General features: G+C 24.8%; 2 protein-coding genes across 2 annotated transcripts; one reads left to right on the forward strand and one right to left on the reverse strand.

Annotated features, from left to right (window-relative positions):
- Positions 1-26418: 26418 nt before the first annotated feature.
- Positions 26419-27786, forward strand: LOC145840351 (kelch-like protein 7). Its single transcript, XM_082947589.1, has one exon. It carries the CDS (start codon positions 26419-26421, stop codon positions 27784-27786), a length of 1368 nt encoding a protein of 455 aa, XP_082803715.1.
- Positions 27787-28469: 683 nt separating this feature from the next.
- On the reverse strand, positions 28470-38147 carry LOC145840358 (serine/threonine-protein kinase NLK-like). The gene is made up of 10 exons (XM_082947602.1): positions 38089-38147; positions 37781-37910; positions 37310-37362; positions 36855-36955; positions 36501-36651; positions 35417-35549; positions 34852-35058; positions 34594-34780; positions 33990-34113; positions 28470-28575 (listed from the first exon to the last, which is right to left on the reverse strand). The coding sequence occupies exons 1-10, from the start codon at positions 38145-38147 to the stop codon at positions 28470-28472; spliced, it is 1251 nt and encodes a 416-aa protein (XP_082803728.1).
- Between the last annotated feature and the right edge of the window lie 33942 nt (positions 38148-72089).

The raw sequence follows: 72089 nt of genomic DNA on the forward strand, positions 1-72089 counted from the left end.
TAAAGCTTACCATTTGAAAAACAAATTTAAATAGTAAATAAACTAAATTTTCACTAGCTGTTTTCGGAAATCAAGAAAATAAAAACCTAAAAACAAGCAAGTTATATAATAAAATGTTATGAACAGTTTTTATTATTCCAGTAGATCACTTTAGGCTGCTTAAAAATTGTTAAGATATTTTGGAGTTTATTTAATGAGAATGAAAAAAAAGCAAGAATGATTTTTTACTTACTCTAGACATTACTGAAAGTTTTGAAACTTACATTAAATAACACGAAAATAATTCTAAAATTTGATAGTTGTGTACGATTCATTAGGCTTATGGATCTTTTGTATCCACTAGCTAAATAGTAATAAACTTTATCTTTTTATTTTCTTGACCAATTATCCTAAACTTATATACATGCGTTATAGCTATTAACTTTAACACAATTTTGATTATTTTACGAGTTTTTTCTGAAAAGTGACATCAAAAACAAATTTTTGCTTAAAATAGTAAGTTTAAGATTTATTTAAGACATAACATTTTTTGTTTAAATTTTTATAAATTCTGTGTATGATTGGATATACCTTATGTTTATACAAATAAATTATTATCCTGTTATTTTTAGTATATTTACTATATACTTTTTTATGTTTCATATATTACTTAATTTATTATTTTAGAGGTAAAGAAGTTCATATATGTGTAAGGTTTAATTCAGAGTTCTATTAGGAAGAACTTAAATTTTAATAATAGCTTTATTAAACTAGACAACTAGATTAAATATAAATTTACATTAAAAATGGTTAAAATAATTTTTATGCACAAAATAACAAACCTTAGAACGAAAATAGTTCGTCTTCACTCAGAAGTGCAAAACATCAACCTGACCATCTTGTATTGTCATGTAAAACTTTTTTATTATATTTTTGAGAAATCTAGATTATGAAAGTAAACTTTTACAAAAATAAAGTAATCAAAAATATTTAATGTCATGTAATAAAAAATTGCATTTTCATATAAAAAAATCAATACTTAGCTTAAAATCTCTGTACACTAAATTATTTCAATACTAGGTTTTACTTAGAAATTTTTTTTTTGTTTTTTTTAGTTGTTTGATACAATATTTTATTTCACAGTATATTAAACTAATCAAGACAAAATAGAGTACCCACACATTATTATTTAGATGAACCACATAAATTAATACAATGTATTCATAAAAAACAAAACAACTAAAAATAATTTATAACATAGTTCTTAAAATCATTTAGTAGAAATAAAAACGCTTTATTACAAATCTAATCTACTTTTACACATTATAGTTTTCTTTAAACTTTAAAAATAAATTGTAAAAAATACTAACAGTATTTGTTTATTAATAAAAAGCTTAAAAAATGCTTACTAATCTAAAACTGCTTTCAAAGACAAATATTTGTTAATGACGTGTAAACACTTTGTTCTTAAATAAATACTTATAATCTTGTAATACGATATGTATGTAAACCAACTAATTTTATTAAAAAGCTCACAGTTAACTTAACGTAAAATTTCTTTTTCTTACTTTTCGAAACCAGCATATATATTTAAATTATGAACGAAGAAAAATTAAACTCAAACTAAAATGTAGTTTAAGTGTTTTTAAAAGTTAGGTTAGTATTTTTAAAAGTTGGTTAGAAAAAAAACTTTAATTTTCTTAATTACTGTTTTAATCAAATGTAGTTGTATTGAAAAATATATTAGATTGGTGGTTTTAATCTTGTGATATAATTTTTGACCATTTACAATTAAAATAGTAACTATAATTTGATACTAACATCACAACTTTTAATGAACTTTAATGCATTTACAAAAATAATGCTTACAATATAGGCTTAAACAAACATTATTTTGACAAAAAAAGTAAGCAAGGTAAACAACAATAAGAAGTTAATCGCCGAATTCTACCGCGCTAAAGGGTTTATTGTTAAAACTGATTTAGTGAAATTAAATAAGTCAAATTTTATCAAACTAACAATCAACTTCTAATAGCGATAAGCATTAAAAAAAAACTTAAAATCTTTTATACTTAAAGTAAAAAAATATAGTACATGATAGTTTTATTGCGGTAATAGATAGTTTTTTATTGGCTAGTTAAATACTGTCATTAAATATAACCATTTCAGTTTATTTCCAACACCTAAATGATTAAGGTTTTCTTAAATGAAGACTAAAATGTTGCTTTTTTTATCTAATAGGTATCTATAATTAAAAAAAAATTGTTGAAATGTTCTAGTTTAACATGGATTTTATTTAGTTCTCACTTTTTTGCTTTAAAAAAGAACGTGATATAGTTTTTTTCTAATGCAGAAAAAAAAAGAGCTTAGCTTTAAAAAGTACAAGAAGCCAGTAGACAAGAAGCCCTGCGACAAAAAGCTTGAGGACATGAAGCCCGAGAACAAGAAGCCCTAGAACAAAAAGCGAAAGATAATGAAGCTTGAAGAAAAGAAGCCGGAAGAGAAGAAGGCCAAAAAGAACCATTATAGACATTTCAATGACTTTATAATTTACACTTAGGTTTTATATGATATTTATCTTAATTTTTGTAGAGTGTGTAATTTTTGATGATATAAGTATTAAATTTTCTGTTTCTTAGAGTTTTTGATCCGTGCTTTAAAGTTAAGAAATAATTTGGCCATTTAAACAGTTTTAAACCAGGCTCTAACCACTAATTTGAAAACTTGAACTATAATCAAGTAATTAAATCAACGTTTTGTCTTATAATTTTAAAGCGTGTTAACAGTCTCTATAAGCGTTTTTTCATAAAATGTTTTTTTATTTTTATTCTTATAAAAAACACTCTATAAGCTTTTTTAGTTTAATTTTCCTAATTTTCAAAATCATGTTATTTATTGGAAGGAGTTAAATTCTTTACAATGTATATACAAGATCTGAGGAATTTTCTTGCTTTAAATATAAGATAGACGACATTTTGAAAGATTTTGGCATTCGGCAATAATTGGTGAAGGAGATGTGCTTTATTATTATTAATGTTTTATTACAAACGTGTTAGATTTAAGATGCTTCTTTGACTTAAGCTTTTAGATACTTATGAGTATTATTTAACCATTTGTGTTCAGTTGTACATTTTCTAGTTTTGAAATGTTTTGTAGTGATTATTTATCTATCTGTGTTGTTTAAGTTGTGGTAAAAATGAATCTTTCGATTTGCATATCAGTTCTAAATGTCTTATATATCTTTTCTTTATTTTATTACACACAAGCTAACAGTTTTATTGAGATAAAGCTTTATCGGACAAACTTTTAGGGATTTCAAAAACAGGATAAAAAAACATTTACCTGCTTGCGTGATGAAATTTATAGAAAAGTTTTAGAAAAAATACAAGAGAAATCAAAAACGCAGGTATAACACCTTCAATTGTTAAAAATTAAATAAATGGTAGAGATTAAGCTGGGAAATATGAGAAATCTAGGTTTAAAATAATCGACCATTGCTATCGTGTTATTTTGCACGTTCATTTACAAGCAACTCCAATTCATCAGACTTATATTTAAGCTTTTTAGGTCGTGCTTACATACATCTTTAATTGCTAGTATGCTTCAGTTTACTCATTATTTAATTTGTTTAAAATTGATACGGAAACTAAATTAGTGTGACTTGTTCTGTTGGCTAATGTCAAACTAGAATTAATTTAGGTTTGAATTTATTTAGAAATATTTTATAGGATTGATACTAACTTAATATGAGTCGGAGTTATTAAATCAGTAATGAATAAAAATGATTGGTATAGCGGGCTAGCAAGCAGCCATTGACCATTTAAACCCAAGTATTAAACCAATAATTTTATTTTATTTGATTAGATCAAGATTTGTTCTTTTAGAAACTTGATGTCATTCTACTCTACTTTCAAGAATGTTTAAAATTATGTCAAGTTAAATTCATTACAATTTTAATGTTTTGAAACTTAAAAACAAACCGAGAATTTCTAAAACTGATGTCAAAATTAATGCTTTCAGCAATTTATAAAAAATACCTAAAATCTTATAGACAAATTCTTTAAAGTTTTTTTTTCCTTTGTTTAGATAAATAATTCTCATTCAATAAACTGCTTTACTTTTCAAAAATTCATTGGTGTTTTTAGGACAATAGAGGATTTCTGTAGCAGTTGAAAATTACAAAACCTCCATCGCAGATATATATATATATTCTTGAATATATAATAAGGAATCCAGATGGAGCTTACAACAATATCTGTTTGTTGAAATAAAACTATTTTTAAGTTTTTTTACAAGCGATACTTTTTATATCAAAAAGAAAAAATGTTACTTTTAAATTAAATTATGGTGTTTAATGGGTTTAATTATAAAGACTTATAAACCGTTTACTATTATAATCGTTTCATTTCACCATGTATTTTCATCAGAGGTCAGTTTTGGATTTTTGTAGTTAGTTTGAAATGATTCTACGTAGTTTCTATTTAGATTCATACGCATTGCACTGGTCATTTTAGATCTTTGTTTAGATTTTATTTTACTTCCTTACTAAGTTTAAGGCTTTGCAATACTTATTTAAAGCTAATTAAAATAGTTTTTGTATAAGCAGTAATTTTTTGATTCAGTTGCTAAATCCTCAATTATTGTACCTGATTAAAAACAATTTTATATTTTGTAGATATATCACTAAAAATTAAAAAAAAAAACAAATTAGCATATGGATAGTTTTAGTAACATGGAAATTTACGAATATTTCTTTTTGAAGTTTCCAACAAGGTTGTATATAGACAAATAAATCTACAGCCTGCGGGCCAGTTCAGAGCCTGAAAATTTACGGCCTGCTTATGTTTACAAAATCCGTAAAAGTTAAATCCGGCAAGCAAAAAATGAAACTTCGCTCGTAAAAATAACTTTTAAATTTACAGTAAGTATTTTTGATCTTGAACTGGACAGAAATTATAAAGACAAATTGTAACTTTTACGAAATATTTGAAACTAGATTTATTAGAAAAAAAATATATGATTTGTTAGTAGTTAAAATATATAGAATAGTTAAATAACTAACGTGAATTAAAATAAATTCAATTATTTCGGCCCTAAAAAAACTGTATTATTCTACATCTGGCCCGTTGGCTAATTTTTTTTGCTTTCTCTATTAAATTTAGTGATTCTGGTAAAAGTATACTCTGTAAGTATTGTACGTAAAACATTAATATCTTAGAAATTTTTGATTTAAATCTTAGTTTTTTCCCATTTTTTTAAATGTCTTTGGTTCAAAATTAAAATTAGTCTGTTAGGCAACGTATGAGCTCGCAAACAAAAGTCTTATTTAATTTTTAAGATTTAAATTTTCTTGTTTAAAAAACTTTGTATTTAAATACTACAGAGTTTTTTTTAGTTTCCGTAAATTTTGTAAAAGTGTATTGCGATCAGGATAAATTTAACGTAGTAGACGGCATACAAGAATAACCGTTTTTAAGATATATTACTGCAATGATACATTAGCCAATAAAAACGATGAATTTTATTTTAATATAATTGTTTTAAGGTATCATTATGTTTTTAATATTTAAATGTTTGATAAGAACTACAGTACAACTGTCAATATGCACAGTGCACACTGTAGCGTATATCTTGCACAAAAATAAACTGTAAGTGAATAGATGTAATGTTAAAAAGAATATTGGCTTACTATTTTATGTATGATATATAAAGTAATGTAATTTAATAAAGTTATGAATACTTATTTAAGTGTTACTAATTACAGCTAATTACTATCCTACCTCTTTATATATAAAGTGCTTTATATTGTCGTTTTATTATTGTAACTGAGTTTCTTTAAGCAGTGAAACATCGGTAGTACTACATAAACGTTTATTCTGAACGCATTATCACTTTATAACCCTTCACTATTGTTTTAGCACTTTACTTTTATCTAGCTAAAGACTTTTATAGTCTATTATATTATAAATTCATGTTAAAATCAGTATGTGTTTGTAAGTTAAAATAGCGTACAAAACACCTCAAACCAGATGTGTTTTGCCTATTGACATCACTAAAAACAGGGTAAGTCGTGGGCACAAAATTGCACGAGCAGAAAATATTGCACCGAGACATTTTTGCAAAGGTTATATTTTTTAGAATTTTATATATTTTCATTTTACCACACTGTTGCCTCTGACCCTTATCGTCGCTTGGTAGTTTTTTTTATTAATAAAAATATTTTTTTTCGTTTATTTTTTACCAATCACTCTTACCCCTAACCCTTACCCTCGGTCATCAATTTTTTTTTGTTTTTTTTTACAATTTTCCCTGTATTTTTTATTCTTTTTTATTCTGATTTTTTAATTTTATTCCTGAATTTTTACTCTTGGGCAAAACTGTAACTAGTGCAAAATTGACCTTTGGTGCAAAATTGTCTTCCTGCAAATTTGTTACATGTATTCCAAGTGTGTTTTGATTATTGACATCACTAAAAACCACACCACAATTTTAAAAGCAGAACATAGAATATATTAGTACTTAAGCTTTAACCAACCTAGATAATCTTAAACGCTTTGTAATTTTAATTTTTTGCAATTAATACTTGAATTGTTAATTTAAGTGAAAATAATGTTACAATCAATGTGTTTTAATTTCAGTTATTAAATTGCGCATAAGACATTTAATGTACGTTATTGGATGAACAAAAACAAAAATTACTTTATTCTTTTACATTTACAACTGTTTATTATAATATAATACAGTAACCTTTCCTTACACCTAGTAATAAATCGTCTAAAAAATAAAAAAATTCTGCTTACTATTTAGAATGTTTACCCAAAGAAAATCCTTAAACATTAAAGTTAAAGAGTGTTCTGAATATGCCTAGATAATATATTATCTTTAAGTGTTAATTTCTTTTAATTTTAGCTTCATTTAGTTGAGAGAAAACAAGTTTTTATGTTTTATGTAACAACTATTATGATATAAAACTTAGTTGTTTTGTTGGTAATTATGAAGTTTCTTTTCAAACAAAATATTAAATTCATTATAAACCTCACTTTAATTCAATAAAAAGTTTTAACAATATTTTTGATTCATAACTTAAAATTTATTAATTATTGAACTATTTAAGAAATATAGAACAAAATACTGACATCGGTAACGAAAATAATGTTTTTAAAACTTTAATACAACTAAACACACTTTGTAAAGTTTAAACTAAATATTATTTCTGAAAGCTTAAATTTTAGTGTCGTATTCAATAAACTCACTATTTTTACCAGTAAACATACAAACTAAAATAATTTTACTACCAACACAACAAGCACCTATTTTTCTATATTATGCTAAGTTTTTTTCTATTTTTCCAATACTGACAAACTTAAGTAGATTGGTAATCAATGTAAACTTTCCACTTCTACTATCGAAAACTTCCCAGTTATAATTTTTTAAACCACCGATTGCAAACATTTTGTTGCCTAAAGTAACTAATTGAATGACGATATCTTGTTTTTATCATATCAGGCAAGTTAACCCATTTATCATCATGATAATCATACGCTTCTACTGATCTAAAATTATCTTTCTCTTGACCACCTGACACAACAATTTTGCCTTCAAAAACTGTACAAGCTGCAAAGCTTCTTTTTTTGTTTATACTTTCTATGTAACGCCAACATCTTTGTGAAAAATTATACACCAAGCAAGACTTTTTTGAGTTCCAACGATGGCAACCGCCCAACACATAAAACTCTTTCATGAAACTGCAAATACAGAAGTAGGAACGTTAATCCGGAAATGATTTCAAAAAGTCAGAAAATTCTTTAGTATCCAATCTTTTAGACACCAAGTAGTCTTTAATGCCTGTTTCAGAAACTGCATAGTTCTTTGAAGTGGCCAGGAAATTGTTTTCATCCAATTTATCTTCCAATGGTCGATTTGCTTCCAGCTTTAATAATCTTAAACCCGAAAGATTGTTATCAAAAAATAAGTGACCATTTTGAAAAACGGAGTTATAAGCATCATTGTGATCGCAATGTCTGTTTTGGTACAAAACAGAATACTTATTACAAAAAATTTTAATTTTACCTGGAAACAAATATTTTTAATTAAGTTTTTGTCTTAATTGTTTTAGTTTTTTTGCATGCATTTACTTAATTATCAACAGTAATGATTAAAATTCTTTATGCAAGTATATTACTTATATATTAGTTAAGTTTGAAAAACCCGCATCAAGTATTTTGATGAGTCAATGTTTTAGCTATTTCTAAATCACTTGTAAAAAACGTTTGGTGACAAACAAAGGTTTGTTAGCTATTATTATGTGTTCAAATTAAATTAAAATTGTGTAAAAATGTGTTCAGTTAAAAAATAAAGTCATTTGAATAAACCTACAGTTTTTTTTAACTACAAGCATTAAACATTAGATAACTACTTAAGGTAAAAAAATTCTGGTAAAAACCTTTTTTGAATTTTTTCTAGATTAATATAAAATAGTAATTTATGAAAAAGTAAGCATTCTAAATTTTAAACCAAAACAGAATATTAAAAACAATCAAAGAAACACTTTAGTAAATAAAATAACCAAAGATACTTTTAAACTACAAAATTTTATTGTCAAACACTCTCTGTTTACATAATTTAGGTTTATTTAAGAATATTGAGATTGCGTCGAACCAAACTAAATTAATTTAGTTTGTACAATTGTTAATAAACTTAAATATTGATAAATCATAGTTTTTTGCACAATCGACGTTATTAATGAGATGTTCTACTATTGAAGATCTTTTTGTAGCATTTATAACAGCTTTCGTTTTATTAATGGTTTTTACCTTATTAAAATTTAATATACATTTAGGTATATGTTCATTTAGTCTCGTTTTTAGATGCCTAGACGTTTTCCATATACAACTTTTTTAGCAGAATTAATTAAGTTTGTTAAAGTTATAACTTTTATCAAGGTAGGATACTGGGTCTTTCAGTTCCCAAAGAACTAATTTTCAAACAATTACATACTACTCTAGGTTTTACATAGTGATAAGTCTACTGTGTTATTTCTTGCCCTTTCTCTGAAAAAAAAAAAAACGTGATACGTTACCTAAATATGGTAGTTTAAGAACTGCAGGAAAATTCTCCGGTCCAGCAGTTAGGTTACAAGTTTGTAGTTGTTGTTTATTGAGTTTGATTTAACGATATGCTAGATGTCAGGGATGTTCTGCAAAAAATACTATTCGATTTAAGCGGATGTTTATATTTATAATTTTTTCTATGCTTTGTAAGTGCTTAGAAGCACAATCTTATTTGCTGAAGAGCTAAATATTTTTATTTTTAAGTGCAAAATATATAATGCAATATGTTTTATTGAAAGTGTTGCAACTAACATAAGTCGTCAGGGAACGCAGTATTTTGATGCACAGTTGAAATTTGTTAATTCGCCGTAAAGAGCGCTAATATTATTTCCTTAAGCATAGGTACGTGAATAAAGAAACATCTGTTAATGTGAGAGCAGAACAACCATACTCGTTATCATCTGAGTTTTTGTTGTTATAACTACCTTTGTAACTTGTTTACTACTACCAGTTGATTGTTTTTATCTGCTGATTGTACAAAAATATATATTATTATTTTTAATTCAAAATTTTGTTAAAATTTAAAAACAATTGTTTATAGTTAATTTCCATCTTTTCTAACTCGTAAAACCGAAAAATCCTAGTTTTCATTACTCGTTTCAAGTTAGAGTATAAATTATGGTAAAGTGCTTCTATACAGTAGAAAAAATATTGTTTAACTCCCTTTGAGTCGTTCAAAAATAAATTGATGTGTATATATATTTTAAACGTTGTTTGATGAAAAAAATATTTATCGATTAATATGCACACCTTTTAATCACACCCAATACCTTGCTACTGCTTAAAAATAAGTGTTTAGTTTACAAGTATGATGATAGACAATGAAAAGATGAATATGTTCTATGTAAACAAGTTAACTTTAGTGAACTTTGAATTTGAAGTTTAGAGAAGAACGAGCAGTTTGAAACAATTCCTGCACATTTCAAGCTACCGTAAAAAAAGCAGGTGGAAAGAAAAAGCCTGTAAGAAGCAGCCACAGGATAAAAAGCCTAAAGACAAGAATCCGAGGACAAGTAGCCCAAGGACAAGAAGCCGGAAGACCAGAAATCCAATAAGAGCGGTATAAGACAACTCAATGACACTTAACTTATATTTGATTTTTATTTTATATTTCAACTTAATTTTTGTGAATTGTGTAACTTATGATAGTACAACTAATGCAGCTTCTGTTTCTTACTTTTTTTTTGGTCCGCGCTTTTAACACTTGTGTAAAAGTTTAGAGTTAAGTAGGATTTTAACGATTGAAACCGTTTTTAACAAAGCATAACCTTTATTAAAAAAATACAAATTAAATAGTGTAATGAAATAAACATATAATTTTATAATTTTAAAGCATTTGAATAAATATTGGATTTTCTGTAAAAATAAACATTTTCTAAGCTTTTTTAAAACAGCGTTGTTTATTGGAGGAAGTTAATTTTTTAAATTGATTACATAATAAACAAGAAAATTTTTTGTTTTAATATAAGATAAACACTAAATTAAAATTTTTAGCATTCGACCGTATTTGGTAAAGGCAATGTGCTTTAGCATGTTTTATTACAAAAACTGTTAAATTTTAATTGCTTCTTTTGCTTTAGATCTAAGATACTTAAGATTAGTACTATTTGATCATTTGTGTTCAGTTGTAGTTTTTTTCTACTTTTGTAGTTTTTTGTAGTGATTATTTATTTTTCTGTGTTGCTTAGTATGTAAATTAAAATAAGTCTTTTGGTTTGTAAATTAGTCTAACATGTATTCTATATCTTTTCTATTCTCTACTACCCATAAGCAATAATTTTTTATTAAGATAAGACTTATCAGACAAACTTCAAGGCATTTTGAAACCTGGACCAAAGAACATTTACCTGCTTGCGTAATGAAATTTATAGAAGAAGAACCTGAAATCAATAATACAACAATCAAAAACGCAGATAAAAATTTTCAATTCTTGAACATTAAATAAGTAGTAGAGGATGTGCTAGGCAACATGAGAAATCTAGATTTAAAATAATCAATCATTGTAATAATGTTTTTGATCTCATTAAGTCAGAGGTTATTTTACATTTTAAAACAAACCAGAATTGTCTATACAAAAATAGTTTGATTATAAAGTGTCTATATTTACTTAAACTAGCTAATTTATTTTTTTTGATTGTATTTTAGTTTAATTGATGATTACTTTACACTGATTATTAATTACTTTGTTAGTTTTATATTTTTTCATGATAAAAAATAAATTACAATTTTATATTCTGTTTTACTGTGAGTTTCAGAAGAAAATTAGATAAATAAATATACTAAACTGTCAAAAAGAAAGCTTGAGAGAAAACTAAACACATTTTATGTATCTATTTAAACATAAAACTTTATAAACACTATACACATTTCAAATTAAACAATTAATTTGATGAGTGTAAATTCTTTCTATGAGTAGCTGTCAAATTTTCACGAGCGAACAAAATTGCACGAGGGCACAAATTAACACGAAGATACTTTTGCACGAGGGGACTAAATTGCACGAAGACTTTTTTGCACGAGCATAAAATTTTGAACGAAGAAAATTTTGTACGGGTTAAATTTTTTATCTATTTTTATTTTTTCTTGTTTTTTTATTTATTACTATTTTTCCTTTAAAAAAATTATTTTATTTTACTTTATTTATTTTTATACTTTCACTCTTACCGATAAACCTTACCTTCAGTTGTTAGCTTTTCTTTTTTTTGTTTATTTTTAATTTTATTTTTCCTTTTTTTTTCAGTAATAATTTTTATTAGTTAGTTTTCTATTTTTATTATTACTGATACCTCCTACCCTTACCCTCGGTAAATTACTATTTTTTCTTTTAGTTTTTATTATCAATCAGTTTTTTATTTTTAATTTCTTTCAATTTTTTATTTCTGTTTATTTTTACTCTCGTGCATATTTGTGCCCTCATGCAATTTTGACCTGTTCCCCTTTCAATATACATGCCTATTGACAAATATTTTCAATTTCAATTTTTTACCGTGTTTAATAAACTTAAGTTTTTACTTTTGTTATGTTTACCACTAAAACTTGTCCTGGGCAAGACACTAAACTGTATCTGTGGTGTACGACTCGAAAACCGAAAGGTTTTTTTTTCACCAGGTGTTTAAATCAAAGTTTTTTTAACGCTTGTACTTTTTTTTTAAATCATTAATCAACTCAATAATAAACGTCATTCTTATAACCTAAATTTTTTGAAATTTAGGTGTATAATTTTAAAATTTTGTTACTTTTTAACATTATGATACAACTAATTAGTTTTAAAACCTAAATAGCAGTATTTTATTTCTTTATGAAATTTTGAATTAAATTTTTGTAGACATGTTTTTAAAGTTTAAATTAGTTGTATATTGAGGATTTCAATAGGTAAACAATACTTTTGAATTTTTGAAAACTTATTTAACCTTAAGTTTTATTTTTAATTAAAAGGTTTTGTTATATCTAATACCACAAGTAAATGGTTTAAGTTTTAACTAGTTATATTTTTAATTTGTGACAAAAGGAAAAAGTATATGAAATTTTAATATAATATAATAGTCATCATTCTATCAATAGTAGCTTTAATTAACTAAACCTTAAAATTTTGTTTTAAACCAAAGACAATAGAAATAATTTCACACTAAAATTGTTTAAAAAAAATTAACCAAAAACAGGCTTCATACTAGGGCTTGGAAACGTACGGCCGGTAAGCCTGATCGATAAAGTGAAAAAGTTTTACTAATATTATTTGTGTAAAACAGATACAATCGTGCATTTCTCTAGCAAATTGTTTGAATTGTGCTTTTAGATTAATAAGTACATTTTTATGCTCGACAACAGATAATTTCATACCGACGTTATTTATTTCTGTTTATAAAACAAAATAAAATTTCCGATAACAAGTCTTCGTCCTTTCATGTATTTTTTACGTCTGATAAACAAAATAACTAATTTTTTATAGTAAAATCTTACAGGTAAATTATTAGTACAAACAACAAAATTGATTCGCTTCTCATAGAAGGCTTTGGTACCCTGATATTTACTGGTTTCAATTACATATGACCAAAGAATAATTTTTTGTCAAGTCCTGCCCGCAAAAATCGTGTTCACTAAAAATCACTTAGAGTAACATAAATATGTTAAAAATATTAAAAACGTTTTGGAAGCTTAATGATTTAATAAATTATTTCTATTTTAAATATAAAAAGTTCTTGAGTCTATTTTTCAAATATTACTTACTTAACACTAGCTAAAGTGTTGACTTTTTTGTTTTATTTTACAATATATAAATATATTTATAAAATATATTGCCTTAAAACTAGTACTTAAACGTTGATGGTATATTCTACTCAAATAAATTCTTTAAGAGTAATGTTTGCTAAAATAATCTTAAAAAACACAAACGATTGTAAAATTAATGTTAAAAACCACCAGATTAACTCGTTTAGGTACTTAGACTGTACTTGTTTGCACAAAATAAATTTTTGTTCTAGTTTTATTAAGCTGTTACTTTTATCTGTTTTCTATACAAATAGAAAAATCATTTTACTTTTTAATACAATTGAAATTTAATTAATATTTAATTAAGTTTTAGAAACCGTAACTACAACGACTTTAAATTGTTTTCAATTTAAAAAAATATAATTTTATAATATTTTTAAGACATGGTTTTAGTGTGTATAAAATATTTTATAGTAATTTTTAAGTTAAATTATTTGTATCACGTTGCTAAGCCCTTCAAAATTCTTATAATTTTCTCTCTATTCATTTTATGAGAATTTCTTCGTTAGTAATTTTTTTTTTATTTTAATTTTTTAAATAAATATCGGCCATTTCCGACAACTTTTTATGAAATAGAATTGCGTGTTAAAAATAACTTCTATTAATAACATTAGCTCTTATTAACATAAAATTTAGTACGTATCAGGTTTGAATTTACACATACATTTATAGGCGCTTATGTGTTGTTATATCACATACTTAGTAGGTATAAGTATTTTATTGTTCGAAAACAATCACCTTTTTTTAAATAGAAACTTCCTTCTCATACAATGTGTCTGACAGCTGAGTAACAAGCTTAGTAATATAATTAGTAACTAGTGCTACAATAGTCAGTCTAAATTAACTGTTTGATTAAATTTACTAATCGTCAAGTGATTATGATTATTTTCTTATGTATAACCTATATCAAAGTTTATTAAAAAAAAAACAGAAATTGAATTAAATAGTATAAATTTTACTACAAAATAAATAAAGTACGTAAAGAAAATCTCAATTGTTTTGTTTATTAAATTTAAGTTCTAAAAATAAATTATAAGAATTTCGGATGCAAATATTAACCAGCACTTAACAGCGGTTTAAGAGCTACGCACGAGTATAATTTATTTCGTACCTCGTAGACTTTTTAAAAACTCATAAAATACTTTATTTTCATTCTTCGATACTACATAATACTGTCAACCTAACTTTCAAGAGTTGATATAAATAAAATATTTAAATAAATCACTTCATTAAACCATAATGCTTTTTAAAAAAAGTCCTCTAAGAATACAATTGAAAGAATTAGTTTATAGTGAACACTTTTTTTTTCAAACAAATATAATTTTATAAATATACGAAACTAGATTTTTAAGTTATTTTTACTGTTTCTTTAGTCGCTGAACAATAAGTTTGATGTCCGATTTTAAAATCTATGCTTTAGATTAGTATTTTATTTTATAACCATGCACAGTAAAAAAACTTCTAAAACACACTTACACACTTGTCAATTTAGTTTACACCTTACTGCAAACTAACGATATTTTGAAAAAAAATCAAGATTTGCAAAAAACTTAAACAAACCGGAGTTGTGTTATACTTGACATAATTTTAGTTTTTCTTCTTCTTTGACTCAATTTTTTTAACTCATATAGTATCAGCAGAATACACAAAGCAAAGTTTAGAACATTAGATATTTATTAAATATCAACCACCGATCATGCTTTTCATGTTTTAAATTAGCATGTTACATCATACAATTATGTCTTGGCCAGGTGATGTTATGTAAGAAAGAAGTATAAAAACAGCCAAGCGAACGAGAAAGCAGATCATTTTGATTTCGACGTTAGCAAGAAGCATCACTACGCCAGTTTCCAGTCCGAAGCGACAGTCGCCATTTTGAAATAACAACGTCAATCGAAGTTCTCAAATCTTGCCTAAAACTTATTACGTTACAATTGTTGGTTGTGACCGCACAAGCACTTCAACTTAATCATTCACAGCGTTTTTTGAGTAACTCTTATTTAAATACTTCGACGAAGGGCATAGCTCAAATTGAGGTTTGCGTGTCTTTAATTTTTTATTTAAAAATTTACAAATATCGGGGCGTCAAACTCGACTTGAGTTTGTAACGTGCCTTAGAACTATAGCGCAGTTGTACCAATGAGGTCTTTTATATAAAAAAAAATTATTTAGATTAAATTAATAAATTACCGTGTTTTCGTGGTGGGTTTTATAAATCAAAAAGGTTTATTTGTTTGTTCAAGGTTTAAACAATAAAATAAATAGTTTGTTAAATTTTTGTGCATCATATTTATTGTATGGTTAAATCAGATCTTAAAATTAATTAAAAATTTTTATCAGTAAATTTCGTTAAGAAAAAAAATATTTTTTTTTAATTTTAATTTATTTAGTTTCTAAAGTTGATAAAAGAAAAATAAAGAAAATTTGAAACTTTAAAATTAAATTTTTTAAACTAGTATAAAAAGTAATTTGAGTTTGTAGACACTAAAAAAGTCAAAGAATACTTGCCAGCCTACTATATGATATGAAAAATTCTATATATTTTTTAACACGATAAAAAAATTTTTACTTAAACTATATGTTGTACTTGTAAATTAAGCTTTATAAAGTATACTTAATCAAATTTATTATATAAAAATTCCTTGTTTTATTGTTATCATCTTAGAGTTATAAAAACTTAATATTCCTTTATTTATTCAACTGCATAAATAGCTTCACTAATCAAAACATTTTGTAAAACTAAACTATTGGTATAATCAATGATTTATAAAGTTACAATGTCAGTACCTTAAAATGGTTTTATGTCTTAGTTTTAAATCAACTATTTAGAGTGTTTTTTTTTTTTTTGTTACTACTAATTAAATTTATTATGTTTATAATTAGAAATACTTTATTTGTTTAATATATAACTTTTTTTACTAGAAAAATTCAATCAATATTTTGTTTTTTAAATTTTATTACAAAATTACGATATCGTTTTTTACTAAGCATGCTAAAGATTTGATACAATAATATAAATCAATTAAAAAGTAAAACCTTAGATAAAACAATATATAAAAAAAAATGGTTTTAAAAATATTTTTAGAATATATATATATATTTCTAGCAATAAAGTTTTTATACTAAATAAAATTAATTGAGAAAACTTTCTGTTTTGCATTATAAATTGTTACTAGGTCAATTAGATTATTTATTTTAGAGCAATAAATATTAACGTATTTTTGAGACTTACAAATAAACTTTTGTTATATAAGAATATTTAAATAATATATTGGAAACGGACAATTCAATGTCGTCAATAACATAATACAACAAAGCTCTTATAAATCTGCAAGGAAAAAAAAAAAATGAAACGTTTGTATAATGAGTAGAAATAACTCCCAAAATCCTTCTGAAGAAGATTATCAGGATGATATTTTTAAATAAACCCTGTCATTTAATAGAACTTAATTTAGATTTTTATTCTTTTAGCCAATGGTAAATTATATCTAAAGATTAGATAAGAAATATTACATAATAAACTTAAACACAAAAGATAAGTGTCGAAAACTTATTAATTTGATTTTTTCATATTTCTTTTAAAATATGTTGTGTATAGAGCAAAATTAATTTAAATTTTTTATAAAAATTTAAAGTTTTAAAAATTTAAAACTGCAAAAATAATTTTACACGATTCATAATAAACACTTCTTTAATATTTTTACTGATCTCTTTAATAAGTTATTATTTCACAGATTTCCAAAAACATTAAAACTATAGATTATTTAGCGATCATTATATATGAATTAAAAATGTAAGCTATTAGATTAATTTATACAACTCAAAAAATGAGGTAAAAAAGTAATTAATATTATGCTAAATTAATTCTAAAATAAAAAACTATATAAAAAATACTTTTTACGTAACATATTAAAACAATATGTTTTAAATAAATCAATGATTGAACTAACTTATTTTAATTTTTTTAATTACTCTATTAAGATTTGTTTGTTTTTGCATAAAATCCTGAAAAAATAAACGTAAATAAACAAGTAAAATAGGTTAGAAACGATCGGGCTTGAAACGATCAGGCTAGAAGTGACCAGGTTAGAAATGATCGGGTTAGAAATGATCGGGTTAGAAGTGATCGGGTTAGAAGTGATCCGGTTAGAAGTGATCCGGCTAGAAATGATCGAGTTAGAAGTGATCGGGTTAGAAGTGATTAGGTTAGAAGTGATCCGGTTAGAAATGATCGTGTTAAAATTATTGGGTTAGAAGTGATCCGGTTAGAAATGATAGCGGGATAGAAATGATCGGCTCCCATACTATGGTGGGTTAAAATATATACCATAATTATTTTTAAAGTTTAAATAAACTTAAATTCCTGTAACACTCACTTATACTAATCAAAATTAAAGAAAGTAATTATGGTACATTTTTTTAAACATAAAAACATATTTCACATATAAACAGCTTAAATATACACTTTAGGTCATTTATCAATAATTCTTATTAAGTATGAACGGTGTTATTTTTAACTTAAAAGTGTTTTCCGTTTCAAAAAATCTATATTTAACGTATAAAAAGCAAATTATTGAACATTAAAAAATATGTAATGTGCTAACTTCAATTAGAGTAATTAAGATATTACAAAGTACATATATAATATTCGCTTGTCAAATTACCCTAAGCGAAATGTTTTATTTTTAATCCGATATCTACCTTTGTCAATCTACGATGTCTATAACTTTCTTAAATAAGAGACAAGTCAAAAATGCCATTTTCCCGAGTAAATAGTGTGTTGTTTATATAAATATTGCTTTTTTTTTTTTCATTATTTCCCAACAAGTAATTGACATCAACATTATCAGTCAAATCACTAAAATTTACACTTTATCATACTTAAGGAGAAGTTTTAAGATGCGTTTTGGATATAAACCCGCAAATTAGGCATTTTTTAAAAATGAAAGACTTAGTAAAACATTATAAAGGTTTTTCCAACAAGTATTGGTTTTAGAATTTGCATTCATAAAAAATATGTTTAGGCATATTTTTTAATCGCAACCTTTCTATTTGATCTATAATCAATTTGATTTTGTTATTTTACCTTCTACGACTTGGCCTCATAAATGTTTTTTGATTTGATTTTTTATGTAACACTAAACGGGAATTAATATTTAGCTTTTGTGAGTTTTTATTTGATTTGCTTGTATAGTACTTTTAAACTAAATTTAAGCTTACTTAAAAAATTAACAAGCGTTTCAAATAGTCGAAACTTGTTTTTCAAGTCTTTGTTAATTAAACCCAAATTCCTAATCTGTTTGAAAATAACAGATGTGTTCTGTAACCGCTCTGTTAATAATCGAAATCTTATTTTTATTTAGTTTTATAATTTAAAACATAACAAAAGGTTAAATTAATAGCTTAAACTTTATAACAAGTCAGAACAATTAAACTAAAAATAATAACAATAAGAAAAATATTAGACTAAATTTAAAGATTATAAAAAAGTTTATCGTAGTTTTTAGATATACATTATACACTTTAAAAAACTTTGACTGTTATAAAAAAATGTTTTTAAAATGCGAATAATTAGTAGAATTTTATATTGTAATGTATATGCAATGCACTCTTGTTAATGGGCATTTTCAAGAATATCAAAATGAAACTGATAAACTAATCAACAAACAGCATTAAATGTGAATCATTGTAAAATAACAATTGTGAACGAGTGTGAAGTTAGCTTGAATATTTTTTTTAAATGTCCAAACTTTGGATTTAATTATTTTCTTTATCTTATTAGCTAATTAAAAACTTTTTTTTTATTATAGAAACGGTCCTTTGTCTTTAAACTAAAAAAATTCTATTGGATTGCGATTTGGTTTTTTGAGTGGTGCCTTTTAGAAAAATTGAGTTATTTAAGAAAAAAATTATTTTATGAGTTTGAATAAAAAAAATATTGTAAAATATTTTTTTAATCTTCCTTATAATACGTGTATAAACAACTAAAATATTTTTTACTAAATGTCAATATTTTGCACAATTTGCCTTAATTGGTTTTTTTTATAAATTTTATGAATTATAAACTCAAACTCATAAAAAAAAACTCATAAAAAAAACCAGTTAAGGCCAAATTGTACAAAATATTGACAGTTATTAATGAAAAAATTATAGTCATTTATACACATATTATTAAGAAAATTAAATAAAAATTATATGTTGTTTTCTACTCAAACTCATAAAATAAATAAAAAATAAAAAAACCCAATTTTTTTAAAAGGCCCCACTCAAAAAACCAAATTCCAATCCAATGGAGTTTTTTAGTTTAAAAACAAAGGACTATTCTTTAGAAAAAAAAATAATTAGCTTTTAAGATTAGAAAAATAACTAAACACTAAGTTTGGACATTAAAAAAATTATTCAAGCTAACTTCACACTCATAAAATAACAATAACAAGTTTACTAATGTTGTTGAGTCTTAATGTTAATTTGTCAACCAGCTTTGAGATTTGATTTGAGCAAATTGTTTTGGAATCCAATCTGTATTGATTGTTGACAATCAAACAGTGGTGTTGAGTCTTACTGTGAGTTTATCAACCAGTTTTGAGATTGGTTTTGAACAGTTTGTTTTAGAATTCAATTTGTATTGATTACTGACCTCTAAACAGTGTTGTTGAGTCTTTATTTTAATTTATCAACCAGTTTTGAGATTGGTTTTGAACAGTTTGTTTAGGAATTCAATCTGTGTTGATAATAAACCTTCAACAAGTGCAGGGTTACCAAAAAACTTGGCTACATAGAAAACCCTGGAGTTTGAGAAATTTAAAAAAAAAAACCTGAAAAATCTGGAATTTTAAACTTTATTTACATGCTAAATAGAAAATTTTAATTTGACAAAAAATTGTTACGTTAAATATATAGTTCTGTCAGCATCAACATATTTTTTATAAGAAAGCACACTTGAATTAGCTTTACAATATCTTTTTAATGTTTTTATACTGTTTAAGACAAATTTAAGCTTAAAATAAATTTTAAACTAAAAGAAGACCCGAAATTTGTACTTGTAAAAACCTGAATGAATTTTGGAAATCTGGAAAAAACTTTTCCAAAATTATTCGCAAAACCTGATCAGTGGTGTTGAATCTTACTGTGAATTTGTCAACCTGTTTTGATTTTGGTTCTAATCAGGTTATTTCTACGCTGATAAGGAAATTTAATCTGGATTTCCTTGTTCTTTTAAGTTCAGTTCAGTCAAAATGACAGATATATATTATTTAACAAAGTGATCCAAAGTTTTAAGATATAAAAAAAAAATTAAGGAAGTTATTTTAAATGTTAGATAAAAAAATTTGTTGAATTTTAATAGTTTTTTGTTTCAGTGCATAACAACCAACATAGTTTTGAAGATTATTTAATACTAGTCACGTTATTTATAAATTATAAAATTTCAGATCATGAAAAGTATTATAACTTAGTTTATTAACTTGTTCTTATAAGCATGTTTAGTATCAAAATATTAAGTTTCTACATGGTTTACTTTCCTTTATTTGAATAATGAAATACTTAATTGGAAGATTAAACAAAAGTTTGTAATGTCATTAGTTGTACTTTAAAACTATTTTGATAGTTTTAAATGGTAAAAAGAATATTGTTGTTTTAATGTAACAATTAGGAAAAGTTTATGTTATAAGTAATTAACGGATTAAAGTTAAGATTTCTATGTATTTATATTCCTCCAAATCTTTCTAAATCTATAAAAATTGTATCAAACATGATTGACCTTATTAAACATTTCACACCAAAAAATTTTTCTTTCTATATTATGGGTGATTTTAATTTTCCCAATATTGATTGGAGTATTCCGAGCTCAACTTTCAATGAATGTAATAAAAATTTTATTAAGTTTTGTTTAGAAAACTATTTAACTCAAATTATTGATTCACCTATAAAGACGGTGGTATTCTTGATTTAGTGCTTTGTAATTGCATGGGGTTGGATAGAATTAAATTTCATTCAGTAGATTCACCTTTAACTAATACTAATGACCATTCCCTTATATCTTTTGGCATTAGTGTTAAAAAGAGCATGAAATCAGCTACTGTGACTTTTTACCCAGATTTTTCCAGAGCGGATTTTAAGTGTATCAACGAATATTTGTCTAGTATAGATTGGAAGTTTATTTATAATAAATCAGAGAATTTACAGGAGTTTTATGATAAATTTGTTAACATTATTAATCTTACAATCAAAAAATTTGTACCCTTGAAGAAGAAAAATAGAAAACGTAAGATATATCCTTCTAATTTAAAAAAGCTACAAAAAGAAAAGCAAAAACTATACAAAAAATGCAAGTTAGATCAGCAGATTACTGAAAAATACAAGCTAGTTTCAAAAGCATACGAAAAAGCTGTAAAAAAATTCGACATACAATATGAAAAGAGCTTCTGTCAAAATACTAATTCAAAAAAATTTTATTCTTTTGTAAAATCAAAGCTTAATCTATCACCTTCTCTTCCTCTTTTACTTGATGAAAATAACTTACCATTAATTTCCGACTTTGATAAAGCCTCTTATTTTAACAAATCATTCCAAAAAGTATTTAGTAAAGATTATGAAGATGAACATTTTATACTTATTGATAAGAGTTGTCCTGAAATGCAGGATTTTTTTATTAGTAATAATGAAATAACTGAATCTGTAAATCATTTAAAAGATAAAATACTCAGAACAGCAGAAAATATACCTTCGTATTTTTTAAAACGAACTATTAGCTCTCTTATTTTTCCAATCTCGTTAATTTTTAATTGCTCTTTAGCGACATCTTTCATACCAAGGCAATGGAAAATATCTTATATTATACCAATATTCAAAAAAGGAAACAAAAATAATCCATTAAACTATAGACAAATTTCACTTACTAGTAGCTTTTGCAGATCTTTTGAACATATAATTTCCTTAAAAATACTTAATCATCTTTTCTTAAATAATCTTATTTCTCCAAAACAATTTGGTTTTCTTCCTAAACGAACTTCATGTATTCAATTATTGGATTGCCTTCATTCATGGTTAGTATCTTTTTTTACCAATAAATCTATCAATGTAATTTATACAGACATTCAGAAAGCGTTTGACTCTGTCTCTCATTTTAAGTTAATTAAAACTTTATCTCAATACAAAATTAATAGAAATCTAGTTGAATGGTTCAAAGAATTTCTTCAGGAAAGAACACAAAGAGTAGTTATCGGTAACACGTTCTCAGAATCCTTACCAATTTTTAGTGGAGTTCCGCAAGGAGGGGTTATAGGTCCACTGTTATTTATAATCTATATAAATGATATAACCTTAGAGGTTGATTCTAATAGCAACATTAAGCTTTTTGCAGACGACACAAAAATATTTAGCCAATCTAACTTAGTTTTACAAAAATCTTTAGATAAAATCCACCATTGGTTAAAAGAAAGGAGATTAAACCTAAATCCCAGCAAATGTCATGTTTTGAATATTCACAAAAGTACACCTATTCCAACGTTTGATTTCAAAATAAACAATGCAATCTTACCTAAAACTGAGGTATTCAAAGACCTTGGAATTTTTATTTCAGATAATTTAAAATGGAACCATCATATTAACTATATTTACCGTACTGCATCAATTTTATCTTTTCAAGTTCTTAAAAGCTTTATATCTACGGATTTGGTAATTCTTAAAAAATTGTACCTAGTTTACATCCGTCCTAAGATGGAATACAACACACCTTTATGGTCTCCATATTCTATAAAAGACATCAACCAGCTAGAATCTATTCAAAGAAAATTTACGAGATTAATCTTTAATCGGTGCAACATTTCATATACGTCTTACATAGACAGACTAACACAGCTTAATATAAAAACTTTAGAATACAGAAGACTTGAATTTGATCTAATTACTTTTTTTAAACTGGTTAACAATGAAACTACTATTGATTCTCAAACTTTCTTTAAACCTTATGAAAATAATTACTCACTCAGAGGTAATAATAGAAAATATACATGCAAATATCATTTCAACTATGTTGGTTGGCACGAATCTTTTTTCTATCGTTCGGTAAAAATGTGGAACAAACTTCCAAATGAACTAGTATTGTGCAAAAATCTTAAAGATTTTCGATTAAACTTAAAAAGATTTGATTTAAATAAAATATTTACCAGTAAAATTTATAAGTGATTAGTTTTGTTCATCTCTTTAGCCATTGATTTGGTGTGTGGTATGTAGTTTATTAGTAGTTTAATCTGTAAGCTACACCTTCCCCTTATAGATTTTAGGTACTTTTCAACTTTGATTTTTTTCGGAAGGGCTGTTGTTAATGTGCTTTGGGCTTTAGATTTTGAAATTGTTGGATACTCAGTTGATTCCTAAGCTAGATTTGTGAACTGTTGCTGCCACATTTTTGAAGTGATTTTTGACTGAATTTGCCGTCATAACGAGTGGCAAATAGTAGCTCAGATCAATGTTCTGCAAGATGAAGACAGCTTCTGAAGATTTGACAGAAATGCTTGTTACAGGTATTTGTTGCTTTGGAACGTATAATTGGAGATTGGTGACTTCGGAATCGTTGAATTGTGAAAGTTTTAATTTATTCAGTTTGTACTTTGTATAAGTTTTATATTTATGTTTATTTAATCACTGTAATTTGTTTTTTTCTTTTTAGTGTCTTTCAGTTTAAGTGGCCTAGGTTTTAATGCCTAGGTCCTTTGTTGGACAATAAACTTGATAATAATATTAAGTTATTTGTAGTTTATATAGAATGCATTCTTGTTTAAAGAGCGTTTACATGAATATCAAAATGAAACTGAAAGACCAATCAACAAACAACTTGCAATATTAATTTAAATTCATATAAATTAACACTTAAAAGGTGTGTTTCTTGATATTTTTCATTGAGTTGATTGGTTTGGAGCAGTTTGTTTTGAAATTCAATCTGTATTGACTACTGACCTTCAACCAGATGTGTTGAGTCTTACTGTTAATTTATCAACCATTTTTAATATTGTTTCTAATCAGATTATTTCTACATCTTTATTGTTTTTTTGAAACTAATCTGGATTTATTTGTTGTTTTGACTTCAGTTCATTCTCAGCTCGATTTTTCTACACATTTTAGTGCAGGTTTTCTAAAAGTTTTTTTTGCAATGGCCCTATTAAAGAAGTTTAAAAAGCTATGGCTACCTTTAACAAGATAACTCAAAAACCTACTTTTAAAACCACCTAAGACTATTTTTTCTCTTCATTATAACTCAAGAATATCTAGTGTAAACTTCAAAACTACCATTATAAACACCTAAGGCCTTTTTTTTTTTTGTTTTTGCTCTTCAACAACAAATCTAAAATACCTAGTGTTGGTATTAAATTATGACATCATAATTCCCCTGTGGCTCCTTTGCTCCTCATGGCCTGCTGAGTATCTGTCAATGCCCCCTAAGGTGCCACTTGGCCTACTTTAGGAAACTCTGTTTTAGAGATTGGACTAAAATAACATTTTTAACCACTTGTATTTGCTTAATTGCAAATTGATTAGGGTTTATGTTACTTCAAGTTATTGTTGTATTTCTGACTAATATATTTGTTTAGTTGCCAGCTTTTTAAAATTTTTAATAATTTTTACTGATTTTCATAGTAGCTATTTTGAATAAATTTGACATTAAAAATATTCTTTTTGTTTAATTTATGTTTAAATGTTTGCAAATATTTTATTTTTAAATTTTAACATAGAACAAGGACCTTAAGTATAATTCTATCTTCTAGCCATAGATTTAGCTAAGCTACCTGGAAGAAATCCTTCACCACGTTAATAAAGAGACCATTAATGCTAAGGTTAATCCTAACAATTTCAATGTTAAATACTGTTTGATAAAAGTGTTTGTGTCTAAACCAATGTCCGATAGTTTTGGTTTAAACTTCAGATTGATAGACCTGGTGATTGTTTTACTTTTCTGGCCAATATAAGCTTATTTTAATGTTTTAAGTGTTATCAAAAATTACACGAGTGTAAACTTGGCTTGAATGGTTTTTTGTAATTTTTTAATGCTAACTTGGAACTTTTTTATAATTCTAAAGAATGATTTTTGCTTTGCATTTCACAATAATTTAAATCGAATTGGGGTTTGACTTTTGAAGTGGGTTTACTTTAAAAAATTTGAATAGTTTTCTACTTTTTTAATTTTTTAAGTTTTTTTCCAAAAATAACAATTTTTTTCTAAATTATTGTTTTATGATACTTCACAATCAGTATAATATTAAAATTAAGCTTACTTAAACAATCATAGATATTTACAAGAGTTTTATTATAATTTACTTTTTAGAAAATTATATAACATTCAAATAGTTTTAGAAATAAATTGAACTTTTTGGATAATAAATAATGTCTATGAGCTTATCAAAAAGTGGTCTTTTAAAACCAACAGAACAATTAATAAACAAAAAAGAAATGAATAAAAAACGGGAATTACTGGCTCAAGACAAATCTAATAGGTTTGAAAAATGTTTTAGAGGTTCAGTAAAGTACAATTTCGTCGAGTTTTGCAAAGAAATATGTTTTAAACATTTAGATGAAAAACATTTACAAACTAATAAAGATCTACCAGGTAAAATGTTTACAAATTTTAGCTTTGCGTTTAAATTGTATAAAATTATTTGTTATTTTTTCTTATATATGTCAAAATATTAATAGTTCGCTAAATTAGTTTATTTAGTCTTGAATTTATTTAAAACTGTAGGTTCTTTTGATCAAAAATTTAAAAAAACAAAACATTTTCATAAAGAAACTAAGCATTTTTGCTATCTTTTTTGCATAGAATTATTCTTTAAAAAAGTACCGTTTACAAATACTGTCGGATTTCAATTTTTTTTTTATGATTTTAGCTTAAGTTAGTACAAAATTTGTAAGATTTTGTTCAATAAAGTATACACGTAAAAATATATTTTTTGTAAATACTTAAATTTGTAGAATAATAGTATAACTTTAGTTTCTTACTTTTAATAAGTATTCTTAAATGTTTTTAGGCGAAGCTATGCAAAACAATAATCATCTAGCTTTAAATCTTATAATGAATAAAGCTTTACTCAAACAAGATGCAATCTTAGAAAAATACAATTTTTTTGGTGAAGAAGCATGTGTTAAAAATGTGACTTTATTGTTCACCCTGGCGAAAGTCTTCAATTTATCTCGTCTTGAAGAAACAACGTTGTCCTACATACAATGTTGCTTTTCAATGGTATCAGAAACTCAAAGCTTCTTGGAGTTAAACTTAGAACTAGTTGCAAAAATACTCTCAAGTTCAGAAATAAGCATTCACTCTGAAGTTGAAGTGTATAATGCTGTCATTAATTGGTTAAAGTACAAACTTAAAGACCGCAGCAAGTATGCAAAACAACTGTTACTAGCAGTTCGCCTTCCTTTACTTTCGGATTGCGCTGTAAACTGTGTTTTAAATAGTTCTTCATCATTCGTTCAAAATAACGAATTCGCTCATGAACTAAAAGAAATAGTAGCAAGAAGAGATCACTTTTTCAAAAACAAACAAAGCGTATACTACAAAACTAGATATTGTAGCCAGGAAAAGTTTTACACGTTGATTTTCTGTGGCTTTGAAGAAACTTGTTGTAAAGCAACAAATGATGTTAACAAAACCAAAAGAAACAATTTGAATAGTATAAAAATTATTCCAACTTTGTATAGTAGGCGTTACTGTTCTGATTCTGTTTGCATAAAAGGCGAAGTCTATTTGCTTGGTGGAGTTGATTATAAATATGACATTATAACCTCTGTAGAAAAATATTCACCTGAAAGTAAAACCTGGACTAAAGTTGCTAGTATGGTGGATGATCGTAGATGCTATACAGCTTGCGCATACATGGACAGCATATTTGTGATCGGAGGTACGAAAAAAGTAGATTCGTGGATCACGCTCAACTCCTGCTTGCAGTTCAATACTACAAGCAAAAAATGGAAAGAAGTCTCAAAAATGACGGAAGCACGAGAACGATTAGTTAGCGCTGTATTTGAAGGAAGAATAATTGTGTCTGGAGGTGAAGACGGCAGATTCAGAACTTTGAATACTGTAGAAGCGTATGACGTGATATCTGATAAATGGTCGTCAATGCCTAACTTGGTTAAAACAACACATCATCACAAACTTGTAGCAGTTAAAAGCAAGTTATTTGTTGTTAGAAGAGGTGGTAACGACTGCGAAGTATTTGACACGATAAGTAGAAAATTTGTTGTTTTTAAACAAGAATTTGACTATTTTGATTTCTATCAAGTTGTTTCAATTCAAAATAAAATTATGATTTTCTACACAGGAATCTCTTCAATTATTTTTTATGATGTTGAAGAAAACGAATGGTCTGAACAACCGTTTGACGGTACCAAGGATCTGAACGGTTTTTCGACTGTAAAAATACCTTGGTATTAATATCCTTTGAAACAAAACATTCTTGTTATACTAGACTTTTAATTAAAACAGTTCTAACTCTTATAAACAGTTCTGCATTTAAAACAATTATTCTTTAAAGATAGTTTACACAAAAGTTAAACTTAATAAAAAAACTTTCTATTTTATGAGACCAAGAAAAAATAAACTGTTAATAAATTAGTCGCAGGAATCGTTTTCATCTACTTAGTTTTGCAAAACTTTGTGCTGTTTAATTTTATGTGTTTATTTTTGCTTGCTCTGTGTTTTGTAATAAACTTGAGGTTACTGGCTTTTTTGTTGTGTCGAAAGTGTATTTTAAAATAAAAAGAAATCTAAAAATGTCTTTAAACTATGTGAAATAGTTTTATTTTAAATAAAAAATATGTAATTTAGTATTTTGATCAATAATTTCAAAAAAAAAAAAAACGAATTTAGTTGTCTTAGGGTAAAAAATGTGTTAAATAATATAACTTTTCTTGTTAAAAGCCAAGCTTATAAGTATGTATACACTAGTGAACAGTAGATGATATGTATAGTTGTTGTTTAGTATAAGCATGTAAATTATTTAAATAATGTATTTCTGTGCACTTGTTTAATATGAATTAAATGCAGCTGGTTTATATTGTTAAAATTCACTAAATTTAATTTCTATATAAGAATCTGAGATATGTTTTAACAATTGTTCAATTCATTGGCGCTAGATGCGGCTTCTTCTTATCTCTCCCTTCTGCACTCCTTGAGCCGTATGCTTGCCTCTCCGTTGACTTCCTACTATTAACCCGGTTTGATCTTGTAACATTTGATGTAATGAATAACAGTGGTGTATTATAGTATTTTGTCAGGAATGCAAAATTTATTTTTATCTAAAAATCCCCTCACTTAAGATTTTTGTAATAAGCTATAAAAAGCTTTTTTGTAAGTAATATCATTGAAATAAATCAATTAAATGAAATAAGTTCGAAGTTAATGTTCTACAAAATACTTATATTTCACAAAATTATACAAATAAAAAAATTTTAAACTTCTTTAGAATTACTTATACTTGCAAAAATATAAAATTACTCAATAAAAATGGTTTTTACTACTTACACTAAAATTAATAGATATAAAAATGAATATATTCATAAAACGACAATAACTGTTTTATTTACAAAAAATACCAATTTCTAAAATATACAATACAACATAAATGTTAGCACCTCATTGCACATTATATATTACACAAAATTATATTTTAGTGAAATTTTATAAATAGAATAGATTGCTTGCTTATTTAATGTAAATTAGGTATTAGTTCTAGAAAATCAATTCTGAATTAGACCAAAGTTAAAGCAAGCAGAACTTAGCTTATTGCTTTTTAAAATTTTTAATTAAATACAAATGAAAAACTGTGAAAAAAGAAACATTAAAAGTAAAATGTATAACACAAGATATAGAGAAAAACAGTTTTATGGCAAGTGTCAAACGTAAGACTTAATGGCAGTGAATCTAAAGAACAAAAAAAAAGCACAAAAAATATATTTTAACGAAATATTAATATACAAAAGTTTTTATAGTTTGAAAAATATTCTGTCACAACTAACCTGAAAAATAATTTTAATGCGAATTTTTTTATAAAAAATAGCTAAATATATTTAATGATAAAAACAAAATAGAAGTATTTTAAGTCAGACAAAGCATAGAATTTGTAAACAAAACTGCAGGTCTAAAAATATCTAAAATAAATGTAATTATCTAATAATAAAAAACATATATCTAAGATTAAGTACCATTTAACTACAAGACAAACAAATTTTTTCATTATAAACTTTATTAAAACTTAAGCGCTTTCGGAATGTCCAAATTCCCTTATCAAAATACTAAACACTCTCTAGTTAAACTAAGACAAAATAAATTGAGTGAAATTATATCATTTGTAAAAAACACAACTAATTAAAACGACAAGTAATTAACAAAAATGGATTTTTATAAACAATTAAAACAAAATGGATTATTTAAACACATTAATAGTTTTAATTGTTTATAAAAATCCATTTTTGTTAATTACTTGTCGTTTTAATTAGTTGTGTTTTTTACAAATGATATAATTTCACTCAATTTATTTTGTCTTAGTTTAACTAGAGAGTGTTTAGTATTTTGATAAGGGAATTTGGACATTCCGAAAGCGCTTAAGTTTTAATAAAGTTTATAATGAAAAAATTTGTTTGTCTTGTAGTTAAATGGTACTTAATTGCATTCAAAGGTCTAAATATATCTGAAATATATCTGAAAATGTAATGATTATCAAAAGCTAAAGTAGTTACAAAGAAAAACCAAAGTTTGTCCTAAACAAAAACTTAAATGCTTATTTTTTACATTTGTAATGAAAATGCATCCTTTTTTCTTTTTTGATTAAAAATAAACTCATAACTTCCTCGTTTAAGCAAATACAGTTTTAATTAAGTCTCTACCAATAGAAATAAAACTTAAGGAGTTTAATGTAGACTGACCAATGGTATTTCGTAAACACGTTATTTAATCTCTTTAAAGATGAAAATATCCTTTCAACTTCAGTTGAACACACAAGTATAGTCATTAGAATTTGTAAAAATTTTATAGTTTCACTAAAATCATCAGAAATATTGTTATTCTTTATGTACAGCAGAGTTTCTATTTATCCTCCTATGTGCATTTCTTTTTGATTGTAAATACCATTAATTCGGTTTGTAGCTTTTTACAATCTACACCAGGATAAAAGTTTTTCACTGCTTCGATAAGGTCATAAGTAAGACATTTGGGATATTCTTAAATGTCCTATAAAATTGAACTTTTTGGAAAAATTTACCCTTACACTGTCACAAATATCTTTAGCAGAAGAAGAGAGACATATGTTTCCATTATATGTAGCACTAGAATTACGAGCTCTATTAAAAGCATCTTGAAAATTTTTCACACGTTGTTCAACTTTTTGCTAAGTTAAATTTTGCTTTACATTACATTATACAAAACATCTACTTCAGGCATAAGCTTAGAAAAAATTTTCAACCAAAAGATTTAACTTTTCATCATTTATATCATCATCATTTTATCATTATATATAGCTTTGGATCCAGAAAGAAATTTCACTTTAACTACGCGTCTTTTTTCTGGTTACTTAGAAAAAAAAGTAGGAATTTGATTTGATTTAGCAAAAAAAGTTCTGCCTCAACTAAAAAGAAAAACTAAAAAAGTTGCAACTAGCAGCCATCGAAAGCACTAATTTTAGCTGATGAGCAGCAAAATGTACGTAATAAGCGTTTTCATATATTTCCCTTACTTTCACATGAACCCCTTCTATTCTTCCTTTCATGACCGAAGCACCGTCATAAGTCTGATAAGTTGTTTACTTGTCACTCTGCATGATTTTCCTTAGCTCATTTAAAATAACTTCTGAAATAAATTCTGCATTTACTCTTTTTAGCTAAGAAATCACAAAACCTCTCATCGTCACTGTCATTGTTGATATATCTTATCACTGTAGACAATTGATTTTGCACGCTCACATATATTGCTTCGTCCGCAACTACCGCTATAAAGTGTGCCTGCCGTAAATTGAGATAAAGCTTCCTTCCTGTAAACTTCAAAGGCAAATGACAAAATTAAATGTTGTATTATTGGAAACACTCCTAACAATGCTTTACTTGTTTCAAAATGCGTTTTAAGATCTGTGTCAAGTTTGCTAGCAAACTTGAGCAAAGATCTCAAGCCACCAGGACTTAAAGAATCTTTAAATTTATTTATGCCGTCTCAAAGCTATTTCTTTGACTCCGCAGTAAAGCACACTAATAAAAACACTTATTTTAAAGCTTTTAACATGTACAAATACTAACAACTACAATACTATAAATTACCAATTATACTGTATCTACTAATTACATCTATTCAAGTACTATATTTTAGTATACCATTTATATTATATTAAAGCTCTTTATCATAAGGTCGATTAGAATTCATTAAAACTATTTTGTTGTAGGGAGGAACGTTAGTACAATGACCGGTTTAGCTAAGACAATATTTTGAAAATGTTTTATGGCAAAACTATTTGTATCGTAAATACTTTTTTACTTTTGTATAAATTTAAAATTAAAAGTATTTTCAAATATTCACTTACATATGTGTTCAGTAACATTTGTTTAGTACAACTAAGTTTCGCTGTTAATTTTCAGATATTAAGGTGGAAATAAGTTAAAAATGATGTATAAAAACTTTTATTTATCAATTTAGAATTAGAAGTTATAAGTAATGAAAAAAATTACTTTAATCATAAAGACAAATTCAATTAAATTAATTGTTTAAAAGAAAACTATACTAGTACAAAATATTAAAAACACAAAGTTAATATAAAACACCAACACTATTTGAATATAAATACTAAGATTTTAATATGACCATTTGGAATGAAGTCTTGTATAGATCTTGTAATGATTTACAGTAATATCTATAGCATGATTTTTAGGACAAGTTAGTATATTCTAAAGAGCATTACAGCAAATTAAAATACTGATTTTTTTGACTTATTTAACCGGTCTTAGTAAAATCAACTAGTGTTCTGACTTTTTAGATATTTATATTATGCCGTTTATTAAAATCAATTTTTTATAAGTTTAATGTTAAAAATCTATTGATTTAAAATTTTTTAGTTTTCATGCAAGCAAAATGAACTAGATATTGTTCAAATGAATACTAGTTATATTAGGATATATCATCTGAATACAGCAAATTTGATTAAAAAATTTTAATTTCAGTTTATAGTAATGTTTATAGTTTTATTAGTTGTTTTGCAAACTTCGTTTTTATTACTGTTTTACAACTTAATTTTAATACTTATCTAGTTAAATTTAAAAAAAACATTAGTTTCGCACTCTATAGTTTAATAAAACTTATTAAGTTTAAACAAAAAAAAAACCTAAAAAGGTTTTTGAACTTTAGCATTTTTAAACAAACTTTCTTTAAATTTTAAAAGTTATCTGTGAAAAACTTTCTTTTAAATATCGTACGCAATTAAATCAGTTTTGTTAACATACTTGTGATTTTATATCGTTTAATAAATTTTTTATAAACATGTTGGACCCACAAGGTCTTTTAATTAATTTAATTAAAATCTTTAATAAAAGTAGAATTAAGGAAGCCGTTGATAATACAATATCTGTTCGATTAGTATTCTGATTAATTATAACTTTCATGAGCATTATTTTGCGTAAAGGACACTAAAGTTATAGTTAAGGCATTAATGTCAAGATAATTAACTATGCTTAAGTGTATTTATGCTACTAGATATTGAAAGTTTATTAAATTGTAAAATTTAATATTTACCAATTTTTTTTTATTTTTGTATAGAGTTTAACAAAACTTTATTTGATTAGTCTTAGCAGGAAAATTGTTATGAACCAAAGAAACATTTTGAAATCGGCTATGCGCTACATAGTTCAAGGGTTTAGTGTTTTAATATTTATCCTCGTTTGACTTTTCCATAAAGTTTACTTACTACTATACCAGGAGTTTGAATAATAAATAGAACTAATTCTTTCATAGTAAAAAACTAAATTTAACAAATGTTGTGTTGTTTAAATTATCGAAAGTTTATTGTACTACCAAAAGTACCCGTAGTTTATGATAACTTTATTACTTAGTATGATAACATATTAACTTTATTTTAATTTGAAGATTAAATTGCTTAGATAGCATGAATGTAAGTGACTTCATACTTTCAAAACTACTTTGAAGAATGCCTAGTTATACCGTGTTGTTATTTATCTATACACTACAATTGTTTAACGAAAAGAGTTCATAAAAAACTTACTTCCTAACAATAGTTTCATATAAATTTAAATATGCGTTTAGTTTACTTAATAAACAATAATTTTTTAAATAAAATTTATATGGTACGTAAATAATTTATTATAAGTGTAGAAATTAAAGAGAAATCGAGTAAACTAAATAAAAAAAACTCAAATAAAAGAATCTCTAATAAGGCGAATTTTACGACTTAGTACGTTCATTCATTAAACGTATGTAATTCACGACTAATTTTTTTATAACATTTAAAATCGGGATTTATATCTTCTATATCTAAAGTATCACCGTTCCTTACTTCTTTCAATAGTCCTTTATTTTCTAATGGTCTTATTTTGTGTTTTTCTTTGTATTTTTCTATATTGTAAAGTGCTTCTTGTTTTTTCTTTAACTGATTTCTTTCAACGGTCCCTACAGAAGACAGAAGAAACTCTTTGTAGAAAGGAGACTCTTGGTTTATATCTAAGTAGGAGCTATTGCAAAGTTGCCAGTTTTGCGCATAATCGAACAAATGATCTGTGTATTTAAATATTAGTTTTATAGCTTTTTTAGTTTGATTATAACAAATCTGTATAAAAAAATTGTATGTTTCAAAATAGTAAGTTACAATATAAGCAATGCACAAAAGTAAATGTATGAAAACTAATGTTGAATGACATAGCTAGTCAAACTATAGTATTAAGTACTTACATTACGCAAAATAAATCAGTTAACTAACGCCAATTATAAAACTACTTAGTAACTAATATATTATTTTTTATTAATCAACATACTCTAAAATACTTGCAATCGGTTTTAATTTTTTTTTAGTACCAAAAAAAAATTATTTATAGTGTGCTTTAGACCTTATTTACAATGTTTAAATTTTTTTATACATTTTTTCGATGATCTTTTATTAATTTTGCTTAGACTACAAATTAAATACCTTCAGTTCACACTTAATTACAAAGTATAAGTAGTTTACAGTTGTAAACTCTGAATCTTAAAAAAGCAAACTTTTTATAATCTTCACATTTTGAAGATGTTTTTCATAGTCATCAACAAAATGAAAGTTTGGCAGAGGCTCGAAATCACCATAAGTGCAGTAAAATGGGCTATGATGATAAATATTTTCGTGGAAATATTTCCTTCCGTAGTCTAAAAATCCCTCTTCCAATGCTTTACTGCAGTCAAATCGCTTTTTCTAAAAAAAACATTATGTTATTCATTCTTTTTTGATTACAGCCTTCAAACCTAATAAGCTTTAAAACTTACAGGGTCCCACACAAGCAGTCCAGAAATCAGTGATTGAGCAAGAACGTTATCCGTGATTCCATTAAAGAACTCTTGGGGACTTCTGTCTTCAATCCAGCCGTAATTTTTAAAATAATCTAGTTTTTGAGAATCAGACAAACGTCTAAGACTTTTTTGAATCGACTTTGAATTTTTTGAAGCAGTTAACAAGCTGTGCTGCTTTTCAACCTGAAAATGTTAACTTTTTGAAATAAAGTATATAACATTCACTCTTTAAAATATTAATTTAATGCAAAGCCTTTAGAATAAATAATTATAAATTAAACTTTTGAACAAACAGTATATAAATAAATGGTTAAGTGTTTGTTTGAAAATATATGTGATAAGCAATGTTTTAAATTATAGTACAGTGAGTTTATAATTTTACATTTAAAGAATTTTTTTAACTTATAATAAGAAGATATATTATGTGAACATAATAAAATTACCAACAAAATAACTTGCTTTGAGAACGATTTGAACAAAAAATAATTTAAGGAAAACCATATTGATAGTATAACATACTTTTTTTGTTGTAATAACTAACCAGCTTTGCATTATTAAATGAATTGCAAAGAAAAATATGCTCGTGCGTGAGTAATTCAGCAAATATGCATCCCGCGCTCCAAACGTCCACTTCAGTTGAGTAGCTCTCCACACCGTAAACAAGCTCTGGTGCCCTGTTTAATTTATTATTTTTAGAATTTAGAGAGTAGATTTAAAGTTACTTACAACAAAACCTGAGCCACCTAAACAGGACCTACAAGAAAAAACAAAAGTAAAATAAAATACATTTATATTAAACAATAATAAATACTAAAAAATTAAAAAAAGATAAAATTATAAAGAACTCATTAACAAGTTTAAACTCATTTTCTGTTTTCTAAAAATCCCCTACAAATCTTAGTATTTACATTTTTTCAAAATCCTAATATATTAAATGCTTAGTAAATAAATAAATTTTCTAAATATATAAAATCTATAGTTAATAAATTATTTAAACTAAACTTACCTATATTTCATTTTAATTTAACTTAACTTTAAAATTTAACTTTTGTAAACCACATATTATTTAAAACTCATATTTCAAATGTAAATATTATTTTCATTTATATATTATGTGTGTATTTTTATTTTCCAATTCATCGCCCTGTATACTTTTGTTTTCAGCTTTTTTTAGCGTCTGATGAACTGCTCTGCAGGGAAACGGCGTAACGCAATAAAAGTTTAACAATAAGTTTATATAAACTCATTTTATGATAAAAAAGGCGATAAGGTAGTATATTACATACGAACACATTTGTACAAAATTTTATTAAGGTAAAATAATAGCCTGTTAGGGGGGAGGCGTAGCAATCTTAAAATAAATGATATTACAAATAGAAAAATAAAGAAATCAGTAGGTAGTTTAGACGTTAGAATTGTAACGCTATTCCAAGTTTCACTTGAATATATTTACATTGATGTATTTTTATGAAATACCAATATGTCGTTTATTGAAACACAAATTTTAATACAACTATCTATTTAGCTACCATTTGCTTTTTGTGTCATAAAAATCAACATAAATATAACTTCAAAATAGTGAAAAATATAAGAAATATAATAAACCTATACACTGGAGTGACAACATCATAACATTTTTGATGCCAGCAATATCATTTGTGTAGCTTTTTGCTGTGCCGAAATCGCATATTCTCAACAAGCCGTTGTTATTCACAAGAATATTTGCGCTCTTTAGATCACGGTGCACTATTTTTGCTCCGTGAATGTACTTCAACCCTAATTATTGAAACATAACGCTGTTTTTTATATAACATTAGTTGTAAGTAGTGCATGTTTAATTGCAGTATTGTATTAATAATATTTTAGTTTATAAATAATGCGAAAAATTTTCAATTTTTTATAGATGTATTTCAAATTACGTTTTTTAATACAAGTTTATTTACACACTTTTTAGAAATGATATAAAAAAATTATCTTACCTCTGAATAATTGGTACATTAAAACAGAAATCCATTCCATACCTAACTCATACTTTCTAAAACAGTCTAAGTCGTTATCCATGAAAGGGGAAAGCAGGTAACTGAAAAAATAGTTTTATTTAACTGCAAAAACTGTCATATAAACAACAACTAAGCTATCATGCATAGATGTTTTAAGAGAAGAAAACCAAACGCCAAAAAGGTTATAAAAAATCAGTAAATTGTTTATGTTGCATAAATTCATGTTAATAATAATAAGATTATGGTAAACATAATACTAAATGTTTTCAAATAAACAAACTCCTTACGGTGTTACAGTACTTAAAAGCATAACGTTGAAAACATAAACACCGACTTGCTTTTAGCATAATAAATATTTATTTTTCATTTTAATTTAAAAAAAATAAATAAAATAATCATAAAGTAATATTTTTTTTAAGCATATAAACACTTACATTTCTTCAACGTCAACTTCAAAGGAATTTATGACACCTACAAGGCTGATTATCTGTAAAAGAAAGTTATTCTTATTTACATATTACTCATAAACATAAGAACATTTTGTTCAAATAACATACCCTGCATAATTTGTTTTAAAACAGTGTTTTACTATTGTAAGTTAAAGAAAATATAAACTGTTAAAATCTCAAACTATAAATTACTTATAGAATTTTTTATTAAGCTCTCTTTTTTTTAGTGTAATGATTTTACTACGTTTTTCTTAATACATAAAGAAGGTTTAGAGTTAAGTTATTTATTAGTTTTTAAAAGTTTTCATAATTTTATTAAGTTTACAAATTTTATTTTTGTCTAAATTATGAAGACTTTATACACAAAAAGTTAAAAATTATTAAAACTTTAGAAAGTTTAAGGTAAGAAATAAAGTAAGGAAAACATATGTTTTTAAAAGTTGAGACAAAACTTACATTTTCATGATTCAAAGTTTCAAGCATTCTAATTTCTCTCATCACAACAATAGCAGTAGACAGGTTTTTAGTTGCGTAAGAAATCTTTTTCAAAGCTAGGTAGTTATCATTTCTTGGATCTTTAACTTTCCTGTAAATATCATGTAAACTAGTCGGTTTATTATCAAAAAAATATTATTTTTATGTGAAAACGATTATTAGTAACTTTATAACTGCAAAAAAAAGAGTTTTGAAAGTTGTGTAACATTTTTTAATTCTTTTACCTGAATAAATTAAAAATAAAATTAGTTTATAAGAAAAAAACAAACCATACTACGCCAAAACAGTCTGAACCAATTTTTCGTGGCACTTTAATAGAATTTTGCATTTTAATTTTTATAACAATTTTAGTTTTTGCCGTTAAACTGTTAAAATTATTATTTTATAATTATAACATTGTTTAAAATTAATAAATATATACAAATATTATATAATAATAATTTAATTAATTAAAACTATTTATATAGCACAAAAATAAAGTCTGTCAGTTCTAAAATCTCTTCTGACAACCTGACTTTTGTTCTACTATTTTTCAATTATATTTTTTATTATAGACTATTTACTGGTGTATTTCAAAACTGATATTATTCTATTTTACAAATATACATATACATATCAGTTGCGGCTCTAGTTAATGTTAAGTGCTGCACAGTTTTTACCTTTTTAAGGGAAGAATTCAGTGTTATAGAAAATTATTTAATAAAATACAACAAATATTGACTGCTTTGTAACAGCACATTTTTATCAAGATGTCAAGAAATAAAGTTGATATTTTTTTTTTGACAAATAATTTAGTTTAATTCTAAAAATTCTATTAACAAATTTAATTTAATTTAAACTTATTAAATTTAAATTTTTCTTCAAGTACTTTAATATTAAAAACTTTTTTAATAATATATTTTTGCATTTCCTTTTAACTTAAACTATCTTTTTATTTACATATTTTATTAATTAATTTTTTTTATTGTTAGTTAAGCTGTTAAACTTTTTTATAAAACCTGAAGGACACTAATACAAAATTAATGCTCTAAGCCCTGATAATACTATAATATTTTTATTTAATTGAAAGCATTAATTTTTATTCGGACAAAGCCTAGAAAAATGAATTGTCGACTTTTAGTTATCTATCAACTTAGAGCTCAAATTGCTCTTTATTATTAATATTATAGTAAATTTTTTATTAAATAAATTTTTATTAGTTTTTAAAATGAATTTACTTCTAGTTAATAAGTTTTATCTAATATTACTGATGTTGTAAATATATTTTTGTACATTCTTTATTTATTTATATATACTTACAGTTTATGTAATTAAACTTGTTTATTCTCTTTTTTATCTGATGAAGACCAATTCTAGAAAAAGTTTGATAACTTAACAACAAAACCTTTAAAACTAATAAGAAACGACAATCAGTTTTAAATAAAAAGTAAATATATATTTTATACCAGTCTATATCTGTATCTAAAACATATACATTTTAGTAAAAAAAGACAATATTTTTATTATAATTTACAAAAGAAATCTATCAAAGATGGGTATAAAAAAATAATTTTTATTATTCTAAGAACCACAATTACACTATTTCAATGCAAAGCAGATTTTCAAATTGTAAATCCTGTAATAAATAACAATAGTAAAAATCACGAAAAATATAAAAACTATGTGAATTTAGTTATATTCTTAGAAAATAAAAATTAAGAAATTAATTAATAATTAGAAAATTATTAATACCTAAAACCTTTAAAAACTGTATAAGCTATATACAGGTAAAGACAAACAATTAATTATACTATACAGTAAGCGATTGAAGTTAAATGGATTAAAAATTTAAACATTATAAAACTAAAAATTAAAGAGTTGGAAAATGTCTTGACATAAAGGATGTTGTTCCTTTAGTAAAATTATAATGTTTTATTGTTTAAAAGAATTAAAAACACAATACCTTTTGAGTTATAGACATTTTATTAAGAAAGTTATGATAAGTTAAGACAGTTATCGTATCATGCAAAACAAAAAGGCTTTTTTTTAATGCATATTAAGGAAAAATACTAGAAGGGCTGTATTTAAAATGTTAAAATAAAAGTTGTAAAAAAAAAATTAAACTTTAGTTAAGTTACAAACATAACAAGTATAAACTACTATTATTTTGATTTTTTTTTAATTATAAAAATAAAAAAAAAAAAATTATTAAAATGAATGCACACATCATTTAATACATTGAGAAAATATTCAATTATATATATTATAATCTTAAAACAATCATTCAATTAATGCGGGCAATGGGTATAAGTTTGTTTCTTCTGTCTAATTATTATGAACAAAAAGCCTTTTTCCCTAAACCTTTTAAATATAAATTGAAAAGTTCTACTCTACTTGCAGTCCATATGTGATGTTTAAACAATAACAATTTGAAATACTCATTTGAATAGAAAACAGTAGATTAACACACACCATACTAACACAAGTACCTTATGCAACCTTTTTAGACTCCATATATCCCTACCAGACAAAAAAAAACCTTAAACTAAAGAAACGAAATGAGGACTCAATGCCTGTAGTACTTGAATGAATATTTACAGATTATAATTTATTTTGATGAAAGTTTTGCAAATTCTCTAGTAATATGTTCCTGCATTATAGTATAACATTTTAAGTTTTATTTTTTTTTAATTAAATTAATAGTAGTTTATTTCTTTTATTGTTTTGTCTTTTTGTTGTAAAATTTCGTTCTTTTTCTTTTCTAAATTTATTAAACATTCTAAATATAACCCAGTAAATTTTCTTTAGTATACATTTTTCGAAAAAAGCCATTTTGTTCTGCATGATAACAAGTCTTGTTGTAATGTGACGGTGTTTCCCCTAATATTTACTGAGTCAGCAAAAAAAAAAGTTATAATTTTATTTTTGTTATAAGTTTTTAAAAATTTATATTTTGAGAAAGTTTTAATAAGTTTAGGTAAGGTTGGTTAGGGATAAAGGTATAAAGAAAATATAAATTTAATAATGCTTTTAAAAATTTTGCTGACTCAGCGAATATTAAGAGAAATACCATCAAATTACAATCGGACCCCATGATAAAATAACTATATTAACTTATCCATATCAAATATTTCTACTACTCAAAGTAATTTTTTTATGTCTAACCCTATTATTTGTTTTAAAGTCATTAAAAAATAATGCATTACAATTTAATTAAACATAGGAATAACATTATAATGTCAAAATATTTTCCAACTCTATAAATTATAGTTTTATAATGTTATGATTTTAAAATTCATTTTACTTCAATGCCTTACTAAATAATAAAGTTCATCTGTTTGTCTTTTTCTTTTTAAAGCTTGTAATTTCTTTAAAGGTTTTATATCATCAACTATTTTTTTATTATTATTCTTAATGTTTATTAATTTAGATTTAATCTTAATTTGTCAATGTATAAATTGATTGGCATTATTTTGATACTTTTTGTCATTTTACTATTGTTATTTTATTACAGATTTGCAATATGAAAATCCGCTTTGCGGTTAAACAGTGTAATTGTGTTTTTAGACTAATAAAACTTTAATGGTTTATTATTGTCATATGAACACATAAACTTAAAAATAATCATTTAGTCATAGTATAAAAACATAATTTGAGCAATAAAGTCAACTTAATTTTTTTTCATGTTTCATAAGTTTTAAAACTTACTTACATAAGTAAAGATGTACACAATTCGATAAAAAATGATATTAAAAAAAAATATATGAATTAAAAACAAATTTTTGTCATCTTGCCAGTGCTATCTTTGCAATGAGCTGAAACACATATTGTATTTAAACTAAGGTGTTATATAGAACTCTTATTTTAAACGAAAGAATTTTAGTAGTTTCATAAATTTTTATGTTAAAAATGCTGGCGCATAATTAAATATCGTCATATTTTATCTGTTTCAAACTTCTTATATTTAGATATTCACACTTATTCAGTTTCATTAAGGTAAACTACGATTTCTATAACACACAGAAAATAACTATTAAAACAACGGGAACTTCTATTTCAATTTAATTTAAATTTAAAATGTAAATGAATATAGCTGGACCTCACAAAATATAAGTTAAGGTTCCTCTTGACCTTATAATTAAAAATTTCGTAATTTCAATATAAAAGAAATATTTGCTAACTGATGAAACTAACTGTTTTTATTAACCCAAAATTCCCGAATTAACTGTGAAAAGTCTGCTAGATTTTATAACAAGAGGTGAGCTTTATAAACTTTAAGTTTTAAAATTGCTGTTAATTTTTAGAATATTTTCCACGTAGCTTATAATATCAAAAATGTCAATAACAAATTTCTTAAACTTTTCGAAAAATACTTTTGTATAAACTTTTTAAATTTGAAGTTTTAATTTGTATCTAAACTGTTTTTCTTGCACAGGTAAGATGTTTTTGTTTCCTAATGTTTATTTTAAATTTAATTTGTATTATTTTAATAAAAGATAATTTAAAAAACACTTTTCTTTTCAAATTGTACTATAGTTTTTGATATAAAAAGACTATGCATTAACTATTTTTTCAAAGCATAACACTTGATACTTTTACATTTTAGTAAATGAATACAAAATCTAGCTACAAAAGGCAGAAATGATTGTTTAGTTCTTAAATATGTAAACAACATAAAAAGTTTTTACTAATCAAACTATTAATATTATATATTTGCATTGTACAAAAACGTTAATAAAAGCTCACATATTGTATATAAGTGAATTGTTAGTTAATTGCAAAGCAAAAAAAGTCTTTAGACACGTTTTGTAACATATTAAAAAAATTTCTAAAAAATGTTATTTAAAACAAACGTCTAAAAAAAAATATTCACAAAATAATAATAAGGTTGAAAATAACCTGATTAGAAGTTTCTATAGAGTTATAAAACAATTACATAGCTAACGAGTCGTTAATATTTATTTTTTTTAAAATTTATTATTAATTTAAGTAAAAATAAAATTAGTATAACAAAATTTAATTATTTAAAAGTAGTTAGTTTTAGTTTTGTAATTAATTTATGGAAATTAAATTTTTTGATGAATTTAGAGTGGTCTTTGTGTTGACTTGAATTGAATCTGTTTAATAGTTTTATTTTCATGTGAATTTAAAACTTTTGAAAAATTATTCAGTATATGAAATTTATATAAACAATACAAAACAATTATATTCACTTTGTTAAATATTTTTATACATATTACGTTAACTTTGTATATTATTAATATATACTACGCTAAAAAATTCCACACGGCATACTGTTTTTAAAGAGTTTATTAAGTTTTAATAAAAATAAATAAAAACTGTAACACTAAAGTTTATAAGACTTTTGTAAGCTTTAAGTGCATAAAAAAATTTCACAATAGTTTTTATTTTTAAACACGCTTAAAAAGACTTAAGTTGTTAAAATTTATAAAAGTAATTATTCAAGTTCGTGTTACTTCTTTTTTTTTAATAAGTTATTAATTTTGCATGGAATTAAAAAGATAATTTCATGAATTTTATTCTCTTAGTAATCTTGACAACAGTAATTAGTCTCAATATGTATTAAATTAGGTAATAGAATTTAGAAAGATACTTAGCATTCCTAAATTATAGGGTTTTTTTATGGCGCAATTTAACACATGCACACACGTTTATGAAGTATCGAGTTGATATTTTTCTAAATATATTTGTTTAGCTGATCAGTAAATGTTTAAAATGGTCATACTCTCAATTAAAGTATTATACGAAGGCTACTTCAAAAAAATTTAAAATAGGTTCAAAATATAATATTTTATTTTAGGATGAGCAGCTGCTCATTTAAGTTTATTTGAAAAACGTCTTAGTTCAGTTGATAAAATTTTTATAAAAATAAGTTCTATTTTAATAAACTTTTAAGCAAATTAGAAGTGGATCGAAACAATATTATCAGTTTGCTAGAAACTAAAGGGATTTAAAATAATCTAACTTTCAGAAAATACATATGTGAAGAAGTTATTAACATAGTAACTTCTAAAACTACTCTTTTTTTTTTTAATTATCAAAAATGTTTTATTTAAAAAAATTCCAGGAGTTTTTTATAATTTATTTCCCAATGTTATTAAATTAAATCTAATTTAAAATGTTTTACTATTTAGGGTACAAAGAGGTGTTAATCATTGTTTCTTCAACTAACTTGAGAATCTATTCAGAATTACAAGTTTAATTTTTTTAGCAAATTGGATAAATTAAAATCATTCTGAAAGTAAAACTTATTTTAAGGATTTAATAGAAAGGTTTCGATTACCTTTATTGAGCTAAAAATTAATGTTTGGTGTTTTAAAATTGCATCGACTTTGCTCAGACAACAAAAATTCAAAATTTTTTTTTCTACAATCACTATTACTTTTAAAAGATTTACAGTAGATTAGTCAAACAAAATTTGATGCTCTCTAAACCTTTTTTATACAATTACAGCTTGTTGTTATGTTATTGCCGCCATTGTTATAAAGTTATTTACTAGTTTTTGCGTAAGTAATTGCACAAAATTGGAATTATACCACAGTATCTCTTTTTTAATGTTGCAAGGTTATTGACTTACGCTAAACTAGGGGTGGGCAACGTACGGCCCGTGGGCCGGATCCGACCCTCAAAACTTTTTTTAGTTTAAATGGAATCCGGCCCGCGTACGAAATTTATCCGGCCTGCGAGTGGATGATCAGGCCCGCTAGGCATTTTTAAAGTTTATATGAAATTCTACAAGCTAATGTAAATATTACAAAATTTGTACAAAACCTTTTTTAAATTATTTTCACTAAACAAACTGTAAGACTTTAACCTAAAAACGTTTTTATAAATTGCTTTTAATTTTTGTAGTAATAAAAACATTCTTTTGTTATAGTACCTTGTTCTGTTTCGAGTCAGTTAAATTAATTCTTTCTCAAATTATTCAAACAAATTGTTTGCTGAACTAAGTTTGATGATCTTACCTATCATAATGATTTTAATAAAAATTGACATGTAAAAAGTTGATGTATTTCCCAGATGTGTAGTGAGTCGTTTTTATAAATGCTAAGAAAAGTAGCTTTTAATAACATTGACACCTACTTAAAGTAAAACTGCTTAACTTTACATTTTAGTAGAATATTCCAAGTTGAGACTACAGTTTGCACTCTTTTCTGCTATTGATATTTTAATTAAGAATTTTTTGATTAATTAAATGGTTAAGTTTAATGATGACTAACTGATTACAATGTTTCAAAATAATATCTCATTAACTTTAAGTATGATTTGTTTAGGAAATTTATTTGTGTATGTTTGTAATAACAGTTTACATACTAACTAAATTTTGAATGAATCTTTTTAAGTTTTTTTAAATTAAAAGATAGTAGTTTAATATTGTAATGTAAGATAACTTCTAAACAATATTATTAATAGAGCCTCGAGCCAAGGATTACCAAAACTAGATAATTTCGAATAGCTAAAATTTTTTAATGTTTTATTTTGAAATCTAAGCTCGAGTAACTTTGAGTAAGTAAATTACTGTTTTTATAAAACTAATAGTATTAATTCGGTCCAGAGTTGTAACAAATATAGAATGAGTACTTAACAAAAGTAAACTTAAAATTTTATACTTGAGAACCTTGGTATTTAATAAATTGCTTCAAAATTTTATAACACCAGATTAATTAGCCTCCAGCCGGATCCAAGTCTTTTGAAATTAGTTCTATTGAATAGAATCTATTCGGATACGAAATCTTGTCTAAATTTAGTATTTAGCCGGATCTGGATAACATTTTCGAATGAAGATCCGGATCTAAAAAAGGAACCAACTGAATCCGGTAGATCACTTACTCGAAATGCTCCGGCCCGCTAAGAACTAATTTTTTTGGATCCGGCCCGTCAACTATTTACGTTGCCCACCCCTACGCTAGACCAATCAAAACTTGGGCTACAAAACAAGGGCAATACATCTGGTACGCTTGTTTTGAATACGATTAATAAGCTTAATTGTATATTTTGTATAAGTGAATTCAATCAATGATCGTATTCAAAACGAGCATACCAGATGTCTTGCATAGTGGACAATGTATAGAACGTTGCACTGTAAAAGACAAGTGGTCCACAGAATCCATGACTCGGAGTCGGATTCGGATCCGGCCGAAACCGAAATTTAAAATTAGAAAGACCACTTTAAATTTTTGAATTTTACTTAGTTGTATGTCAAAGTTAAATAAAATCTAAAACTAGTTAATGATTTCACGCTTGAGTGGATAAAAAAATATTTATTTTACACTTAAAAATCCTTATCAATTTTGATTTAGAGTTTTGCACACAGTATAAAAACGATGATAAATTATTTTTGTTAGACTCTGAAATAAAATTGAGTACATAATTAAAGCGTTTAATCACAGATTTTTGGATAACCGCTTTTGTTTATTAATTCTATTTTTAGTGTCTTATAGTTGCTTGTTGTAATGAACTGCTGCATTATTTATACAAAATAAAAAATACAACTTAGATATGTAACATTAAAGCAGATGCTCGCATACTTTTAGCTATATTTTATCATTTATTTAATTGACAATATTATCTTATGTATAGAGACTGAAACAGCTAAATTAAAGTGTCAAGTACTATGTGGCTAAATATTAAAACGATAAAGACTCGAATATTACACTGGAAGAATAGCAACTGGTTATTAACATTATTCTCGTGCTCGAAGTTTTTTTTAACAAAAGAGTATAGTAAAAATAGTATAATGCTCTTAAGCGTGATCCCGCATGCAAAATCAATGACAGAGTTTGTTAACTTTTCTAAAATTTCAGAAAAAGTATTAAATGTTTATAAAATTTAGCCAAAAGTATTGGAGGCTTGCGAAAAAAGGTTCTATACTAATAACAACAACTTAAACCTGAGTAACAAAGAATTACTGTTAGTCACAACAGCTTTTGATTTACGATATCGACTTTAGCTTTCCCTTCTTACCTCCAAAATAATGTTAAAGAGTAGCTAGAATTAAATGTTAAAAAGCATGTCTGTTTTGAGGCTAATTAAGGTGGTGATTCTCCTATATTGCCACTAAAGAAACCAAAACTAAACCACTCTGTAAATTTTGATCCGAAGAAGTTTTCATATCATTATTATTTGTTTAAAACACAATCAAACATAGCTACACAGGAGAAAGAGCAACATGACTCTATTGATAAAGAAATTGAAGCAGAAATAAAGGGATTTTTTTGCTATAGAAAATTTGAATGCAGATTCTGAAGAGGATGAAGTCTTAAACTGGTAAGATTTGAACACAACAAAATACCCACTTTTTGCCAGTTTAGGAAGAAAATATCTTGCTGCACCATCATCTTCTGTGTATTTTAAAATATTGTACCTTGAAGCTGGAACTTTGTACAAGCAGAAGCGCATTCGATTGCTTCCGGCGAATAACTTTTGTTTCTCCATCACAACTTGAAAAAACTGGAATAATCTTTTGTAGTATAACAGAGATATATTTTGCTATTGTAGTTCGTTTTAATTTTAAGCATCTTCTTAATTTAATCTTCTTTTTTTTTGTTATGGTAAACGTGTAATATATATTACGGCTCGATGTTTTTTCAAATGCACTTTGTTTTATACATATGAACCCTTGCAAAAGCTTATGTTCTAAATCTTTTATAGCCACGTAATTTAAACGTAGTTTTTTTTTAATTTCTTTTGTATATTTTTTCTGCTTTGAGCATTTATTAAAATCTATAATTTGTTTATTTTGCATAACAAAAGTACAACCTAGTTGTTAATGTTGCTTGCCTGGACATCAAAATATTGAGACTAAGTTTTGGGTATGTAAGTTATTTTTTTTTCCAGCAAGACAATCGTTTTTTCGCATGCTTTTTAATTAAGTTGTTCTGAAATACAAATATAAATATTTACTTTCAAATTAAAATATTGCCAAAACTGTTTTTTTAGGAAATCAGTAATAGTATAATACGTAATTATTGTTTATAAACTTGTATTGATTTACATAACGAGCAGATTAAATCTTTCGGATTCCAATTATCAAAATATTCATATTTGCATTCGGATTCGGCCGGATCAAAATTTCAAAATTAATATTTGGATCCGGATTCGGCTCAGTTCTAATTTAAAAATAAGATTCGGATTCAGCTGAATACTAAACTTAAATAAATACTCTGATTTGGATTCGGCCGAATCTTAAGTTTTTAGATTAGGTAGATCACTATATTAACTTTTTAATAAAAATAAAGTGTTTTTAGGTATTAATTAGACCTATATACGCATATTTCATTTTTTTAAAATAATAACTATTATTAGAGTTCGGGAACTTAAAAAAGAACTCAAAAAGTCCAAATTTTAGGACCGATTTCAAAGAAGTGTTCGCTAGAAATACAGAATCTATATAAGTATGCTTCCCTAATCAAATGCTTTTATCATTCATTTGACTTAAATTTAATATTTAAATACCCTCTGTATTAATTATCACATAATCACTAGTTAGTTTCTAAAATACTTTATTACCGAATGTATGCAATAATTACCTTCAAGGGAACGACATCGCCATCTTTGGAATACCGTGGACATTTCACTTTTAGTTATACTTTTTAAAAAACTCTAAAAAAAAAATTTTTTTTGTAAATTCCATTGGATTCAATTTAACTTATTACTTTTTTTTTTGGCCTATTGGCTACTACTTTCAACATCTAACTACATATAAAAAAGACATGGTTTATTCGTTTGAGGTTTATTTTAAAAAAAACAGTAAGTTATTGTAAAAACGGTATATATAGTTAATGGCAATAAACTGTCTAAAGTGCATATTTATTCTAAAATTAACAAGTTATTGTTGTTCGCAAATCGCATACTGGCTGAATGGCCCATTGTACCTTGCTTCAGTTGAATGCACCCGCAATGTAATTTTGTTCAAGCTTTGTATATCTTTAAGAACTATTATGAACTGATTGTTGTTTAACCTTATAGCAGAGAATATTTGTTTGTTTTTACCTTTAAAATCTAATAAATATACTAAACATAAAAAAACAAACAAATACATAAAACTGTGTAGAAACTCACGACCCTTTAAATTGAGATAAGTAGTTCATCACTCGACTGTGGAAAACACCAACTGAAGATGTTATTTTGAGTTTTCATTTGTATTAAATAATACAGTAATTAACAAAAATATACTTATGAAATAGAACTGATAGTCGTTTAAATCAAGTTATACACTTATGTTTTTATAATTTGATAAATAACCGTAATTTGATACTATTGATACTACTTAATACTTTTAAATACATGTCAATTAAATAAAAAATAATTAAACAAAAAAGGCATAAATAAACTTTAGTTTGACAAAAAAAGTAAATAAGGTTTACAGCGATGAGATGTTGTCAACCGAAACCTAATGCGCTGAAGAGCTTAGTGTTTGAAATGATTAAGTAAAATTATCTTAGCGGAACACTTTAAATATCATGGTCAGATTTCAGTAGTCTAAAAAAATAAAAACTTTGAAAAAAAAAACATTCTAAAATGTATACACCATGATAAAAAATGTATGAGAATCGACTATAATTAAACCCAATTTTAATAAAATGTCTTATTAAAATAAATAAATGTTAATTTTATGGTAAAATTATTATGAAAAAAGTACTATTTAAAAAATACTATCTCATTAAAGTCTCTATCAAGAAGTTTCGTAAACCATAAGTTTTTATGTGATAACATACAGCATGATAGTATTAATAAAAAATTCCTTTCATGACGAACTTCGAATCATTAAAGCTTTTAAACTACTAATCGGAGTTAAGGAGGACGAAGAATTACCTACTCTTTAAAAAATGTTTTGTAGCAAACATTAATTGAAATTTTTGTTTACTAGAGTATAAATGCTTATTTGACTTGCATTATAGTCGAAATTTATTCTTCATACTCTTACAAACATTGACTTAAACTTGAACTTAAATAGACTATTTTTAAATACAATGATGTTTCTACAATCTTTGTTAATACTTTTTAGATCTTTTGCACTAGCTTCATTTTTACTAATATATTGTAATTATTATTTTGCTAGATGTATACTAGATGAAAATCATTTATAACAATTAATCTACGTTTACTTATTTTAATGTCTACTAAATCAAAACATACTGAATGTATATGTTGTAGTGATGATCCGTTTTATCATGTAAGAAATTAAAAACTTTTGGTAAAACTATTTAAATTAGAAAGTTTCACACTTATATGTACTAAATATTTTCTTGTGACTTTAAAACCAAATAACTTAGACAATATCGTTGTAAACTTTTATATTCGGAGTGTGAATTTATGTGTGAGAACATTTTTCTATGTTTTCCTTAAAATAAAATAAGTCTTATAGAATTTGTTAAAAAAACAAATATTTAACTAACTGTAGAAACTCACGACCCTTCAAATTAAGATAAATAGTTTAGCACTCGACTGTGCAAAACACCAACTTAAGATGTTGTTTTTAGTTTTTATTTTATGTTAAAATAAAAAATTAATTGTCAAACAAGTACTTAACAAGCTATTTAGTTCGCCAAAGTTATTTTCAACGACTAAATCTAAAAAAAAGTTATAGAAAATGGTTGTTTATATGAATAATGTATAAGAGTTAGCCATAAATGTTTTTTTAAGCTACGTTTTTATTGACAGTTGGGTGGTAACTGATATAATGAAAATATCAAAAATTAAGTTATTAAGTGCTTTTAAAGTAGACAATATTTAAAACTTGAGTATCTAATTAATTGTTAATTTTAGTCCAATAAATATGTAAAATTTTATAGGGCCTCTATGTATAGCTAAAAGAATTTTACATTTATGAACTTAACAAAAAAAAAGATAATAAAAACTGTTTTTTTTGACTAAAAATAAGACTAACATATTATAAAAATATAACTAAAACTAAAACTGCGGCCCGCGAAGATTTTCAAACTTGAAAATTTGGCCCGCGAGCTCCAATTCCTTGCCGACCCTTCACCTAATATAGACGATTTCAAAATGAAAATAAAACTCTTTGATAAGCTTAAATTAGTTTTAGTTAGTAAAATATAAATACTAGTAAATACAGATAAATAAACTGCCCTTGTTTTTTTAAAGCTCAGATAACTTTATAGATTATTAAAGATCTGCTTTATTCATTATTAAAATGCATACAGGTTTGAATATAACTCTGTCACTCCGTGCTAAAGTGACACTCCGCGTTAAAGTGACGATTTCTGACATCTACCCGGCTAGGTAAGTTGTTCAATATTTTTTGGAATAAATTCAAAGCTTTTATTTAAATTTAGATACAAGGTGTAGAACGTAGATTTAAAATAAATAGATTTTAGTTTATAAACAGTACAGTTGTTAAACTAATAGTTTTGAAAAAGTCGTTATGTTATTTATTTAGTTCTAGCAATAATTTACATAACAACATAGCTTTAAATCTTATATTGAACTCTATATCCTAAGTTTTTTTAGATATTTTTAAAAGTTAACATAACTTAATTACTACTTATCGATTAGTTTTAAATTTAAATTTTTTACTAGTAAAAATTGATTGTTTTACGCGTTTACTCAAGTTACTTGTAGTTTTCTTTTCCACAACTTTTTAATTGAGTTTTTCTTTTATACGATTACCATGTTTTCATCGAATTATTTTAAAAAGTTACCTATTTTTCCTTCCATTAGAAAATATACACTAATAAAATCAAAAATTTAACTACCACTTTAAATTACAGATTAGTTTTGTATTGAATAACACATAAACTAAATATTGCGTCGTAATAATGAATTTTTATCATAAATATTAATTTCAATAGTAATTTAGTAATAAACATAGTTAAATAAAAGCATAATATTTTTTACAAAAACAAATGTAATGTGTCAATTCAATTTATTGATTTATATCTATATAAAAATAATATAATCTTTTATAACAGATATCTGTTTGTTAAACCAATTTATTAAAGTTAGATATATTGGTATTAAACATATACAAAAACAACACAAATCTTCTGATTTACATATGTTAGTAGTTTTATTTCAAAGTTGCTAAAGAAGGTCTAGTTTATCAAAGTTTACTTTAAAAACGCAACAAAGTACGGCAATACAAACGAAGCAAACAAGTGATTTAAAAAAAATTTTTATTTCATATCCGGTGTTATTTTTAACTAGCCCTTTTTGCATTTCAAATCCATGCTTGTTTTTACCATAATAGTCAACCAGTACGTCGTAAACTTTATAACCATTCTTAGTGTACACTGAAATGGCAACTTTATTGGTAACTGACGCATTTAAACTGACCGTAAAACATCCTTTTTCCTTAATCTTCTGCTCAAACATACTCAAAAACTTACTCCCTAGTTGCAATCTGCGAAAGTTCGATGCAACTGAAAGTGAGCTGATGTGACCACATTTTAAAGCTTGTTCGTCATATATCTAGAAAAAAATCATTGAAAAATAAGCATATATTTATTTAAAAGTAAAATCTCTTATAAACCAATTTTTTATTTTTATCTTTTTAAATATTTCGAACAACCTCGCCCATTATGTATCCAACTATATCGCCACTAATGTTTTCAGCTTTTATAAACAATTCCGGCCATTTTGTAAGGTAATCATAGTAAAAGCTATGTATATAGTTTCCAGTTTCCTTGTCAAAATTGATATTGTTGAACTTTAAAAAGTCTTTGCATTTGAAGTAGCTGAAGTGAGTCATGCTTTAAATTTATTTACCTAAATGTAGATTTTAGTGAGATAAACTGTAATAACTAAAGAATTAAAAATGTACTGTTACAACTACAAAAACATTCTTTTAAGCTTGAGACGTTTTTAAAGATTTTTAAAAGGAATTTTCTTTTAAATTAAACAATGCTATTGTTCATTAAATAATTATTAAATATGTTTAAACTTACAAGTTGTATACTAAGTAAAACAATGAAGACATTTTGAAAAATTTAGTTAAAACATTCTATCATACTAATTAATAAAAGCATTAATAAAAAAAACTTAATAAATATTCGGATAATCTTACAAAACTTTTAACAAAAAAAACAAATTCATTTTATAAAATACGAAGATGCATCAGTTAAAAAAAATACACCGGAAGCGACAAGTGTTGATGTCATTAATATTACACGAGTAATGAGAAATTTAAACTATCACCATTCTTTTATCTTGAACAGACCTTAGCTAACTTTAATCTCTATAATTTTTTTTTATATCAATACTAGATTTTAAATTATTTACTTTTGTAGTAAGATAACATTTAAAATTATTCAATTTTTAGCAGTAAGTAATATTGTTAAAGTAACAAGTACTTAAAAGATAATTAATCTATCTAAACAAAAAAAATTAAAAGTCAGATTTTTTTAAAAATTATTTTAAAACTTTAATAAGTTCTAAAATTGCCATTTAAAATTAGTTGTAATAATTAATTAAAATACTTAAACTTTATCTGTATTTTAAACAAAGTATATCTAATAGTGTATAGAAGTGAAATATGGTAGTATTTTGTTAGGGGATGTGCAAAATATACTATTAAAAAAATTAAATACTTCATTTAAAACAATTAAACTAAATGAATAAGTCTAAGTTACTGTTTAAAATAACACTTAAGTATTTTAAAACGTAGTATTTGACAATAAACCTTAACTAGTTTTTTTAAATTAAAATTCAATTTTAGTTTTCTGTACTTGCACAAATAGAAACTTACTAACATAAAAATAATACTTAACTTATTAGTTGTAAACAAAAGTTTCTATATTAAATAAAATCTTTTGCAAGTATCTAGGAAAGCACTACCAAAGTTATTGGTATCTTATTTTTTTTAATTAACAGCTAATTTTTTTTTAGATATAAAGCAAATTAAAAGATATAATTTAGTCTGGCTTAGCAAAAAATTAAAAATAAAACTATACGTAACATTATCTAGTAGCAAAAAATATTCGTTTAAAATATGTAATTTATTTCAAAAAATAAAAGAATTCTCAAAACAAAAATAAAAAGGTATCAAATGTTAGTCAAACTTAACTTTAAATACACAGAATTAATAAGTAATAAAATTTTGTTTTATAGATTAGAATTTGTAAACTAACATAATTAAAACTTGTTAAAACATCTAATAAAACGAGACTTGTTAATATATATTTTAATTAAGAAAAACAACTTGAAATTAAAAAAACATTGAGATTTAAAAGTTTAGCTTGTTTATTAGACGAATTTAAGAAAAACAAGCTTAAATTGATTTTCTTCTATATTTTAGTAACTTTAACTTTGTTACACTTAAGATCTGTAAAATTTGTAGAAACAAAGTTATATTATAAATAATTGTTTACTAATATAGTAGAAAAACAGCTTTTAGTGATAAAAACGTCTTGTGTTGGTCTGCTTTTTTAGAAATTTATTTGTTTTAACCTTTGCAATAAGCTATTATAGTTTTTAATTTTGCAACGTTCTATACAATATCATTAATACTACTATCTTTATTTGTTTTACAAAAAATGTCAAAGATTACGAAGCAAATCTGTCATATAATTTAATATATACTCTAGTATACTTTTTATTCAAACTGAAAAATAAATTTAGCTTGGATACATAAGAGTTGCCAATCTTTTATTTAAAAATAGTGTCCTGAGTTAGTTAAAAACTTGGAGTGTACAGCAGTTAGGTAGTGTGGTGTTTTTGTTAGGAGGTGCACAAATTTTATTAATTTCAAAAAAGTTCTCTATTTCCCTAACTTAAAACTTTTATATTAGGTATATAAAACATCATATTAGATACTGCTATTTAAATGGTTTTCCTATCTGAAAAAGTCTAAGCTACTGTTCAAAATAAAAAACTTATATTTTAAAATTTAGCATTTAAAAAATATATATAGCTTGTTTTTTAATCAAAACTTGGGAATTTTTTTCTGTACTTGCACAAATGTAAACGTACTAACATAAAACTAATATAGTTATTAATCAACAACAACTTCTGTATTATGCTAAATATTTTTGCATGTAACTAGGAAAAAATTATCAATTTTATTAATGTATAATGAAAATAAAAGTTTTACAAAACAGCTTAACATTTTTTAAGATAAATAACAAAATAAAAAATAAAAAAAGTTAGTCAAATAGACAGAAGTAAGAAATATAGCAAAATCTATTTGATAGTTCACTTATTGCAAACTAAGAAAATAAAAGACATAAAAAAATTTATGTTGAATTATTGAAAAAAAAACATTTTTTTGATAAATAATTTAATTTAAAATATACACCAACTTAAAAAAAATAGTCATATTTAGTTTTCAATACTAAAAGTCAAATGATAAACTATTTAATTAAGGTATTTATAATAGTTCACTGTTTGTAAGCTTAAAAAAATTAGATTTTTAAAAATTCTATTAAAATTAAGACTTAATTATAAAAAAATTAAAAAACTATTTAAATGTAGTTTCTAGTGAGTTGTAGTAAAAATAATAGAAACTCTTGTTTAAAAATATTGATTTTTTTTCAATTAGGTAAAAACAACTAGTAAACTCGAACATATCGAAGTTGCCACTATTTAGGAAAAAAAAGTGTTGCAAGGTAATTAAAAACCGTCATATGTGACATTAAACAGTCCTTAATAATTAAAAGGTTTTGCAAATCAAAAAGAAAAAACCAAAACTAAAAAGTTGAGTTATTTAAAAAAATAGGTCATAAAACTTAAAAATTCCAACTAATTCAACTAAACCTCATTCAAAATCTATATTAAAACTGTTCAGAAAAGAAAAAAAAAAATTTTTTATACAAAACTATCTAAAGTCAGCCTGAGTTAAAAAAAAACTTTAAAATATCCTGAGTTATCCTAATCTGTACTGCATTAATTCATATTGATATCTTCTAATACTTCAATATGTCATGAGTGTCCTGAAAACCTTAAGTGTGTGGCAGCCATGAGCAGTTTTCTAAAAGTTTTTGGTACTAAACAACTGTATAAAAAATATTTATAAAGGATTAGTTTTTTATAATTTCTTAAAATATACAAAAACCTAGTTTTTCCTTTATTGAAAAAAATATTTTAAAATTTGTCGACTATAATTTTTGAAAATCATTAGCAGTTCGTAGGAAAACTTAGGTTTATAAATATTATTTTGAAAGTTTATGACTTAATTTAAAATAAGTCGTTTGCTTTATAAAAAACTACGTAATAAAATATTAAAAATAGTTTACTATAAGCTGTTTAAAGTTTAACTATTTCTTAACTTGAATATATATTTCTTAAATAGAATTCCGAGACCTTCCTTTTGTTACAGTGGATTTTAATAACCGAATAATATTTTAAATATGAAGAAATAAAATAATTTAGTTCATATTTACTAAAATTTTCCTCGTTTAGCAACAATAAAATGTTTAAACTTATTTATTTTTCCAATACATAACTACATAAAATGAAAAAAAAATTAACTGATAGAAATTGAGAGTCTTGAGAATATTTCTAAATTATTAAGTAAAAAAAGCTAATAAACTAATTTGCTACAAAAATGAGATAATAAATTAACACAATTTATAAGTAACTTCTATAAACATGTTGGAATAATAAAACTTAAAAACAATTTAAGTTTAATTGAAAAAAACTTAAAAAACTTTAAATAATGTGAACTATAAAAAATTTAGAACCCTAAAACAATTATATTTTGTTTAATCAATAACTCTTATATTTACACTATAAAACATGCAATTAAATATACAACACAGTTCTACAATAAAGTCTAAATACAACTTTAAAAAAGATCTCAATACCAATTCTATATCACTATATTACAAGTCACTCTCTGTGTTATGTTTTTAGTGCATTTACATAAACTTTTATACGCTTCAGCAGTTAGACTAGTTTTTTAAAACTTTACATTCAAAATTTAACAATGGAATAGTAAAATAAAGGTGCATTCCAAAAATATTCTTCTTTTTCACATTTCGAAGTGAATATTCACTCTACCTTCTGCTTCACTCATGCTGGAAAAATTCAAATATGCTGTTTCTCCTAAATCTAATAAATAAACAGCAAAACAAAAAGATAAAAAATCTAGTTTAATTTAAACTAGCCAAAAAACTAATTTCAAAAAAATTTTTAAGTAGATTACCATTAAGGTGGAAAAACAGTTTTAAGAACTTTATTTTTTTTACTTTTAACAACTTATAACTTTTTATTCTATATGCAGAAAAGAGTTATCAAGGTATTTAACTTCAAAAAACTTTTGACAAAGTATTATAAACCTGGTGTCAATATTACAATATAGGCATTACAAATAAAATGAAACATATTACGTCACAAACAAACTTTAGTCAATTTACATGCCTAACTTAGCCATATAATACTAAGTTTTTTGGGTCTATATTTAGTTTAAAATTATGTTTACTATAATAAATGTCTTAAATAGTATAAAAACTTTAAAAAGTTACTGTTGAGCTCATCTAAATGTGTTTTTAAGAGAAAATGATCTATATGGTAGTTATTTGTGTCTGATCAAAAATTTATAACTGTACATGTAAAAGTTGTTAGAGTTCCAGAATTAAAAATTTTTCAATTCCAAATTTTTCAGATATTTTAAGCCGAAGTTGTCAAATTCCAAGCTTTTCCAGGATTAAAGGTTTTTTGGTAACACTGATTGTTCACATTTATATGTTTAAAATTAATATATAAAAAAACTCAAATTAAATCAGCTGCAAGACTTAAAATAAAAATATGTTATAATTAAAACCATAACTGACCATAAGAACAAAACGACATCACAAGTTTACTTTGCCACTCTTTAAAGCAAAAAATTCAGCCTTAGCCAGACTCAAAACTAGCCTGATATTTTAGAATAAAACAAGTAATTTAAGCCAAAAACTGAAAAAAAAATCAAAATTAGCCTGAGATATAAAAAGTTTTCATACTACCTTGACTTAATCTGAGTGTGTGGCAATGTTAAGTTGTTTATTATCTGATATTTAAACTATTTTGACTAACAATATACATTCTTAATAAATTTACCATTCCTAAATCTAGTACAGTAACCTTTCGCTTATTTACGCACATTGTGTCCACAGAAAAAGTGCGTAAAGATATGAGAGATCGTAAAGAAACGAGAGGTACCAAATGTACTCCATATAATGGCTGTTTTTTAATATTGCTTCTAATTAAAAGCAGACTGGGCACTTTCCAACTTTTAAGTATTTGTTTACTTCATTTATAAATATGAAAACAACAGATAAAACTATACGTATATTAAAAAAAAGGAACTGAATTTCTATAAAATAATAATAATACGAGTAGAAATAATTTAACTATTTTAATAATAAGTAGAAATGGTCTTTATCTTTATTTATATGTGACATTTATATTCTATTTAGCAATTTCAGTTTATAAAGCATTTATTTACAATTATAAAATGATGTTTATTAATATATAGGGCAAGACTGCTGTATTATTTTTTTGTGTTTTAAACTCACACTATTTCATTATACTTTCATTATTAAACACAGTCATGATTATTTCAGAATTTTGATTTAATATCTTATTGTTAACAAAATTTCTGATATACTGAGGTATAACTAAATGTTTATCAATTAGTCAAGGAACATAAATTTCGAAGTCTAAAGATATAGAGAGGTATGTTAGCATTGAAAACATATTTTAATTTAAAAATATACATTAAACATATTTTGTGCAATATTAAAAGAAATTAAAATTTTTATATTCTGAATTTTATAGAATTCTGAAATGCGTAACTAAAAGAGAGTGCGTAACGTCACGAGTGCGTAAAGATCCGAGAGGTTACTGTATATATTAAACAGGTAGTTCAACCAATGAGCATATGTGAACTTTAATATGTTAAGCATATAAATAAACTTAAAGTGTCAAATATATGAAAAATGAAAATGTATACTGAATAAAACCTATTTTAATTTATGTCATCTTCCTTGATTTAAATGTGTCTGTACAAACTTAGATATCCTATGTAGAAACAATTACAATAGAAATTTATGCATAAACCATACTTAATCCAACTGAAGTATCAAATAAAATGTGGTTCAAAAAATAAGCACACGTGTACACCAGGGGCGTATCTACACTTTTTTCAAATGGGGTTCACAATTTTTTTGTTCTTTATTTCCTGCTTAAGTACGCATTTCTTAAAATATTATATATTTTTATTTATTATACTGTATTAAATTTAAATAAATTAAAACTAAGGAGCCGGAACAAAATATATTTATGATATAAACATTTTTTCAAGTAATATATTCTATAAAAATTGAAATTTCACTAAAAAAATGGGTAATTACCTAGGATGATGTAGCACCAATATTAAGCTAAAATTATATTAAAGTTGTTTATTACCATAATTGTAGGCTTTAAAAATATTTTTTATAAATACATAGTAAAAGTTTTTATCATAAACCAATAAAACTTATATATTTGATTGTTTATATACATTCCTATACTGTAAAATAAAATCAATTAAGTATTTTAGTTTGTAACAAATGAATTTAATTTTAACTATGTATTTATATAGCTTGTTCAAAACGAAGAATTATTTTAGATCAATCATATAAATATTTTAAGCCTAAAATTATGGTTCAAAAAGATATTAAACACAATATAATTTCAGCATAATATTGGTGCGACATCATACTAGGTAATTACCAAAAAATGTTTAGACTTTTACAACAAAATTAAAATATTTTTATGTTATATTTAAATGTTTGCCTGATGGTGCAGGAATTCTAATAATGATTTTGAAATCTCTCTGAGTTAATAATTTCAAAAAATCAAGAACCAACTTTGTGGCCAAAAGATATACAAAAATAAAACAACTTAAATAAAAAAATATCAAAGTACAATTAAATGATCAAATAATAAATTGCTAAATAATTCTAAAGTCAATTTTCAAAACTATCTAAACTGAACTTTTAAAGGTTTAAACCCTTTAGTTGATACATAAACAATATCAAAAATCATTTACACTAAGTAACAATTTATAGTGAAAACTAGAGACGTAGCTTGGTACGTTTCTGCAAATCTACAGAAACGTATACTTATGTGCGAAAAAACTTGCTTTTATATCAGCATGAAAAGCTCTGCTTACATAGCTTTTAGTATTCATTTATGCTGATAGATAATTTTGACATATATGTACTCTTTAGCATTTTTAGTGTCAATAAAAAAAATTAAACGAATTAAATACATCCAAATTGTAAATTTAGCGCGGTAAAGCTTTGTTTTGTCAAAAAGCTGCAATGTAAAATTGAATCTAATGGAAGCTAAGCTGTAGCTTCAAAAATCTAAAATCATACAATTTTATGTTACAAAAATTTGCATAACTTGTTGTTACTATTGACTACGATAAATGTTTGATTTTATACGTTTGAATGAAAACAATATTTATGTTTTTGAGTTAAATTTTGATTTTTTTATACTTATTTTTAATGAATGTTTTCTGGGTTTACAAAAGTGGCAACATATATGAGTCATATGGGGTGTGGAGCAAAATAAATTGCCTTGTATACAGTTATCACTCGTACTTCAACATTCCATTTTTGATGTATTAACATAACTGCATATTTTCAGATTAAATTAAATAATATTAGAGGTAGTTTAAATTGCTGTGTTCCCGCTAGGACGTGTTATTTCAGATGTTTTAGTTGTTGCAGATTCGTAACTTTTTTGAGCTAGCTACGTCCCTGGTGAGAACTAAGAGCATTTTAGTAAAAAGTTTCGTAGAAAACAAATGCTACTTTAAAGCTTTTACCTATTATGACGTCACAATTAAAATTTTATTTAAAATCTAAATCAGCTGGGCAAAAACGAGCATTTTTTGTTTAGGAAACTTTTTAATCTTTCATTGTTATAAATTCAACATTCAAATTCAAAGTTTATCAAATAAACAAAACAAAGTCAATAAACAACATTTTTAGAGACATTCTAAGAGTATTTTTTTCTTTTTTCTTTTCTTTTTTTTAGGGGGTTCACAGGAAACCAGTCAAAACATGGCCCTGGTGTACACTAGTGTGCGTCAGGGACGTAGTTAGCTCTAAAATGTAAAAAACCTGCAAAAACAAAAAACGTATGAGATAACACGTGTTGGCATGTAGTTTTGATAGTTAAATCACACCTCTAATTGCTAATTAAAATAATTTAAAACAACTTTATAAAATATTGTTGTTACTAAAAAATAGATTAAAAAGCTTTATAAGTTCTAGTTTTTTTCTTTATATAAGTTTATTTTCTAGGTTATTGTTTATAGCTGTAAAAAATTTCTACTTGAAAGTTTTTTTTTAAATATTATTATCTTCAAACACAAAGTCTTTGAATATTACAAGTAAAAAAAATTAATTAATTAAAATTTCTTAAAACATTTGTCCAACTAATATTTTAATATTTTATTTAACTCAATTATAATTTAAATTTAGACTTTAGCTGACTAAAAGTTTAAACAAGTTTTGACGTGGTGTTTTAGAACCTGAAGTGAAAAGAAAATAGTAATGAAAATCAGTACTTTTAGTTAATCATTAACGGAAAAGTAACAAAAATAAGTTTTATTCTTAGTTTTTTTTTTATTTTCAAAATTCATTTTAATTAGCCATCAAAACAAATTTGAGATACAATTTTCATGAACAATAACAATTTTACATCTCAAACAATAGCTATCAAAATGATGCTAAAAAAAAGAAATAAATTTTACTGAAATGAAACATATTAACAATATAATAATCGTTAAAAATGTGTTAGGCTAATACCAAATTTCTAAGCTTTCTTTTTGTCTCAAATCACAGAAGTGTTTATCACGTTTATTAAACGCTGTTGTAGCTGATTTTAGCAGTTTTTATAGAGCTGGACTACATTCATGTGTTAATTTTTTATTTAAATCACAGATTTGGATATTAGCTCGGAGTTTAAGACTATGAAGCTGCTGATAATTAAGTTTGTTAAACTTGAAAGACAGAGAAAAGTAAGCACTAAAAAATTAGTAAAGTAAGTACTGAAAAAGTATTACTGAACAAATCTTTAACTTTTACCGTAACGATATTTGTAAAAAAATACTAGTTACTGTTTTACACGATAAAAATGACTACATTTAAAAGTATTACAGAAATTCTTGTACGTATATTTCGTGTAAACAAAACAACTTTAGAACATTAATATTAGCAGGCTTTGGTGAACAACACGAAAACTGTTAGAACTATGAATTACACAAATAGAAACAAAAAAAAAGTATAAGTTCTAACTTTAATGAGCAAATAGCGATTATGTGCGAAAGCAGTATCTACAAAACAGTTAAGTCTATATACTTCATAGTTATGATAATTACAACAGATTTATAACGTCTGTCGATAAATATTCAGCTTCAGATGAAAATCGAGTCAAGGTATCAGACATTTTTGACAACATCAGTTTCTTTTACCGATAAGATATTTCCTACGAATGGGTCAACTGACGACAGAAGTTCAAACATAATCTGTCTGCAGCTCGATACGAAAACCTCGAGTAGAATTTCTTTGAACGAGTGTTCGTGTCTGATGTTAGCATGGAAGTTTTCCGTGAAAATGTATAATATTTTGTTTAATCAAATGACTTCGTTGGTGACCAATGTAAAAAATTAGAGGATTTAAGTACAATCTCAGCTTGACTGTTATTAAAAACCAACTGTAGATTTTTGATAGTTTTAATTTTTGTAAGTTGTTATAATTAAATCTTTGCTGCATTTTAATTCAAAACTAATCCAAGTTTTCAGCGATTTCTTAACACTAAATATATTTCAAAAACTACATAAATATACCCAAAATACTTGTTTTTAATTATTCTCTTTCCTATTTGAAGTAGATCGAAAACAGAGTATTTATTGTTTAAGAATTTAAAACTTTTTTTATATGTGTATAAAGGTTATTTTTAAAATCGGCAAACTAACGATATACCGGCTCGCAGGTTAAAGTCTGGATTTTTTTATAAAAATTCAGCCGAATCATAACAATGTACGGGTGAAGTGAAATTCTTAAAACTTAATTACAGTTCGATATTTTGAAATTTTTAGTTTATTACTTATAGTTCACGTAAGGTAATTAGAGCCATATTAACTAGTCGATAGACCATATTAACCAGAAATTTTTTTGCTGGCTAACTAGTTTAGAAAATAAATTTTAGCTGGCCGGGTCATATGTTGAAATTATACTTTAAAAGATTTTTATACCTCTATACGTAGAACTGTGTTGAGACAAACATAAAAAAGTACAATAATACTTCAATTAAAAATTCGGCTGATTTAAAACAGTTCGTGTTCTAATTAATTTACTTAACTTAATTTATTCCATTTGTTTAACTAAAAGTTTTTAAACCTTATATATGTTTCAATATAAGCTTAATTTATCTGTATGTTAGTTAAAAGTAAAGAACTATATAGGTGTACTATAATAACAAAAAGGTTTTAAAATGATCATAATCATATTTGTTTATTAAAATAGGTAGTCGATAACCCCAATCATTAAAATAAACGAGACTCAAAGAAAACGTATATACAAAAAGTGTCGATTAATAATAGTACCAAAAATTTGGTTTCTAAATTTCTAAAAATTACAAACTTAAGTTTTACATCTAGAAAAACTTCTAAAAACACTCATATTTATTTTATTTTTTCTTTAAATGTTTTCTGTTGCTTCCACTACTTGTGCTTAACTGGTTTCTCTTCCTTTTAATAAGGCGACGTTTTGGTAAAACTATTAAAGGATCTTTCCTTTTAGCAAGTTGATAGAACACGTAAAAATATTCATTTACTTCTTTAGCCGTTTTGTTTGGTAGATACGTCTTTAATAAAGATGTTTTACAAATTTTATCAACTTTCTTGTTCTTTGATAAGTTTTTTAGATAAAGTTCGTATAATTGATCAAATTCGTATTGTCCCAAATTAAAACTTTCAACTTCATCCTTACTCCATCTCGCCTTAACTTCTTCCCTGTCTGTATGTATTGTTTTGCCTTCATCTATTTGCAATTGTTCGACTATTTCTGTAGCTGTTTTGTTTGGTAGATGTTTCTTTAAAAAACAAATTTTACCTTTCCTGTCTGAGAATAAAACTTTATTTTGATCATTTTCAAGAGATAGTAGACCAAAATTCTTTTTTCCCAAATTAAGACTTTCAACTTCATCCTTACTCCATCTCACTATAACTTCTTTTATGTCGTTATGGTTTTCTTTGTGTTCATCGATTTGCAAACATTCTTCAAACACTTTTTCCTTATAATGATTTTCGGGCCTTACATCTAAAAGGTCAAGGATTTCTGCAACATTTTTATGGATAGGTTTTGGAACTTCAAGTTGGTTGGTATTACAAATGTTTAAGACAGCACTAGCAGTACTACGATTCTCAAATTTTAGTTCATTTATTATGTCTTCTATCGAGTCCGTAGGAGTAGTTTGACCTTTAAAAATGCATTTTTTTTATTTTTAATTTAGTAAAGTTGTCTTTTTCGTTTTGTAAATTTACCTAAAATTCTCAATAAATTAGATTTTACTAACAACTGGTAAAAAGGAAGCTTATTTAAAAAACATTTGAATAACATTTAACAGATAAAAATAAGATCTCAAACTCACTAGGTTTAGGTGACAAGTTGCTTGTTGTTAAATCATTATAATGCTTTTTAGGCTTTTTATTCAAAAAATTAGGGATTTTTGCACTGTTACGAAGTAAATGAATTGAAGGTAAGTTGCTGTTAATTTGATTGTTGTCGCTTTTAATACCTTGTATTGTTCTACGCCCAGTTCGTCTACAATCTTTTCTTATCAACAATGTCGTTCGATTGATTCTCGTCTAACCTTTAAAAACGCATTAGCTTATTGTAAGCAATAAATAAAGTATTTGATTTTGTTTCAAGTTTTATATGGTTGTCTTTAATTTTAATTAACTAACTTTTTCAAGCAACTGGTAAAAATGAAGACTGGAATAAAAAATAATTGTAATGAAAATCAAAGAAGAGTTTTAAACTAACTAAATGACGACGTAGAGCTGTTTTTGATTTCACTTTGTTCACGATTCATTTTCATTATTTTACAAAAGTTTATTTTATTATCTAGTAAAAATTAAAATTTAAAAAAAATGCTGTAACAATAGTATACTGTATGTCAAGTATATTTTACAAATTTCTAACAAGTTTATATTGACATAAAATTGGTTAATACCAATTCGATTATCCAACCACTTCCTTCAGTAGACTGAGAACAGTTTAGTCCTTTTTAGGATTCATTGTTAAGTCGTATTGTTATGATCTAACCTTACATCAATTTAGCTTGTCTCACTGCGTACGAAAGTCAAGGTTTAGACTCTGTAGACTTTTGAATATGTTTATTATAAAAGACATTAATTAAAATTTTTGCAAAATTTAAAGCTTTTCCGAAAATAATTATTTTAGAAATAAGATATACCAATTGCTGAATTTAACTTAAGATAAAGGATTGAACTCGAAACTTTTTTTAAACTTATAGTGTCTCTTTTTGTAGCATTGTTAAGTTTATTTTGTGCTATATTTGTAATTAAGCTGTTATAAAAAAAAATTGTATATAAAAAAAACAACTACATAGTATTTGTAAATCTAAATGGTGCTTTTAGAACAAACTACATTAAAATACTTAAATACTACATTAAAATTTTTTATACACATCCTGTTGTAGGTTTTTATTTTTGCAACAAATTTCATTTTTTAGACTACATATCTTTACCTTATATCATCTTAATTTCTTGTCAAGCGTTTGACCCGGGCATAAAAATATGAAGCATTTAAACTGAAATATATATTAAGAGCAAAAAGATAAAACAAACAAATATTGTTAATTTCAAAGGGTTGCCGTTATTTTGTGTCAAAGACTTGTCCTGAGACATCTTGAGACAGATTTCAAATTTTAAAAAGCAGATTTAAGTCAATGAAATTTAAGTTTTTTAACAAAGTTAGTTATAAAATTTCAAATTACTAAGACTAGATCAACTAAATTTGATTTTAATATCAGATAAAAATTCCCTGAAATTTTCAAAAACATTAAATTTATTTTGATGTTTTTTAATTAAAATAAACAAACTTGAGTTATCCTGAGTATATTGTTTATTTCAAACTAGTTTTAATAGGAAGCTTTAAAGTATTTTAAACTCATCTGAACTATCCTCGGTATTTGAGTGTGTGGTACAATATAGTTTTATTTAAAAATAATCTTTTTACATATTTAGTTTATAAATAGTTTGTATAAACCTTACTTGTTAAATCACTCCAAATGTAAAATATTTAATTTTACTTTTGCGAGTGAACAAACTTCCTAAATCTTAATTAATTCATTTAGTAATAACAATTACTTATAAAATACAAAAGTTACTACACTTTAAATAGAAGTTTAGATTCAATCGTTGGCTATTGAAACTAATAAAAAAGAATGTTGATATCTATAAAATTAAAACAAGTAAATTCTAAAAGTTTCAGAAATACTTCAATGATGCAATGAAAATATCCAAGCTTCTAAGAATGGCTTCATCATAAGACTAAAGACTAATTGCAAAACTATTGCTAGTGATAAAATACTTGTTAAAAAAAAACAAACAATATAATAACTAAAAATAAAAGTTGTCATAAAACTACTTGACAAGATTAAAAGAAATACAAACTGTTACTTTTGTCATTAAAAAACAAAGTTTAATGTTTAAAACTGGATTTTACAAACTAATTTGTATAATATCTTTTTCTTGCAAAATATTATAATTAAATCAAATATTTATATAGCAGCTTCCTCTTTATTTATTGATTTCTCATTACTTTGTTGCGAAGTTTCTACTTACTTACTCTTAACAATTTCGTCCACAATGAGAAATATTGTTTAATTTTTTCCCCGGGTAAAACTTTAAAAAATAAAATTAATGTATAACTTAGCAGAAAAGAAATTCTAAGACTGCGAAAAGTAATGTATGAACTTGCCAAATTATAAAACAAGCAAGGTGTGCAATGCATAAGACCAAATGGAAAATGTCCTTATGCTAGCTTATCCAGTTATTAATCACTTGAATTCTTTACATTCACTATTCAACATCTAATTTTAAAAATTCTAGGCAAGGGAAAGGAAAAAGTGATAGTAATACTTATTCAGGGCTTAATAAACTGCAAATTAGAACTTTAAGTTTTGCTGCTTTCAAAAAAGTTTGTTTTTACTAAAAGTTTAAAAGCTTGTTATTGTAAAAGGTAGCAAACTCATGTTTTAAACCAGGTTTTGCCTTTTTTTTCTCAAAGTCCCTTTTAAAAAAAACAAAAAAAAAGCTATAGCTTCTTCCAACAAGATTTCCAAGAAAATTAAAAAAATTACTGACATAAACATATTATTTCATTAAAGTCTATATCAATAAGCTACATGAAAAGAAGTTCTTTATACAATAGCATGTATTGAGAAAATTAACATTATGGTGAAGTACTTCGGAATCATCAAACGTTTTTAAATACTAACTATAGTTAAGAAGAAAAACGAAGAATTTTCTATAATCTAATTAAGAACTTTTTATAACAACATTGATTCAAACTTTTGTTTACTAGTGTATATACGCTTTTTTAATTATCATTGAAGTCGAAACTATTTTTTTTAATTCTAACAAATATTGACTTAAACTTGGACTTCTAATGACATTTATGTAAATAATTAATGCTTTTGCACTCTTTAGGAATACATTTTAAAACTTACACACTAGCTTTTAAAGAAAATGTATACTATATAAAAACCTTTAAAAAAAATTAAAATATGCTTTTTACTAAATTAAAACATACTGAATGTATACTTAATATTTAACTTTAATGATACATTTTATAATTAAAGAAATTTAAAATGTTAGGTAATACTATTCAAAGTAAAAAGCTTTAATATTATTTGTAATATATATTTTTTAGTGTCTTAAAGCCATATAAATCAGACAATATTGTTTTAAAATCCCTTTTTTTTTGATTATGTTTTTATGTCTGAAATTATTATTCTGTGTTTACCCTTAAGATTTGATAAGTCTAACAAACTATAATAATAAAAAAAGTTGAAAAAAAATGCTTAAAACTTTTTAGAAACTCACGACCCTTTGAATTGAGATAAGTAGTTCACCACTCGACTGTGCAAAACACCAACTGAAGATGTCATTTTTAGTTCTTTATTTTATATTAAAATATTAATGTGATTAACAGATATGTACTTATTAAATAGAATAGATTAGTAGTTATAATCAAATTATATATCTTAATTTTTCTATAATTAGATTAATGACCGTAATTTGATACTACTTTAGGTCACTAACACGACAATTTTTAAGTGCATGTCAACAAATAGAAAAGTGTTAAAATAAATATGCTTCAATAATACTTTAATTAGATTAGCACTAGTATTATCAAGAAATAAAGCAATGAGAATTTGTCCACCAAAACCTACCGCGCAAATGAGCTTAGTTTTTAAACTGTTTAAGTGAAATTCAGTAATTCAAGTTTTACTAAAAAAAAGTAACTTCAAGTATCGGTAAACATAATATTTAAATCAAAAACTTATAGTTTTAAACATTTCAAGTAAAAAAGATAGTACATAGTTTTATTAGTCAATTGTTTGAGTTTTATTCGCTAAATCAGGGTTGAGTGCGGTTCGTGGGCCTAATTCGGCCCTCAAAGTCAAAATTCTCGGCCCGCGAGCTCATTTACAGCGAACATTTTCATATTTAAAAAAACAAAATTTAAATATATTGTAATAACAACTCACAGTTAGGCTCTTAACTCAATAAATACTCTATACTAGTGCTCTACTATTGCTTAACTTGACATATTTTGGTCTAAAACAATATTTAGCTACTGATTACTAAAACATCATTTTAATAAATGCGGCCCTCGAAGATTTTTTTCTAAATTATTAGGCCTGCGATTAAATTTAACCAAGAAAACAGGCCCCGCGAGCTACAACAGGCTGACGACACCTGGGCTAATTAAATATTATAAGAAAATTTATCAATTTAAGCTTATTTCTTACATGTAAGAAATAAGTTTTTCCTTTATCAAAACTAAGTGTTATCTTCTTTGATCTAATAAATATTTAAAATTTGGTTTGAATTTGATACATACTTTATTCTGTTAAATAGTATCTCAAAAATTTTTAGCTTTTTTATTTTTTTCATAATTATACAAATGACCATGTTGTTATTAGTTTATATATAGACTGTTTCAAGTAATATTCATTTCTTTTGTTTGAATTAAAGTACTTTAGCAGGTGGCTAGTAAAACATTATGTATTATTAACTTTAAAATAAATATGTGCTTGAGCTTGAGTGTTAAATTAAGTTTTTCAAGTTTAACAAACTTCTTTACTAAAGATTTTTTGTATAACTTATAAAAATGTACTCAACTATGAACAAATAAGCAGTTTAGGATAAAAACTATTAACTAACTTTTTGATAAAAGTTTTCATAGGAATTTCGTATTAATGATTTGTTTTCTTTTTTACATGAATCTGAACTTCCTTCACATCTTGATTGAGATTCTTTATTATCTGATAAAAAAAAACACATTAAGGTAAATAAATTCTAGACTTCTTTGTTTTTGATTAATATTAGTTACAAGACAGTTTTATTTGTGCATTTAGTTAGTACAATGCGATTTTGTAATATGTTTTAGCTAGCTTTAAACATATTTCATATGTAAAACTCTTTTTAATATTTAGGTTAATTATACATAATTTTTAATAAAGGTCAAACTTCAAGTAAGATTTACTGCAGAAGGCTGTAAAATTACTACTTAATATGGTTTATTTATTAAAAACCACAGCTATAAACGCTATCAAAAACTTAGGTCTTCATATAATAGTAAATTTGTTTAAGAAACCTTTAAACCTAAAAAAAATTTCTAACTTTTTTTTTACTTTTATAGCTCTATAAAAACTGATCAGGTTAATTTTCATAATCAATTTTTTTGAAGTACTACTGTGACAAGTTATTTATATAACAGAATGTATTGAGAAAACCAATCGTACGATGACATATTTCACATACTTGAAACCTTTTGATAACATATTTTCTTTAAGAAGGACGAAAAAATATCTATAATCCCTCTAAGAACTTTTATATTAAATACATTTGTATTGTATTGAATAAATTTTGCAATAGTTAAACTAAATTTTTTAAACTCTAACAAAATCAGCAAAAAATCTCTCAATACATTACGTCTGATGTTTCAGTTTTATTAAAAAAAAAATATAAATTAAAAAAAAAATCTTAAACTAAAACTAGAATTGTAAATAATGTAAAAATAAACAAAATATATGTTTGTTTTAACTTAAATAAAGATTAAATTAGCTTTTTAATATAAAATGTTATATAACTGATTCAATTACTTAATTTCACTAAAAAAATTTTTGATCAAAATAAAGCCTAACTTAAAAAATAGAAATTAAATTAGTTAATAAACTAAATATTCATTTTGCTGTTTTGGAAACAAAATAAAAACTCAACATTAAGTTACTTAAATATTAAAATGTTATAAACAGTTTTTTTCTTATGTATAGCTTAATATATATATTTTTCATTATAAAAAAACTAAATTTAAACAAAAAATAGGTATAATAGTAATTATACAAACAATTTCTTTTTTGAATATTTGCTCTAAAATATATTCAAAACATAAAATTATTAGCTAAACACTTTCCAATTCTGTGTGTGATTGTTTATATAAACAAATACAATATATTTTTTATTTTAATTTTAATTACTATATCTAGTTTTTTTGGTTTAATATATTACTTATTAAACTATCTTTGAGGTAAAAATTGTCCTATATGTTTAGTTTTAATTCAATTTAAATATTAGAAAGAAAATCAGTCAATTAATTTTAATAGTAGATTTATATAAATTGAACAACTAGATCAAAAATATAAGATTTAGTTAAAAAAAGTTTAAATAAATTATATATACAAAATAACAAACCTTACAACGGAGATAGTTTATTTTCACTCAGAAGTGCAAAACACCAACCTAAACATTTATATTGACAATTCAAAATTTAATTTTATATGTCTTAAAAACTAAAAGTTAACTCTTACGATGATATAGTAATCAATACTTGCCATTTAATTACTAAAACTAGAATTTAAAATTGCTTCTTTATGAAAACAAACTAATTAGAAATCTTCAAATCGCTGTACACTAAATAATGTTTTATATTAGGTTTTACTAAGTAAATATAGTTTCGTTTAGTTGTATTTGTTAAAGACAATATTTTGATTTTATTAAATATATATGACAAAAACTTTAACAAAATAAAATAATTACACATGAACATTTTAGATCTACAAAAAATAAATTCTTTAAAAAGAAAGACGCTGTTAATAAATGCAGTTAGTATAAGTAAAAACGCTTACTATAAATATAATTGACTTTTTGGTTACTTCAATTGTCTTAAACCTTTCAGTATAAACTTTTTTGAGACATTACTAATTTTCGTTTACTAAAATCAATTCAATAAGTGTTTAGTTAGCTAAAAGGTTTTTAAAACTTCTGCAAAAATAATAATTTAAATATATTTGACGAGTGAATTTAACTCTTTTAATAAAAGCTTATAATCTTGTAACCCGATATATAAATAAACTATTTAGCTTTATAAAGAAGGCTTACAGTTTATTGTTCTCATTAACTAATTAGATTTAAGTTAAAGGAGTCAGAAATATCTATAATCCCTCTATCAACTTTTTTATGACATACATTTGTATTGCACAAATGTCGTAATAAACTAAGTTTTCACTTAGCTGTTTTCGGGAATCAAGAAAAAAAACCTAAAACTAAGCAAGTTATATAGTAAAAAGTTGTTAACAGTTTTTATTCTTCCGGTAGATCACTTTAGGCTGCTTAATATTTGTTAAAGAAAGCAGGAATAATTTTAAATTACTCTAGATATTACTGAAAGTTTTGAAACTTACACTAGATAATACCATTATAATTCTAAAATTTGAGAGTTGTGTACGATTCATTAGGCTAATGGATACGGTAGCTAAATAGTAATAAACTTTATCAACTTTAATTTTTCTGGACCAATTATCCTAAAATTATATACATGCGTTATAGCTACAAAATTTTATACAGCCTTGATTACTTGTTTTTTCCGAAAAGTCACATCAACAACAAAATTTTGTTTAAAATATCAAGTTTAAGATTTATTTAAGACAAAATATTTTTAGCTTTACTTTTTTCAATTCTATTTATGATTGGATATACCTAATATTTATACAAATAAATTATTATCCTGTT

The sequence above is a fragment of the Thalia democratica genome, chromosome 1 (assembly GCF_965202585.1).
Source record: "Thalia democratica chromosome 1, ktThaDemo2.hap1.1, whole genome shotgun sequence".
NCBI classification, from domain to species: Eukaryota; Metazoa; Chordata; class Thaliacea; order Salpida; family Salpidae; genus Thalia; species Thalia democratica.

Excerpts from the sequence above, each read along its gene's own strand:
- LOC145840351 (XM_082947589.1), top strand. The coding sequence starts at position 26,419 with ATGAATAAAGCTTTACTCAAACAAGATGCAATCTTAGAAAAATACAAT.
- LOC145840358 (XM_082947602.1), bottom strand. The coding sequence starts at position 38,147 with ATGCAAAATTCTATTAAAGTGCCACGAAAAATTGGTTCAGACTGTTTT. Across the intron at positions 36,956-37,309 it reads GAAGTTGACGTTGAAGAAAT|TTACCTGCTTTCCCCTTTCA; the intron begins GTAAGTGTTTAT and ends CTATTTTTTCAG. Across the intron at positions 35,059-35,416 it reads CATTTAATAATGCAAAGCTG|GTTGAAAAGCAGCACAGCTT; the intron begins GTTAGTTATTAC and ends TAACATTTTCAG.